The 72,089-nt window shown below is 42.5% G+C and overlaps 1 protein-coding gene across 1 annotated transcript; it reads right to left on the reverse strand.

The window, feature by feature from the left end:
• Positions 1-10,789: 10,789 nt before the first annotated feature.
• LOC124805656 (cholinesterase 2-like) lies at positions 10,790-48,487 on the reverse strand (the record flags this gene model as incomplete). The annotated part of the gene is made up of 8 exons (XM_047266223.1): positions 10,790-10,940; positions 15,773-15,893; positions 19,867-19,990; positions 28,087-28,265; positions 32,907-33,072; positions 35,209-35,429; positions 41,744-41,929; positions 48,361-48,487. Coding segments are annotated over 8 exons (1,275 nt in total), but the record flags the coding sequence as incomplete, so codon positions are not given.
• Positions 48,488-72,089: the final 23,602 nt, after the last annotated feature.

A 72,089-nucleotide genomic window follows, 5' to 3' on the forward strand; every position in this document is an offset into this window, starting at 1 on the left:
ATCCTGCTGAAATGTAGGGTTTCGCAGGGTAGAGCCACGAGTCGTAACACATCTGAAATGTAACGTCCACTGTTCAAAGTGCTGTCAATGCGAACAAGAGGTGACCGAGACGTGTAACCAATTGCACCCATACCGCCCATACCATCAGGTGCCGGGTGATACGCCAGTATGGCGATGACGAATACACGCTTCCAAAGTGCGATGTCGCCAAACACGGATGCGACCATCATGATGCTGTAAACAGAACCTGGATTCAGCTGAAAAAATGAACTTTTGCCATTCGTGCATCCAGGTTCGTCGTTGAGTACACCATCGCAGGCGCTCCTGTCTGTGATGCAGCGTCAAGAGTAACCGCAGCCATGGTCTCCGAGCTCATAGTCCATGCTGCTGCAAACGTCAACGAACTGTTTGTGCAGATGGTTGTTGTCTTGCAAACGTCCCCATCTGTTGACTCAGGAATCGAGACGTGGCTGCACGATCCGTTACAGCCATGCGGATAAGATGCCTGCCATCTCAGCTGCTAGTGATACGAGGCCGTTGGGATCCAGCACGGTGTTCCGTATTACCATCCTGAACCTATCTTCTGCTAACAGTCATTGGATCTCGACCAACGAGAGCAGCAATGTCGCGATATGATAAACCGCAATCGCGATAGGCTACAATCCGACCTTTATCAAAGTCGGAAACGTGATGGTACGCTTTTCCCCTCCTTACACGAAGCATCACAACAACGTTTCACCAGGCAACGCCGGTCAACTGCTGTTTGTGTATGAGAAATCGGTTGGAAACTTTCCTCATGTCAGCACGTTGTAGGTGCCGCCACCGGCGCGAACTTTCTGTGAATGCTCTGAAAAGCTAATCATTTGCATATCACAGCATCTTCTTCCTGTCGGTTAAATTTCGCGTCTGTAGCACGTTATCTTCGTGGTGTAGCAATTATAACGGCCAGTAGTGTATATTTACGGTTAATCTTATCACAGACCGGAATTTCTAGTATTCCATCACACGCTGTGACAATGGTCACCCCACACAATCCTCACTGCAATCTAGCATGTGGTCGGCGCTGTTGTTGCGAACGCGAATATGCGCCACACTGAAAAACCTTTGTACAACACCTGTCAGTAGTATCACATGTCACGAATTGGTAACGGTTTGGTGAGGGTCAACCCACGTTTGCGCTGACATCCTCAACCGGCACGACACAACGTTGCTGACGCCTCCGCTCACACTCGACAGAGTCCCAGACTTGACTGTCTAATAGTCTTACAGTCTTAGCGCTAGCGGTTCTTGACAATCGATTTTGCCTTCCATCGACCTCTATGAGAGAAAAATAATCCTCATCGTCGGGTAAGGGATCGCGGTGGAGCAGTGGAGCAGTCTCCAGTGCAATTCCAGCCTGTCGTGGATGCACGTGATCGTCACACTGAGCAACGTTTGTAATTCAGAACGTAAAAATGGTCCAAAATAAACAGCCATTAGCATTTGACGAGGAAATTAAATTGTCTTTCTGTCAATGGGTTATTCGTTATTTATTTTCCTCTTCTTCTTACAAATAATTCTCAGCTAATAAAGAGCATCAAAGCAGCTACAGGGATTAGTGAACACAGGATTGTCGTAGCGAGACTGAATACTATAACTTTCAAATTCACCAAAAATAAACAGAAAATACATCTATGCAGGAAAGCAGATAAAAATTCGCTTGACGCATTCCTAAGAACAATGTTCACTCCTTTTAAACTAACAATGTAAATGTAGATCAGCTGTGGCTTGAATTCAGAGAAATAATATCGACAGCAATTAAGAGTTGTATACCAAATAAATTAACAAACGACGGAGCGCTGTTCCTCGTGGTTGACAAAACAGGTCAAAACACTGTTGCAGAAACAACGAAGAAAGCATGCCAAATTTAAACTAACCCAAAATACCCAACGTTGACATTGTTTTACAGAAGCTCTAAATTTAGCTCGAAATTCAGTGCGAGATGCTTACAATAGTTCCCTCAACGAAACTTCGTCTCGAAACCTGGCAGAAAATCCAGAGAGATTCTGGTCGTATATAAAATTTACTAGCGGCAAGAGACAATCTGTGCCTTCTCTGTGCGACAGCAATGGAAGTACCATCGACGACAGTGCTGCTATAGCAATATTACCAAACATAGCCACCCAAAATTCGTTCACCAAAGGGGACGAAGTAAATATTCCAGAATTCGGATCAAGAACAGCTGTCAACATTGAGTACTTGGAAGTAGATATCCTTGGAGTAGTGAAGTAGCTTAAATCACTTAATAAAAGCAAGTTTTCCGCTCCAGATTTCATACTAATTAGGTTCGTTTCAGAGCAGGCTGATGCAATAACTCCATATTTGACAATCATACATGACGGATTCATCGACTACAGATCCATACCCAAAGACTGGAAAGTTGCACAGATCACATCAATATACAAGAAAAGTAACATGAGTAACCCACTTAATTTCATTAACGTCGATATGCAGCAGGATTCTGGAACATAAATTGTGTTCGAACCTTATGAATAACCTCGCAGAAAACTGTCAACTGATACTTAGTCAACATGGATTTACAAAATATCGTCCTAATGAAACACAAGTAGCGCTTTGCGCACACGAAGTGTTCAGTGTTATCCACAGATGATTTCTACTTGATTCCATATTTTTGGATATCCGGAAGGCTTTTGACACCGTACCCCATTAAGCGGCTAGTAATCAAAATGTTTGCTTACGGAATATCGTCTCAGTTATGCGACTAGATTCGTGATTTCCTATCAGTGAGGACACTGTTCGTAGCAACTGACAGAAGAACATAGAGTAAAACAGAAACGGTTTCTAATTTTTCCCCAAGGTAGTGTTATTAACCCTCTGCTGTTCCTTATCTGCGTAAACGATTTAGAAAACAGTCTGAGCAGTCTAAGATTATGTAGAAGACGATGTCGTTTACCATCTAGTAAAGTCATTAGAAGATCAAGAAAAGTTACAAAACGATTTAGATACAACATAGAACCCAAGTATTGAAAAGTCTGATGTTACCCACATGAGTGCTAAAAGGAATCCGTTAAACTTCTGTTATATGATAAATCAATAATATCTAAAGGCAGTAAAGTTCAAAGACGGGCGTTTTGTACTATCGAGAAATAGGGGAGAGAGTGTCACGGACATGATAAAGGATTTGTGGTGGACATCATTAAAACAAAGACGTTTCTCGTAGCAGCAGGGACTTCCCACGAAATTTCAGTTACATCTTTCTCCTTCGAACGCGAAGGCCAACCTACTTAGGTATAACGATCATCATAATAAAATAAGGGAAATCAGAGCTCGCTCGGAAAGATATAGGTGTTCATTTTTTTCCCGCTGTTCGAGAGGGGAATAATATGGAATTATTATGAAGGTGGATCGATGAACCCTCTACCAGGCATTTAAGTATAATTTGCAGAGTAGCCATGAAGATGTAGATGTTTCGACAAAGTTTCATTCCCTACAACCACTCGTTGCTCATGGGGGCCCTCTCAGGTAACGAATGTTTAATTATAACTATCCTGTTAATGAAGTTTCCCCTTGTCATAGGGATAGGGTTAGTCGCCCTCAGTATAAAAAAATAAAATAAAAAAAATAAAAAACACCTGAGTAAATGGATCAACAATGAACTTGAATGGGTGTCATAGGACGTCCGCCCAGAACAAATGGAACGAACAAAATGAGAAGAAAAATAAGCGGTAGCGTCTTTCATTTGTAACTAAAACGTCCTCACTCCCAGGTTCTACACCCGCATTGCTTAAATTTGGATTAATAATCAGCACTGGCGGCCGAACACTTCCGGCATAAGAAGTCATCCTCACTCTGCCAACGGCCTTGTCAAAGAGGGCGGAGGAGCGGGCAGAGATTCAGGGCACTTTCTTGTCCTAGGGGTGGGAAACTGCCCCTAAAGACGGAAGAATCAACAATGATCAAGGGAATGAGGATGCAGAAGGCAATGGAAACTACTGCATTAAAGACACATAACGTGCATCCACAGGATGTTACGATGATCTCTCCATTCGCAAAAGATTCCGGAATAGTCCCCCTTTTGGATCTCCGGGAGGGGATTGCCATGAGGGAGGTGAAATGAGAAAAAGATTGAATACTCAACGAAAGGATAACGTTCTACGACTCAGGGTGTGGAATGTTACAAGCTTGAACGTGGTAGGGAAACTAGAATATCTGAAAAAGTCTAGGCGCGCAGTCCGGAACCGCGCGACTGCTACGGTCACAGGTTCGAATCCTGCCTCGGGCATGGATGTGTGTGATGTCCTTAGGTTAGTTAGGTTTAAGTAGTTCTAAGTTCTAGGGGACTGATGACCATAGATGTTAAGTCCCATAGTGCTCAGAGCCATTTGAACCATTTGAATCATTTATCTGAAAAAGGAAATGCGAAAGCTCAGTCTAGATATAGTAGGGATCAGTTAATTGAATTCGAAAGAAGACAAGGATTTCTGGTCAGATGAGTACAGGCAGCAGCAGAAAATGGTATAACGAAAGTAGAATTCATTACGAATAGGAAAGTAAGGCAAAGAGTGTGTTACTGTGAACAGTTCAGTGATAGGGTTGTTCTTATCAGAATCGACAGCAATCCAACACGGTATACATGCCGACGTCTCAAGCTGAAGAGATAGAGAAACTATATGATAATGAAAGGGTAATATAGTACGCAAAGGGAGATTAAGATCTAATAGTCATGGGGGACTAGAATGCAGTTGTTGGGGAAGGAATAGAAGAAAAGGTAACAGGAGAATATGGGCTTGGGAAAAGGAATGAGAGAGGAGAATACTCTGTTCAAGAACCACAAGAAGAGGAGGAAAAGGCCGAGCGAAGACTTCAGATTACACCATGGTCAGACAGAGGTTCCGAAATCAGATACTGGATTGCAAGACATACCCAGGAGCAGATATAGACTCAGATCACAAGGTAGTAGTGATGAAGAGTAGGTTGAAGTTTAAGAGATTAGTCAGGAAGAACCAATATACAAAGAAGTGGCACACTAAGGAATGACGAGATATGGTTGAAGTTCTCTAAGGGTGTAGATACAGCAATAAGGAGTAGTTCAGTAGCCAGTACAATTGAAGAGGAATGGGCATCTCTGAAAAGGGCAATTACAGAAGTTGGAAAGAAAAACATAGGTACAAGGAGGGTAACTGCGAAGAAACCATGGGTAACAGAAGAAATACTTCAGTTGATCGATGAAAGGAGAAAGTACAAAAATGTTCCAGGAAACTAAGGAATAGAAAAAAAATGGAAATCTCTGGTAAGGTCTTATGGGACCAAAAGGCTCTGAGCTCTATGGGACCTCACTTCTGAGGTCATCAGTCCTCCAGAAGTTAGAACTACTTAAACCTAACTAACCTAAGGACATCATCCACATCCATGCCCGAGGTAGGATTCGAACCTGCGACCGTAGCGGTAGCGCGGTTCCAGACTCTAGCGCCTAGAACCGCTCGGCCACCCCGGCCGGCCCAAACTGCAGAGGTCATCGGTTAAGGGATAGAGAAATAAGAAGTCGCTGTGGAATGAAATAAACAGGAAGTGCAGGGAAGCTAAGACGAAATGGCTGCATGAGAAAGTGAAGAAATCGAAAAAGAAATGATTGTTGGAAGGACAGACTCAACATACAGGAAAGGAAAAACAACCTTCGGCGACCCTAAAAGCAAGGGTGGTGACATTAAGAGTGCAATGGGAATTCCACTGTTAAATGTAGAGAAGAGAGCGTATAGGTGGAAAGAATACATTGAAAGCCTCTACGAAGGGGACAATTTGTCTGATGTAATGGAAGAAGAAATAGGAGTCGAGGTAGGGGATCTAGTATGAGAATCAGGACTTAAAATCAAATAAGGCAGAAGGGATAGATAACATTCCATCAGAATGTACACCGAAGAAGCAATGATGGAAATAAAAGGAAGGTTCGGGAGTGGAATTAAAATTGAAGGTGAAAGAATATTCACTGATGACATTGCTATCCTGAGTGAAAGTGAAGAAGAATTACATGATCTGCTGAACGTAATAAACAGTCTAATGAGTACAGAATATGGATGGAGAGTTGGTGTGTAGAATGTATGAGTCTGACGACATACCGTCTGACTTTCGGAAAAATATCATCCACACAATTCCGAAAATTTATGATGATCAGTTCGGCTTTAGAAAAGGTAAAAGCACCAGAGAGGCAATTCTGACGGTGCGGTTGATAATGGAAGCAAGACTAAAGAAAACTCAAGACAAGAGCATATAATTTGTCGACTGGAGAAAGCCGTTCGACAATGTAAAATCGTGCAATACGTTCGAAATACTGAGGAAAATAGGGGTAAAGCTGTCGGAAGAGACGGGTAATACACAATGTATACAAGAGCCAACAGGGAATAACAAGAGTGGACACGAAGAACGGAGTGTTCGGATTGAAAAGGATGTAAGACAGGGATGTAGTCTTTCCCCCTACTGTTCAATCTGTACACCGAAGAAGCAATGATGGAAATAAAAGAAAGGTTCGGGAGTGGAATTAAAATTGAAGGTGAAAGAATATTCACTGATGACATTGCTATCCTGAGTGAAAGTGAAGAAGAATTACATGATATGCTGAACGAAATAAACAGTCTAATGAGTACAGAATATGGATGGAGAGTAAATCGAAGAATGAAGAAGAATTACATGATCTGCTGAACGGAATGAACAGTCTAATGAGTACAGAATATGGATGGAGAATAAATCGAAGAATGAGGAAAATTATGAGAAGTAGAAGAACTGAGAAGAACGAGAAACTTAACATCAGGATTGATGATCACGAAGCACATGAAGTTGGGGATTTCTGCTACCTAGGCAGTAGAATAACCAGTGACGGACGGAGCAAGGAGGACATCAAAAGCAGCTAGCAATGGCAAAAAGGGGATTCCTGGCTAAGAGAAGTCTACTAATATCAAATATCAGCCTTAATTTGAGGAAGAAATTTCTGAGAATGCAGTTCTGGAATACATCACTGTATAGTAGTGAAACATGGACTGTGGGAAAACCGGAACAGAAGAGAACGAAAGCATTTGAGATTTGGTTCTACAGGCGAATGTTGAACATTAGGTGGACTGAAAAGGTAAGGAATGAGGAGGTTCTGCGCAGAATCGGAGAGGAAAGGAATATGTGGAAAACACTGATAAGGAGAAGGGACAGGATGGTAGGACATCTGTTGAGTCATGAGGGAATGACTTCCATGATACTAGAGGGAGCTGTAGAGGGCAAAAACTGTAGGGGAAGACAGAGGACGTATGTTGCAAGTGCTAGTCGAAGATGAAGAGGTTGGCACAGGAGAGGAAATCGTGGCGGGGTGCATCAAACGAGACAGAAGACTGATGACACAAAAAAAGAAGAAGCAGTAGCAGAGTCTGGAAGTGACGCATGTGTGTAAGGCAAGTTGGTCAGTATTTAGCAGCTCCATCTCCCCGCGGGTCGGTCACGTGTGAAACTGCTGCTCCCAGCTCCCTAAAAGTATCAGGCCTCCATGTTTGCTTTCACTCTATGTCCAAAGCCCGCTCCCAAGCCCTATTACTTTTGTGGTCCTTGTCTTTTATAAATTGTTTTTGTTTACTCTAATTTAGGCTGATACTTTTATGACAGAATCCATTAATGATGGTCTTAGAGCCAAAATGTCTCGTATTTTCAAGTTTCTTTTTTTTTTAATGCCTATTTCTAGGCAAGGGTCAGACACGGCCGACTTCTCAAGTTCACTTTGTTTAATGTGTTTTGATTGTTTCGCACAACTCTCAGCGGCATTGTGAATAATTTGTCGTATGTAAAAGGCGCCATATTGAAAGGGAACGCTATACACGCCAGGAACTCGAAGACCTTTGTTGTCTTTAGCGGATCGTAATATATATCTCGTATCTTGGAATCCCTGTTGCTCTCAGTCTCCTTCAGCATGCTAGGCGCTTGCTCCACATTATAGAATGCATGCAGCCGGCTTGGCCTTTTCCACCGTTCAGCGAGGCCTGTAAGATATTTCGCAATGTCTCATTGCTACAACCATTTTCCCTGAAAATGCGCTTCAAAATCTGAAATTCAGGCACTAGATGGTCTTAATCAGAAATAATCTCAGTCCTGTGTACTAAGGTGATCAAGACGAGCCGTGCGGCGCTACAGTCTGGAGCCACGAGACCGCTACGGTCGCAGGTTCGAATCCTGCCTCGGGCATGGATGTGTGTGATGTCCCTAGGTTAGTTAGGTTTAAGTAGTTCTAAATTCTAGGGGACTGATGACCTCATAAGTTGAGTCCCATAGTGCTCAGAGCCATTTGAACCATTTTGATCAAGACCACTTTCTTGAGTACAGGGTGGTGATAGCTGTAGGCATTCAAGTAGCGATCAGTGTGCGTAGGTTTCGCATACACCGAATGTCTTCCTCTCAGTTACAAAATTTAAGAAATGATGTTTGCTATAACTCTCCATCTCGGCAGTAAATTTAATGTTTGGAGGGATACCATTCTTGTCCACTTTCGCCACTGCGAACATCACGGTGTTGACCCACAATCGTTCGTTGAGACCCTGAGAAAAGTAAAGACAGTTCAGAACTATGTAATTGTTAGTTTGGACGTTGTAGCACTTTTTACGAGGATGCCGTTAAAAAAATACTCTGGATCTTCTGGCCCATCAGTTTGCAACTGGGATCGTCAAGTTGTTCCGCCATGCCTTAAAGACGTCGTGTTTCCTGTACCGCAACGGATGTTATGATATGACGGATGTCACAGCCATGGGATCCACACTGCCTGCAGCGGTCACGAACTTTCTCATGCACCACTTTGAGGATCACATTCTGAACTCCGTGAGGTCGCGTCCATCTTGGTTGCTACGGTACGTTGAGGACACATTCTTTTTATGGCTTCAAGGTGAAAATGCAGCAGTTCGTCGACCACTTGAACGGTGTTCACAAAAATATTAAATTTACTGTCGAGATGGAGAGGTATGGCTCCATTCTTGGATGTTTTAGTTGAGCTGCAAAAAAATGGTTGAAATGGCTCTGAGCACTATGGGACTTAACTTCTGAGTCATCAGTCCCCTAGAACTTAGAACTAGTTAAACCTAACTAACCTAAGGACATCACACACATACATGCCCGAGGCAGGATTCGAACCTGCGACCGTAGCTGTCTAACGGATCCAGACTGTAACGCCTAGAACCGCTAGTCCGCTCCGGCCAGCAGTTGAGCGGTAGGCAGGAGGCTGGCTTGGTCATTCAGTGCACGCGAAATCAACGCACACTGACTGGGACTTCAACATTATTGGCACCAGTCTGTACTCCAGAAACTGGTCCTGAACACTTTAGTATACAAGCAGAGAATATTTCTGAATATTACCATATACAGCCTGAAGTAAGCATTTATCACATGTGCAGGGAAAACAGCTACAGCAAGGGAGAAATTGCAAAAGGTTTCAGGTGCTACTGACGAAAGGCCTCCTGATTAGGCGGAAGAGGCCAAGCCAGCTACATTTGGTCCCTACTGTGGAGCAACGACAAGGAAAGTAGAATGTGTGCTGAAGAGGCATGGACTGAGACCAGTGTTCTGCCTCAACTCCAGGATACAAGATATGTTACATCCCATTGAAGTCAACATATGTATTCGAGTTCCTGGCGTGTACGGTGTCCATTGTGAAGGTCGCAGCATTTACACATCACGAACACTCCGCACTGTCACTAAGCGTTGTGCAGAGCACTCACGATATGTTAAACAAGAGGAACATACGAAGTAGGCCATAGCTGAACATTGTCTAGAAAACAGAATTAAAATGCAACTTGAAAAGAGCAGAGATTTATCTCAAACATCATCATCTTGCGATTCTCTCACGAAAGAAGCGGCTGAAATTAGAATAAACAGCAACAATTTTACGAGTAATAGAGACAGGGGGTACAGAGTTAATAAGGCTTGTGGTCGGGCTTCGTTTATCCACCGAAAGCAAAGACGGAGGCTTTGAAGGTTAGGGGGAAGCAGGAGTGGCAGTTTCAAATGTGGCGTCGATCCTCGACGCCACCTCACCTTACTCGATGCCGCAGTGGGACGAAACAGTTATTAGCTGCCCGACACGCGTCACGCGCATGAGTCACTTCTGTCCCCTCTGAAAAGTTCCAGGTGCTGCTATTCCACCTACTTGAGCAGAAAACCGTGCCAGCCCCGGCCGCCAGTGATTTTAAGTTCTGATGACGATGGCGGAGACAGATGTCGAAAGCTCGAGTGTTTTATTCGACGTGACATGGCTTGTAAACCGAGAAGATTTTGTTGTTGCATACCACTGAGAAAGTCTCTGAGGACACAATGTACTTATCACATAGTGTAGGATTACGAGTATCAAATTACTGACGGTAGCAGCCACATTTTAAAAGTTCTTTACAGAAATTGTGTTACAGAATATGAAATGCAATAGATTTTGTGAAGTTGAGCACCTCAGCTGAACTAATACTAATTTTTATGGTTAATGACAATAGCTGCAGCTGTAGTACCACACATTTATTGTGTTATGGCTGGTTTTGTTTGTAGAACATCTTCAGCTTGCCGAGTTGTGCTGAAGTCATGATCTAAATGGTACTGTTGTCGAATGCAATGTTAAAGACCAAATTCAGAAATAATGATCACAAACATTCCGCCGACTACTTGGCGGAAGTGTGCTGAGCAGACACGGTATGCTGCATTTAGTAGGCTACCAATGTTTTCATGACATATTAAATAGAAGCTTCTTTTATTTTGCGTTGAACAGTACATAACATAATGTATCACAGCACGTCACTCATTCTGAAGTTAATATTTCTCTCCAGAAGTCCATCCGTTCCTTGAGCATGTCTTGACGTGTCACAAATTCCAGTTTCATATCAAGATAGTTGGTAGCACTGGCCGTCAACTCTTCCCAGACCACTGGATTTCCAGAAGGCGCAGGATCCCTGGAAAATAAATTGACAGTCTTGTGATACAATATGCGTATCCGTCTCAATAGAAACTACTGTAACGCTTATATTCGTGAACTGCAACGTAAAAATTAATTTTTATGCGTATGAGAAATGACTCGATTTGCTTGGAGTGTGAGAAAATTAAATAAAAAAATCAGTTTTTTGACAGATATGGAAGAAATGACAAAATATTTCAAAGCTTGCAAGAATGTAAAAACGTTCACACCAAAGATGATACATGGTTGTATCGGTCATGCTACATGCTGGCCAACGGCCATGCGATCGGTAAGCGTCGTCTGCACGTGGTAGCTAAGTGATGCCTGAGAGGAGGGCGGTGGTAGTGTTACGGTATTGAGAGGAGAAAGCTAGGTCAGACACATAGTAAAGTGTCATATTCATCGGATGAGCAGTTCGTCAGAAGTCATTCGATGGTTAAATGTTTGACTTCTTGTTCTTTATAAACAGTTTTTGACTACCAGTTCCACGTTCAGGAGATTCAACTGAGGCCTTCTGAAGTGACGAATGTAAAGGCGCCAGAACAGACAGAAGAAATGAAATGGAATTTTACAGTCTAATAGAACTTTTTTTGGGTCATCAGTCTTCCGACTGGTTGCATGCGGCCGGCGCTAACCTCATCATGCACCCATTGTCCCCAATTATTTGCTGGATGTATTCTAATATCTGTCTTCCTAAACTGCGTTTTCTGTCTACAGCTCCCTCTAGCAATGGTGGTTATTCCCTGATCTCGTAACACATGTTCTATTATCCTGTCCCTTCTTCTTCTCACTGATTTTCATACGTTCCTTTTTTCGCCGATTATGCAGAGAACATCCTCAATCCTTATATATTGAAAGGGTCTTTGGTGTTATTGCGGTGATTACAATATCGAGCCACATTTAAAAAGAACAGAACACACAGGGAGCAGTATGTTACTTATAATCCGTCTTGATGGCAAATTTTTTATTCATTCAGAACTATCTTCAGATCCGATATTTCAGTTACAGGAGTAACCCGTCCAACACCGTGACGCAGCATGTGAAAGTTGCTGGATTTGGACGGGTTACTCCTGTAACTGAAATATCAGATCTGAAGATGTTTCTGAACGAACCGAAACCGGTCATATGAATAAAAAAAATTGCAATCAAGACGGATTATAAGTAACATTATAAAATCACTGATTGCTGTTATCTCATCAGACATTATGTCTGTTTTTGCAAAGGGAGCAGTTTGTCGTCCTGAACGGGGTAACTTCAACAGAAACAAGAGTAACTTCAGGTGTGCCCCAGGGCAGCGTAATAGGTCCTCTCCTTTTTACGATTTACATAAACGATCTGGTTGATGGCATTGACAGCGGTCTTAGACTGTTTGCCGATGATGCTGTAGTCTACAGGAAAGTAGTATCACAGAAAGTTGTGAACAAATCAATGAGAATCTGCAGAAAATAAATGTGTGGTGTAATGAGTGGCAGTTATCTCTCAATGTTAGTAAGTGTAACCTACTGCGTATAACAAGGCGAAAATCCCCATTAATGTATGAATACAAAATAAATGATCAGTCCTTGGAATCGGTAACATCAGTCAAGTATCTGGGTGTGACTACTCGAAATGTTCTCAAATGGAATGATCAGATTACACAAGTAACGGGTAAGGCGAACTCTAGTTTGCGGTTTATTGGTAGAATCCTGAAGCGATGCAGTCCTTCAACAAAGGAAGTAGCATACAATACGTTAGTTCGTCCACTCTTAGAGTGTTGTTCTTCTGTATGGGACCCTTACCAGTTGGGTCTGATTCAAAAAATTGAGAAGGTCCAAAGAAGAGCGGCAAGATTCGTGAATGGTACATTTAGCCATCGCGAGAGCGTTACAAATCTCATACAAAGTTTGAAGCGGGACACACTTGCAGATAGACGACGCGCTAAACAGAAGGGGCTGCTCACTAAATTCCGAAATCCAATCTTCACCGCGAATGTAGAGCATATATTACTACCACCAACTTTCAAATCGCTTAATGATCATCATTCAAAGATAAGGGAAATAAGAGCTCGTACACAGGCGTTCAGACAGTCTCTTTTCCCTCGCACGATCCGCGAGAGGAACAGAGCGGTGGGGGGAGGGGGGGGGGGGAATATGGCTTTGGCGCGAATTGTGACCTCCGCCACACACCGCTTGGTGGCTAGCGGATTATATATGTAGATGTAGACTGTATGGGCATAACGATGCTCCCTCCATGGTGCAGACGTATGCACTGATTGAGCCGAGAAGGAAGTCATAATACCGACATATTCTCTTCTGAGGAAACCTCGCCCACAATTGTCTTAACTGCCCGTTTATATCCTGGAGCTTGTCTCTGACCAACGATTCAGAATGTTACAGAATATTTCAGGGATTCAATTATTTATTCTCGGATTGCATGGCCAGATGTGCCCACTGTCACATCCGAATGGCGCACAAATTCGGATAATGCTTGAAATGACCAGCCACAATATGAAGATCCACCAAGAGGCCTCTTTTAAACTCTCTCAGATGCTGATAACGCTGTCTCGCACCAGTACACGGTATCTCTGTTTCCCTCGCAGTGACTATTTAACAACCGACACCATTCACGCCACTTACATGCCTTACCAGGTCTGATAACAGCACTAAACATGGTCAATAATAATGCTCTCTGGTGGCAGTTCTATCTGTCAGAGAGAACTGTCGCTGTGATCATTTATCTTCCCGTCATAGGTATGCAGGTATACTAAGTTACGTTGACATCTTGAGAGGTTCCATGTCGCCTCTCACTTTTTAAATTTTTTTAATTTTTTATACCATTTCACCGTGGAAACGGGCCGAATAAGGTTATTCTGATGAGAATATTTGTACTGAGAGCTCAAATTACTTTTCACTTGATTGCTACACGTGTTGGGAACTGTATGTGGTCTTGCTTTTAGCTTTCTCTATTACTTCCCCGTGTGGCTTGTTGCGAGGCGAGCGCTAGAGGACGCGGCACATTGCATTTTCGTGGGGAGTCTGCACTTCCGCGAATATGGAGAGGGTCGTACTCATTGGGCTTGAGCGCCTGGCGGGGCGACTGACCTCAGTCGAATTTCCACTGTTATGTGGAGGACGAAACAACCTGTGAGCCATCTGAGTGTCGCCACAGTTTACGTATTTACCGTTCCAGCGCGTCTGGATGTATTGTTTTCATGATTCTGAGAATTCTTGTGGACGGTGCCCTGCCAAATGCGACTGTCTGGCACCGAATGGCCGGTGGTCTTGGCACGCTGTTTTCGTAGCCAGTCAAACGGCAAGTTCAGTGCCCCCAGCTAAATAACAGAGATATAATTGGTCAACTTAAACTGAGACCAACTGAGGGTCTTAGGCGATGCAGTCATGGACTGTGCGGCTGGTCCGGGCGGAGGTTCGAGTCCTCCCTCGGGCATGGGTGTGTGTGTTTGTCCTTAGGATAATTTAGGTTAAGTAGTGTGTAAGCTTAGGGACTGATAACCTTAGCGGTTAAGTCCCATAAGATTTCACACACATCTGAACATTTTTTGATGTCGTAAAGCCTTGCACGAAATTGGAGGGAACGGTCGCTATTGGTGCGTATAATGTTCTGAGATAGTGTGGTGGAATCTTGGAATCAGCGCTGAATGCTGATTCGCGGCTTTTAGAGGGTGCTGGGGAATTGAGTAACGTTGGCTTCGCTGTAGCGTTGTACGGGTGCAAGGCCCTCGGGATCTGATCTTCGTCGGAATCGGACTATCTTGCGACTTAGTCGCACTTTTTCGTAATCGTTGTGGAGCATGACTTCGGTCATACTCCAGTTTCATTCTGCGAATTAAGATCCAGATTCTTACTCTGAGTTTTCGTACTTGTACCGACAGGGCAAGTTTAAGCGGTTTTGCTGTATCTCATCCTGGAGATACATCCTCGTGTATCAATGAAGTTCTCTGCTTCGGCCACGCGAGCAGAACTTAGACAGCATTCGAAGCCACGGGTTGAATCAGAATTGCTGCACAGCAGGATTGGGCGCCTACATCATCAGAACGCTGCCTACCGACGACGTGGTGCAAGTTTCAGGACTGGTAAAGTATTTTGCGACTCCGGCATTGTAGGATCTATCATTTTTATACTGAAGTCCTCAGCAGCATGCGCGGTCGCATTGCTACAGTTCCACCCTTTTGTTTTCCATGTGTTCCAATTTGAGATCCGGGGAGAAATATTTGATTCATTAGGATCTCCACTCTTTATCGTCAATCTATTGCAACACAGAGAGCAGGAGCCCCTTGTTATCGAGCCAAGTCTTATTCTCATAATAGTTCAGTGTACCCTTGCCTTTAGCCTAATGTTTGTATCGACAATCAAGTACCTTTATGTTCTGATTTACAATAAATCTCATTGTAATATTTAATCCGCATGTCATTTCGTAATAGATGCAGAATTCCATTTCCTGTCGTTTATTATGATAAAATTCCCTTTTTTTACTAATTAGGTTGCTATTTTTATTAAATTTTTGTGAGTGTGCACTCCTAATTTTGCCAACTAGCAGGGCCCACCATCAGTTCCTTTCATTACCGTTGTGCACATAATTAATTAGGTGGTAGGTAAGGAGGGGGTCGAGTGCATGTCTAGTTATCATGCAAAATTCGCCAGAATTAAAGAGGTACAAACTCTTCTCCATCCTGGCACCTCGCAATCTGACCTTGTATTCTGGGTGCTTTTGTTTCATGCGGTTTATATCCATTTGTTGGTGATAAATTTCAAGTGTGCCTCATTAACACTCTTTTCAAGCAGTAATTGGCTTCTGAATGTAAGCAAGGATAAATTTTAATGACATACTTACCCGTACTTGGGGAGATTGGTCCACAGTGTTGTCAACTGATTTGACACTTTCCCATCGTTGGAATTAGGGTCTGCGTCTGATTGCGCAAACAAGTAGATTGTTTCACCAGCGTGTACCATACCTGTAAATAGATTAAAATAGTTGAGGCGCTAGGAAATATGCTATTGATTTATTCTATTTTTTTCTTTTTCTTTGGCATTGCAAGGAAAAGTGTTGACGACTTGATAGTCGACTGACATTTCAAGGGCAACAACAGTGTGCAGCTCTAATTGTTTGAAAAAGGAATACTGAACGCAACTTTTATAAATTTCACAAACTTCTTTTTGTAACTACGCTAGGTAGTACATTCAGTGTAGCAAAGAAGCGTGAGTACGAACTATTTACATATTGTAGAAGCATCAAGACTAATTTCTCAATCTATCTGGGAGGGCGGTAACATTAAGAATGCGATGAGAATTCCACAGCTAAATACAGTGGAGAGAGCGTATAAGTTGAAAGAGTATACTGAAGACCACTAGGGGGTGGAGATGTCTGATGACGTGATAAAAGAAGAAATGGGAGACGATGTAGAAGAGATAGGGGATCCAGTAGTAGAAGCAGAATTTAAAAGAAATTTGGAAGACTTGAGATCAAATAAGATAACATTCCATCAGAATCTGTAAAATGATTGGAGAAATGGCAACAAAACGACTATTCACGTTGCTGTGTAGAATGTATGAGATCGGCGATATAACATCAAACTTTCGGAAAAACATCATCCACATAGTTCCGAAGATAGCGAGAGTCAACAAGTACGAGAATTATCACACACTCAACTCAATAGCTCCTGAAACTAGAAGTAAATAACAGCAAAATATTACATTTAGATTGGAACGCCTACTGATAAGGTAGGATGGACACAAGTGGCGACGGCACATTTATTGTCATGAAAAGATTCAGCAATCTTTAATGAGAAACATATAGAATCAGAATGCTGTGTAATCTCGGATGACGGACCGACGCCATCTGTCCAGACATTCTGGCCATAACGGCTCTGAAACAGAGGACGACAGAAAAAGCCGAGATATGTCTTTCTCGAAACAGGTTTCACAGGGGAGGATCGCACTGTAGTTCCTCCTTTAAGCTGTCGGACGAACAAAAAATGACTGATATCGAAATAGGTGACACAGGGATAGAAATGCAACTGTAATCGTATCAACAGAGTTCGATTCTACACAGAGTATGCGAAAGAACTTGCCTCTCTGCTAGAATCTGTGTACCGCAGATGTTTACAGGAGCGAAGCTTTCTTAATGTTTGAAAAAAAAAAAAGAAAGAAAACACAGGTCATTCTCGTTTTCAAGAAAGATCGTCGAAAGACAGTCCTATATCTCTGACGTTCGTCTGTAGTAAAATCTTGAAATATCTTTTACGTCTCGTATTATGACATTTCTGGAGACCGGAAATCTCCTCTGATGCCATCAACATGGGTTCCGAAAACAATGATCGTTTGAAACTCAGTTCGCTCTTTTCATACACGAGACCCAGAATGGGGTATATATAGGCACGGTAGATGACGTGTTGCTTGATTTCCAGAAGGTGTTCGATACAGTTCCGCACAGCCACCAAATGAACAAAATACTACTGTACTAAATAACACACCAATAGTGTGGCTGGACTGAAGAACTTCTAGAAAACAGAACGCAGTAACTCATTGTAAACGGAGAGAAGTGTGATGTACTGATATACCGCACAAGAAGAGTTTGCGAAACAGAACGGTGAATAGAGTTGTCGTGTATGGAGAGACTGTAAATCAAGACAGAAGATTAGTTTTCTTTGACTTCAGTTCATAGGGCATTATTTCGTTTGTGTTCATGGAACTGTAGTCAACGTTGGACAGATAAGCTAAACCTGCATTATACAGTTGCTGTAACCATCGTGACCAGACTTGTGTAACATATTACTATTCTGTGTTACTTTTATTGCATGTGTGTGTGTGTGTGTGTGTGTGTGTGTGTGTGTGTGCTGCCCTTGAGGCTTTTTGTGTGTGGACGATGTCCATGTATACGGAGATTTCTAAACGCTAGAAAATTGTGGCGAAGCGCCGGAAGACCTGCAAAGAATCGATGCTTGTTGAAGTGGCAACTGACTTACAGTGTAAGCAAATATAGCACATTGCGAATACATAGACAGAAACATCCTTAGTTGTATGATCAGACGATTGAAGAACCATCACTGGAACCACTTACTCCCATAAAATACCTTTGAGTGTGCGTACAGAGTGATTTGTAATGTGACGGCCATATAACACCATTCGCTACGAAGGCAGATGACAGACAGAGTCATTGGAAGAATCCTCAGGAACTGTAGTTCATCAACATAGAAAATAGCTTACGAACCACTCGTCCGGCCAGTATTTGAATATTGCTCATCAGTCTGGGATAGGACTGATTCAGGAAATAGGGAAGACCCAAAGAAGAGCATCACGTTTCTTTACAATTTCATTTTGTAAGTCCGAAAGTAAAACGGATATGGCAGACGCTGCAACAAAGGCGTTCTGTATCAGGGTATGGTCTACGGTTGAAGTCCCGAGAGCGTTCGTTTCTAGAACAGTTGGCCAATATATTGCCTCTTCCTACGTATGTCTCGTGAAAAGATAAAATTAGAGAGATTTGATCCCACGTGGAGGCTTATAAGCAACTGTTCTTCCCGCAAACAATACGCGACTGGTGCAGAGAAAGGAGGGAGTGACACCGAGACACAAAATACCCTACGCCACACACTGTAAGTTAGCTTGCTGAATATAAATGTAGATGAAGAAGAATGTATACTCTCACGGAGGTTATTTAGTGGTACCCTTAGATGGCTACTTTAACTTGCGACTCCTTAAATTAGACTCACACCTTCTCGACTTAAACTGTCCAAACTGCCTTAAACCTGTCCAATTATAGCTCACTTTCTCCTGGTTCAGATATTATCATTTCTCAAAACTAGCCTGCGTAAACGCAGAATTATTGTAAAACTGGTTTACAAAACACTTTCTTCCGCGTAAAGGTGAGAGAAGTACTTTGTTTATGTAATGATGAACATATACCTGATTACCTTTTCTTGAGCTCTTAGAAACAGCCGAAGTGAAAAGTATTGCTTTGTTGTTTCTTCTTCCAAAAACTACGACCTATTCGCAGCCATTTCATTCAGCGTCCTTCAAATCAAAAACCCTTATTGTTACCTAACTCACAGAGAATTGATGAAAGGTTACCCAGAGAAGGAAGCTAGGACATTTGCATTTTAGTGAACTTTTAACAGAGTACTAGGGGAAGTCAGCGAATCTGAGATTAGTATGTGTTTATTATGTCAGAAAGTGTCATGCTTTTAGTTAGATAATACATTTGAGATAAATCACTTGTCTCACTGGGTTCAGATGTGATAACGCAAGCACTAGTAACGTATTTTCTTAAGTGTATTGAGATTGATAAAGGACACACTAATAGCATATTTTCACACTGACGTTATCTAGATATTATCATACGTGAACAATTTATTTTTTTGAATTTTGAACGAACATATTGTGAAGCAATCATCTTTATACGAAATATTACTGACCATTGTGCTGTTACAGTTTGGGTAGTGAATTTTATCATTTTCCTGATTTTCTGCTGCCTGTTGTCGATTAAGGAAAGGAAGATGTTCTTCCTTCGTAACCACAGCTCGTAAGCTACACCGTTCTACTGACTTACGCGAAGCTTACACATATAAATTATAACACCTGTATCGTATGGTTATTGGCTGACTGATGTAGGTTAAATCTGAGATGCCTTCATTTATGAGTGATGAAGAAACAATGTAATAAACCATATTACTAGATATGTACGAGAAATTTATTAACGTAGTGGTGTTAACAAATAAACAAACAACATCTTCTGTTATTGAATTTTAGTCAACAAAGAAATTAAGAGGGCATACAAGACTACACTCTGTGAAATAAAAGTTTAGTGGATACACTAAGAATTATTAGATAATTTCATGAACGTTATTAACATTATATTTAAATTTACGATCACTCTTTCCAGGGACATTTATTTTTAGACAAAAGCAATGCTTAATGGCGAACGCTTACCGTAATCCGTGGAACCGGTGCCATTGTAGTCGAAGTAATAGAAGTAAACAGGTATACTGCTGGAGTTCGCCACCGCCCTAGCGAACGAGTCCGCTGGATGAATGAAGTACATGTCGGATAACAGCTGCAAATAGTTAATTTGTAAGAATAGACATTTAACCTGTAGAAATATTTAGAGACGCCAGTCAAGTTTATCATACAGAACAGCGCTTCAGCAGACTAACCTTGTCATGTCTCCCAACTAATTCATAAAATTTTGGCATGTGTTTTCATTTGTGATAGCAGGATTACAGAAACAACGGTTTTCCGATTGCAATTGTGTGATCTGCATGATGGTAGTCGTGACGGAATTGATGCGATTCTGAAGTCTGTGATGACTGTGAGGGACGTTCCTCCGATTACTCGACGCGAAATATGGCGAATCCTCAAACGTGTGCTACGATGATAGGCAACTTCTTTGCCTAATAAATGGACCACCAAAAACCATAACGTAGGCTAATAACTACTAAAATGGTGGCGGCTTTTGAGAGATCCAATCATTCTTCACCAAAATCCTGTACTGCTGTTTGTTGTGTTACGATTGCATAGGTAATGAGAACATAGAGAAGAAAATCCTGGTAGCACATTGCTGTGCTGTCGGAGTTCGGTAAATGATATTCGTACTTATATTGAAATACCGATCACCTGTCTGTATCAACGACTCTTCAGCGTATGAAAATATCATTCGCAAGAAAACTTTTGTTCCATCAAGAAAAGCGTTAAAGACTACACAAAGAGATTATTCCTCGTCACAATCAGACGCTTTCAAAGTTCTAACTTCCCAGGAAGTGAATGTTCTGGTATAAAACGTGACTGGTTAGGATTGATAAATTTAGCAGGACGCAGCATTATTTATTTTCCTAAAAACCTCAAACACGAAAACTCTGAGAGTTCACAAAACATTGGGTGTTAGGCAGTCACGAGTGTTTTAAGCGTCTAATAACAAAAGACTTTTAGACATCTAAGTAACAGTAACTCGTGTAGGAAGTTTCTCTCACACACCGCCTTTTCTGTAATACCTAACATTAAAAATTATGGATTAAAGAAAGCAGGAACTTTGTTCTACACAGGAATATTGTTCTACACTCCTACTACGATACTCCTTCACTACAACAGAATTAAAGAGGAAGATTACGGCACATGAGTCGCCAACCGCGACACAAAGTACGCGAAGCAACTTGCCCCCCTTCTTGCAGCGGTGTACCGTAGGTCTCTAGAAGAGCGTAGCGTTCCAAACGATTGGAAAAGGGCACAGGTCATCCCCGTTTTCAAGAAGGGACATCGAACAGATGTGCAGAACAATAGACCTATATCTCTAACGTCGATCAGTTGTAGAATTTTGGAACACGTATTATGTTTGAGTATAATGACTTTTCTGGAGACTAGAAATCTACTCTGTAGGAATCAGCATGGATTTCGAAAAAGACGGTCGTGTGAAACCCAACTCGCGCTATTCGTCCACGAGACTCAGAGGGCCATAGACACGAGTTCACAGGTAGATGCCGTGTTTCTTCACTTCCGAAAGGGGTTCGATACAGTTCCCCACAGTCGTTTAATGAACAAAGTAAGAGCATATGGACTATCAGACCAATTGTGTGATTGGATTGAGGAGTTCCTAGATAACAGAACGCAGCATGTCATTCTCAATGGAGAGAGGTCTTCCGAAGTAAGAGTGATTTCGGGTGTGCCGCAGGGGAGTGTCATAGGACCGTTGCTATTCACAATATACATAAATGACCTTGTGGATGACATCGGAAGTTCACTGAGGCTTTTTGCGGATGATGCTGTGGTATATCGAGAGGTTTTAACAATGGAAAATTGTACTGAAATGCAGGAGGATCTGCAGCGAATTGACGCATGGTGCAGGGAATGGCAATTGAATCTCAATGTAGACAAGTGTAATGTGCTGCGAATTCATAGAAAGATAGATCCCTTATCATTTAGCTACAAAATAGCAGGTCAGCAACTGGAAGCAGTTAATTTCATAAATTATCTGGGAGTACGCATTAGGAGTGATTTAAAATGGAATGATCATATAAAGTTGATCGTTGGTAAAGCAGATGCCAGACTGAGATTCATTGGAAGAATCCTAAGGAAATGCAATCCGAAAACAAAGGAAGTAGGTTACAGCACGCTTGTTCGCCCACTGCTTGAATACTGCTCAGCAGTGTGGGATCCGTACCAGATAGGGTTGATAGAAGAGATAGAGAAGATCCAACGGAGAGCAGCGCGCTTCGCTACAGGATCATTTAGTAATCGCGAAAGCGTTACGGAGATGATAGATAAACTCCAGTGGAAGACTCTGCAGGAGAGACGCTCAGTAGCTCGGTACGGGCTTTTGTTAAAGTTTCGAGAACATACCTTCACCGAAGAGTCAAGCAGTATATTGCTCCCTCCTACGTATATCTCGCGAAGAGACCATGAGGATAAAATTAGAGAGATTAGAGCCCACACAGAAGCATACCGACAATCCTTCTTTCCACGAACAATACGAGACTGGAATAGAAGGGAGAACCGATAGAGGTACTCACGGCACCCTCCGCCACACACCGTCAGGCGGCTTGCGGAGTATGGATGTAGATGTAGATGTAGATGAACCGCTCCCTGTCCTGTCACACTTCCCTGCAAATGAATGAATAAATTATCATCATGAAACTACAATGACTTGTTTCCCAGACTCCTAAGATCACAACGGAGCAATTATCATTTGTGTCAAAACCGTGCTACTCGATTATGCGTAATGCTTATTGGCGAACCGATCGTGCCATCCAACTCAGCTTTGGAGAATTATAAGGAGCGATCAAAAAGCTTCCATTCGAAGACAGTACAGCACAGAATCGGTATGCTAATCAGGCAAAATCACGGTGGACAATGAGGCAATTATCCCACCGACGCACCAGGCTGGAGAGACCCGTTTGCTAAAACACAGTGTCCTGCGATGTGAAGAAGTCCATAACTGTCTGCTGCACATCCGCGTCCGACAGGAATGATCGACCCTTCAAGGGCTCTTTTAAGGGCTCGAAGGTGTGATGATTGCATGAGGAGACATCACGACTACAGGGCGGATGCTGGAATGTCTCCCACTTGAGTTGACGTAACTTCTACGTTGCGGCATTTGTGGCATCGGGACGCGAGTTATGGGGAACGCGACCAGCAAAGCGATATGAAATGGAACGTGAATGTCAAGTCTGCTGTAGGAAAGGCAAATGGTCGACTTCGGGTTATTGTGAGAATTCTAGGAAAGTGTGGTTCATCTGTAAAGGAGATCCATTATAGGACGCTAATGCCACCTATTCTTGACCACAGAGTGTTTAGGATCCGTACCAGGTTGGATTAAAGGAAGACATAGAGGCAAGACAGAGGCGGGTTGCTAGATTTGTTACTGGTAGCTTGGAACAACACGCAAGTGTGATGGAGCTGCTTCGGGAACTTAAATGGGAATCCCTGGAGGGAAGGTGGCATTTTTTTCGAGAAACACTATTGAGAAAATATAGAGAACCGGCATCTGAAACTGACAGCAGAGCGATTCTGTTGCCTCTAACATACATTGCCCGTAACGACCGCGAAGATAAGACACAAAAAATTGGGAGTCACACGGAGGCACCTATGGTCTAGGACAGACGGCACAATAGCTCACTGTGTACGGTTAGAGAGCTCCCGCAACGACCGAACACAACGGAAAAAAAAAATCGGGCACGGTAGCTCTGCGTGCCCGGTCAGAGGATTAGCTGCCCTTTGTAATAAAAAAACTGAGTTAATGGATCAACGGTGATCTTGAACTAGCGTCATGGGACGTCCGCCCCGGCCGCGGTGGTCTAGCGGTTCTAGGCGCGCAGTCCGGAACCGCGCGACTGCTACGGTCGCCGGTTCGAATCCTGCCTCGGGCATGGATGTGTGTGATGTCCTTAGGTTAGTTAGGTTTAAGTAGTTCTAAGTTCTAGGGGACTGATGACCACAGATGTTAAGTCCCATAGTGCTCAGAGCCGTTTGAACCATTTTCGTCCGCCCCGAACAAGTACAAAGAACATTAACGAACAAAAAAAAGGAGGGGGTAGCGTCTTTGGTTCATAAGCTAAACGTCTACGGTCCCGGTTTCAAATCCCGCCGCTGCTTAAACTTTGATTAATAATCAACATTGGTGGCCAAAGACTTCCTGCATAAGAAGTCACCCCTCATCCTGCCAACGGCCTTGTCAAAGAGGGCGGAGGAGCGGACAGAGGTTCAGGGAACTCTCTTGTCCTTGGGGTGGGAAACTGCTCCTAAAAGGCGAAAGAATCAGCAATGATCAACGACATGAAGATCCAGAAGGCAATGGAAACCACTACATTAAAGACACATAAAAAGTATACACAGGACATGTGGCCTGTAATTGAAGAACTGTCATGATGATCTCTCCACTGGCAAAAGATTCCGAAATAGTCCCCCATTCTGATCTTCACGAGGGGACTGCGAGGGGAAGGAGTAGAAGAAAAGGTTACAGGAGAATGTGGGCTTGGGAAAAGGAATGTGAGAGGAGAAAGACTAATTGAGTTCTGTAACAAGTTTCGGCTAGTAATAGCGAATACTCCGTTCAAGAATCACAAGAGGAGGACGTATACTGGAAAAGGTCGGGTGAGACGGGAAGATTTCAGTTACATTACATCATGTCAGACAGAGATTCCGAAATCAGATACTGGATTGTAAGGTGTATCTAGGAGCAGACATAGACTCATACCACAATATAGAAGTGATGAAGACTAGGCTGAAGTTTAAGACAAGAGTCAGGAAGAATCAATAGGCAAAGAAGTGGCATACGGAAGTACTAAGGAATGACGAGATATATTTGAAGTTCTCTAAGGCTACAGATACAGCAATGAGGAATAGTTCAGTAGCCAGTACAGTTGAAGAGGAATGGATATCCCTAAAAAGGGCCAAAACAGAAGCTGGGAAGGAAAACCTACAAGGAATGTAACTGCGCAGAATCCATGGGTAACAGAAGAAATACTTCAATTGATCGACGACAGGAGGAAGTAGAAAAATGTTCCGGGAAACTCAGGAATAGAGAGATTCAAGTCGTTGAGGAATGAAATAAATAGGAATTGTAGAGAAGCTAAGATGAAATGGCTGCATGAAGAATGTGAAGACATCGAAAAAGAAATGATTGTCGGAAGGACAGACTCAGCATACAGGAAAGTCAAAACAACCTTTGATGACATTAAACTCAAGGGTGATAACATTAAGAGTGCAGCGGGAATTCCACTGTTTAATGCAGAGGAGAGAACAGACAGGTGGAAAGAATACATTGAAACCCTCTGTGAGGGGGAAGATTTGTCTGATGTGATAGAAGAAGAAACAGGAGTCGATCTAGGAGAGATAGGGGATCGAGTACTAGAATCAGAATTTAACAGAGCTTTGGAGGACTTAACATAAAATAAAGCAGTAGGGATAGATAACATTCCATCAGAATTTCTAAAATCATTGGTGGAAGTGGCAACAAAACGACTATTCACGTAGGTGTGTGGAATGTATGACTCTGGCGACATACCATCTGACTTTCGGAAAAGCATCATCCACACAATTCCGAAGACATGTAGAGCCGACAAGTGCGAGAATTACCACGCAATGGCTTAACAGCTCATGCATTCAAGTTGCTAACGAGAATAATATACAAATGAATGGAAAAGAAAATTGAAGATGCGCTAGATGACGATCAATTTGGCTTTAAGAAAGGTAATGGCACGAGGAAGGCAATTGTGACGTTAATAATGGAAGCAAGACTAAAGAAAAATCAAGACACTGGAAAAGTGTTCGACAATGTAAAATGGTGCAAGATGTTCGAAATTATGAGAAAAGTAGGGGTAAGCTATAGGGAGAGACGGGTCACATACAATATGTACAACAGCCAAGAGTGAATAATAAGAGTGGACGATCAAGAACGAAGTGCTCTTACTAAAAAGTGTGTAAGACAAGGATGTAGTCTTTCGCCCATATTGTTCAATCTGTAATCGAGAAAGCAATGATGGAAATAAAAGAAAGGTTCAGGAGTGGAATTAAAATTCAAGGTGAAAGGAAATCAGTGATACGAATCGCTGATGACGTTGCTATCCTGAGTGAAAATGAAGAAGAATTACATATTCTGCTGAACGGAATGAACAGTTTGATAAGTGCAGAGTAGTGATTGGGAGTAAATCGAAGAAAGACGAAGGTAATGAGAAGTAGTAGAAATGAGAAGAGCGAGAAACTTAACATCAGGATTGATAGTCACGAAGTAGATTCAATTAAGGAATTCTGCTACCTAGACAGTAAAATAACCAATGACGGACGGAGCGAGGAGGAGATCAAAAGCAGCTAGCAATGGCAAAAAGGGCATTCCGGGCCAAGAGAAGTCTACTAATATCAAATATCAGCCTTAATTTGAGGAAGAAACTTTTGAGAATGTACGTCTGGAATACATCACTGTATGGTAGTGAAACATGGACTGTGGGAAAACCGGAACAGAAGGGAATCAAAGCATTTGAAATATGGTGCTACAGACGAATTTTGAAAATTAGGTCGACTGATAAGGTAAGGAATGAGGAGATTCTGCGCAGAATCGGAGAGGAAAGGAATATGTGGAAAACACTGATATGGAGAAGGGACAGAATGATAGGACATCTGTTAAGACATGAGGGAATGACTTCCATGGTACTAGAGGGAGCTGTAGAGGGCAGAAACTGTAGAGCAAGACAGAGATTGGAATACATCCAGCAAATAATTGAGGACGTAGGTTCAAAGTGCTACTCTGAGATGATGCGGTCAGCACAGGAGAGGAATTCGTGGCGGGCCGCATCAAACCACTCAGAAGAACAATGCTCGAGTGTCTAGAATCTGTGCCAGGTCGGATTAAACAAGGACATAGAAGCAATTCAGAGGCAGGCTGCTAGATTTGTTGCTGGTAGATTCGAACGACACGCAAGTGTTACGGAGCTACTTCGGGAACTCAAATGGAAATCCCTGGAGTGAAGGCGACATTCTGTTGAGAAAATTTAGAGAACGGCCATTTTTAACTGACTACAGAAGGATTCTGTTGCCTCGGACATACATTGCGCGTAATGACCACGAAGATAAGACACGAGAAATTAGGGGTCATACGGAGGCACATAGACAGTCGTTTTTCTTATGTTCTATTTGCGTGTGGAAAAGGAAAGGAAAAGACTAATAGTGGTAAGAGGTACCTTCGCCACGAGCCGTATGGTGGATTGCGCAATATCGATGTAGACGTAATGGAGATGTAGCACGGAACATGGCGCACCATTCCACAACGGTGGTTTTCGACACACGAGCTGTTGTTGTTGTTTTGTTTTAGTGCACAAAAAAGGACTAGCGTCATAGGCGCCCATGTCAAAACTGTAGAACTCGAAAACAGAGAGGAGTTAAAAACGACTACACATCTATCCCAATCGACGGAAGACAAAGACAGCTGAAAACAGAGACCTGGAGAAAGATCTATAAAGTACGCCATATAGAAATGGAGGTCCAGAACTAAAAATTAAATTGCTTTCGTCATGTTGCTACGACGGAAAAAAAGTAAAACGCGATCGACAGCCTACCCGTCGTTCGCTGAAACGGCCGATAACTCACACGACAAACACAAACGAGAACGTAAGCGGTCAAGAGAAGGGCATTCCATCAGGAAATGGCGGACCGTCAAAAGTTTAGCGCAATGTGTACGAAGTTGCGGGGAAGCACCACTCAACAAATGGCGATGGCTAAATAGGCAGTGTCCAAACAGCAGCCTAGTTACAATGATTTCCTCGCGGCTTGAGGTCATAGAGGATGTCGTCCAAGCCTCTGGGAGAGGCTTAATAACCCTGACTCGTCATTCTCCGATGGATGTCTGCCAGTGTTTGTCCTTCAGACAGCCAAGGCAAGAATGACAGCATGTTGGTTTTGTTTGGACGCATTTAGTAACAACGTTTCCATAGCTCAAGTTTCTGCAATTGCCGCACGGACGTCGGAATGACAAGAATGCCTCAATAATGCCTTGCCTACTTATCGGTGCTTATACAACCGCATTGGAGTCGCGATACGTTGCATACAGGATGCAGCAATGCCCTCAAATGGAAACTTTTTGATCCCCCCTTATATAGGAGACCCAGACTGCAACCAACTCGGCACGATATGGCAACTATCTTCTGCCATAAGAGAATGTGTTATAATTACATCAACCACTGCCTGCATCTGATCCATGGAGAAGCCCTCGTCCCCGAAGTAGAATTGCTCCAGCTGTTCCGCCGCACGAGTCCGCTGTTCCTCCGTGGGCAGCGGCAGCTGGGAGCCGATCAGCATCGTGAAGTTCTCCTTCATATCGGCTTCCCCCGCTTCTGTCAGCAATGGAGACACTGGAACACACAAAGAGCTCTACAGTAACAGCCAGCTTCTGCGAGAATGACACCGCTACAATTCCAGGTAAGGTGCACCTAGGGCGTTCTGCTGGCTAATGAAACGTACACCACGATTTCACGTCTGTTTTAGGACACGCTAGTATGTAGTACTTATCATCAGCTGACGTTCGCAACAAATCTTTCATCTGCGTACAGGGAGAAGCAGACTTGTTCATTAAAATTCTTATGGTAGGATACGCCTATACTTACACCGTTTAATGTTATGATGACTGAAAAATTTCAATGGTCAGACTTTTAGGTCCATGTTTCTTGGTAATTAATTACACTTCTAGCCATTAAAATGGCAACACCGTGATGATGGCATGCAACGAACGTCAAACTAGCAAGTCGTATATTAGCTGCTTGGGTACGCAAATGGAAAACATTTCACCGCAACTGAATCTAAGGTAAGGTTGCTGACTGGTGCTGTGGCGAAATGGGGACTGACGGCTACTATGTTTAGACTCGTTGCTTGAGGCGAAGACACCCAGGTGCTCAAAAATGGTTCAAATAGCTCTAAGCACTATGGGTCTTAACATCTGAGGTTATCTGTCCCCTAGACTTAACTACATAAACCTAACTAACCAAGGACATCACACACATCCATGCCCCAGGCAGGATTCGAACCTGCAACCGTAGCAGCAGCGCGGTTCCGGACTGAAGCGCCTAGAACCGCTCGGCCACAGCAGCCGGCAAAAATGTTTGTCAAGGACTTTGGAGGATAGCTTTGTCGATGACTTCTATTGCCCATCATGTAAATGCGTGTGACCTGTAATGACTTCCAACCAAAAGCACATTTTTTGTTGGAGAGGTCTACTGCATATTGTGCTTAAAAGTGGAGTTTACTCAGATGAAAGTTCTGTACGAAATAAAACAAGGATTCCACTGGACCTCGGGGTCTTCTTCAGTTTCAGCTATTTTAGCTGTTTTTCTGCGCCACTGATACAAATTTCCATATCACTCATCTTTGGAAATCTTACTCCTGGATCATTCTTGTGAATTGGCATTACAAAACTGGGTTCAGGGTTTCTGTTTTGGTTTGCTACATTCAGTTTCTGTTCCCGTGTCATGTATGACTATCTGAGCACTTTCTCTGGTGTCAGTAACAGCTTTTAATATAATCTGAATTTGCCAAGATTTGTGATAGGTGTTTCGGTAATATTCTGCCACGGTAGCCTTTGAAAGGTTCACATACCGACCATTTTACAGCCAAAGGTTTGAAAATAAGAATTACCTCATGCTTTGCTTCACACCTGTTGTGTTGTAGTCACTTTATCTGCGCAGATACTGTGACATAAAGGCCCATGACGAACTGTTCAACTAGGTACATATTCATCCACTTCTTGATCAACTATTTTTCTATGCTTTGGGCGCGGTTCTTCTACATGCTCCATCCCAGAATTGAATATTTTGAGTTCTTCCTTCAGATCAGACACTATTGTCACTTTATTTCGGTAACTGAACCTATAAATCTAAGTATTTGTTATAGTTGTCCTTTGTACTTCATTGAGCACTTCTAATACAATTGCCTTGTGATCAATGTGTACTCCCTAAAAAGGTAAAGTCTGTTTGTTGCTATTACACATTTCATGTTTCCCTTGTGAGTGGCTTTTGGAAATAATTATCGTACGTAATTTTCACAGAAAGCTTTCAGTAATACTTAGAAAAAGTCTAATCACATCGATTAGTGACAAAACAGTAATATTCGCAATCTATTATTTGATGATTCATGGGACTTCCAGTAACGTCAGTATAATTGTGAAACATGGGCACGAGTGAGCTGAGGTGGTTCCTGCATCTTACATGTAGCTCCAGTTTATTTATCGGTGAATCTGAGTTTGTGTACTGCGACGATCACAGCAAATGCTGGAACCCGTAGTGACAGCAGCAGTGTGGCAGAATAATAATCGGCCGCCTCGGCAGGGCAGGACGCAAATGCTAACAGACGTTTCTGTTTCTTACACAACGCATAACACGAATGTCTCACAAACACCAACCTTCAAATTCCTTTTCCGAATGAGACGCTAATTTGCAGTAGGTGTTTGGAACACAAATCGAAAAAAGATCTATTACACCGTCGGCACGGATTCAGAAAATATCGTTCTTACGCAACGCAACTAGCTCTTTATTCCCATTAAGTAATGAGTGCTATCGACAACGAATCTCAAATTCATTCCATATTTCTAGATTTCCAGAAGGCGTTTGATACCTTTCCTTAAAAGCGCCTTGTAATCAAATTGCGTGCCTATGGAGTATCGAGTCAGATGTACGATTGGAGTTGTTTTCTGTCGAAAAGGTCACAGCTAGCAGTAACTGACGGCAAGCCATCGAGTAAAACAAAAGTGATTTATGGCTTTCCCCAAAGAAGAGTTACAGGGCCTCTGCTGTTCGTAATCTACATAAATAGTTTAAGAGACAATCTGAGCAGCCCTATTAGATTATTTGCTGGTGATTCTGTCATTTACAGACTTATAAAGTCATCACAAAATAAAAACTAACTGGAAAAAGAATTCGTCAGGTTATCTGTGTGGTGCGAATAGTGGCAATGGACACTAAATAATGAAAAGTATGAGGTCATTCACATGAGTATTGAAATGAATTCGTTAAATTTCAGTTGTACGACAAATCACACAAATCTAAAAGCTGTCAATACAACTAAATAACTGGAGATAACAATTACGAGCAGCGTAAATTCGAACATCCACACAGATAATGTTGTGGGAAAAGCGGACCAAAGATCACGTTTTATTACTTTATTGCACTTAGAACATGCAACAAATCAACTAAAGAGACTGCCTGCAGTACTATTGTCCGTCCTCTGCTCGAGTATTGCTGTGCGGTATAATGTCCTTACCAGGTAGGATTGACGGAGAACATCGAAAAACTTCAAAGAAGGGCGGCTCGCGAGATAGAGGAATGGATGCCACGGGTATGATACTCGAGTTCCAATAGCAGTCATTTAAACAAACGTCGTTTTTCGTTGCGGTGAGATCTTTCCGCAAAAGTCTCCACTTTTCTTCTCCGAATGCGAAAATATTTTGTTCACGCACACCTCATAGGGAGAAATGACTATCGTAACAAAATAAAATAAATCAGAGCTTACTCTATATGATTTAAATGTTGGTTTATCTTGTGTGTTGTTCGAGAATGAGACGGTAGAGAAACACTGTGAAAGTGGTTCGATATATCTTCTGCCATGCACTTAAGTGTGAAGTGCAGAGTAGTCATGTAGACGTAGTGGATACAGAAATTTGCTGCGTAATTCTTATAGCAAAATGTCGATGGCGTTACTCCTGCCTACTGGAATGTTAATCATTTAAACATCAAAGCAGGTAAAATAGACGTTTGTTGATCGCTTTACTGCAGTGGTGCTATTGTAAAGGCCACATGTAGCGGCGGTTCACTACGGCGTGTCGCGCTATTTATCACATCACTTTCAGCCACAGTAGAAGCCACAGCACTCACAGCGTTTCGTGTTCGGTTTGAGATAAAAGAATGGGTTAAATACAGCCCGCAAATGCGCGCATATTTTGCTGTAGGTTAATACTCGAAATTTCGTTTTTACCTACGGAGACAGTGAAGCTTCTCTTAACGATATACGTGCTTTTTGAAATGTTATTTGATAGTTCATAAACCGATGACTTCAATAATATGAACGGCGATGCGTTTCAATAGTGGCGCGTGGGCTATCGTTTGGACATTTTAACCCACCTTTCTTCATGGAAGCACTCAATCACGTTTAAGATTCGATTTTCCTTGACAAGACGCTTAAAGCTGCCTTCAAAACACAGGAAGCAATGTCACGTTTCTAAACCCACAAAATTCAAGTTAGTGGCATGTCACAAAGAAAAATAAAATGTGATTTCTGGCAGATGTACTGCCACTAAAAAGGGATGTTGTAAACCGAAATACACCACAAGAGCGGGATGACGATGGTAGAGCACAAAGGAAGTGATAGAAAATATGTTGGGAAATGAACGTTTTGTGAAAAATACACCGCGTATCTTATTATTTCGTTAAATTCTATATCAGTTCTAGCGACCCAACAGACGTCAGTGAAAATCAATCACTAGACTACTGTAGGGCATCCGTTAGTGGACGATGACTAAATCCACTTGTCGTACTGCCAAGACGGTATTGACGTACTCATCACGATGACTAAATCTAATGGTCTTACTGCCACGACCCACTGATGAAGAAGATTGAGACAACAGTTTTGGAAGTGAATGTTTTTTTTTCAGTTGCAGTCCGCAATCAACCATAGTATTATTGCGTGTGTACGTGGCATCCCAGCCAGCCGCATGGCCCACGTCCACTGTCATCTGACGAACCAGGTTTATTTATATTCGAGCTAAAGAGCAGTTTCAAACTTCAACGACTAATATGCTTGACGTAATATGAACGAGTGTCTAAGGTTTGTACTAGAATGTGCTGTATTCACACATTCTAAGGCATAGAGAACCTGACCCACATGACGTTGAATTTACCTGCGTACCAAAAAGGACAAATAGAACGATGTTCAAATTGAACCTACAACAAAAGTTGCAATGAGTCACATGATTGAAAGTGACGGAAGTGGAGTCAGATTTTGTTACGTACTGAAGAGTCCGACAATTCCTTCTCCGGAAGTGACGCCCAGTATGATGGGGACCTGGTTGTAGCTGCCGGCTCTGATGATGTCAACTGGAGGCTCGGTGATCACTGCAGAGTCTGATGCTGGCTCCACGACGGGCGCGAAAGCTATCTGCCCTGGGCACCGCTTCTCCTGCACAGTGAAATCAGAGTTAATGATAATACAACATATGTTAGCGATTCGTTCCTCTACATAAGATTGCCTGTGTTAAAATGTAAAGATGAAAGGTAGTACAGAATGGTACAGTACTACGAGAACTAGGTTACAACTTTTTTGCGTGAAGCAAGCTTGGAGAAGAGAGAAAGCTGCGTGGCAGACAGTGATGTTCTGGACGCTCCCCCACCCCCATTACCGCCATTGTGTAGTGGGAAGGACAGCGTGGTAGCGTATAGTTGGTCTGCAGGGTCAGTGGCAATATACAACTGTGAGGACAAAAAGATATATGGCGCAACATGACGTAGAGTTGTCAGATGCTGGAATAACGAAGCACAGAATGAAAAATGCCCCTATCGTAGCACAAAAAAAAAAAAAACGATTAAGTCGTGGGCAGAGTTAGGGATGTACAAGAAGGGAACTAGCTTTTGGACATATCTGGCAGCTTTGGAGACATTTAAATCAAAACATCTTGACAGATATGCACTTTTTTTACCTCTTAGTATTAACATCGTCGTCATGTAATGTAATGCACCATGTCCATTACACGTGATGTTACGTCATCTGACATGGCACATGCTATCATGTCATCCATCATGGCATTTGTCATGTCGTGCTAGATGGCATATGGTCTCATTAAAGTTTAGGATGCATGCGTCCCCACTCTGGGATACTTCATATTACAGAAGGACACCCTCTCCCAAATACTTCCTATTGTAGATGTGTCACACTCTCTAGCAGCACACACATTTGTGTCTTTTTGTTCTTACACCGCTCATCATATATGTAATAGGGGGTGAATACAGGGGAGAAATGGTCCCGTCGGGGAAAAAAATCAACTCCCCCCACACATAAATCAAAAATTGTTTTAGCTTCCCACCAGGAACAAATCCAGCCTCAGAAATTTTATTCCCCTAGAAAAAAATTTAAGGTAACATTTTATGCACTACCGCCACATGATGTTATGTATTCTTTACTATGGCTGACGAATCTTCTGAATTTCTGGGCACAGGACCAGAGACTGTAGCCTATAAACTGCAAGATTCAGGTGTACTAAAACGGTGCAGCTCAGAGAGCTCACTGTCTGGGGGAAATATAAGGTTAACTCGTAAAAAAGTGTGAATACGTCAAGGTTTTTCAAACTGGTTCCCAACTCTCAATCTACCATAATTCTGACATTAGCCCTCCATAGCTTGCAATCGATGTAGACTTTTGTTGATTCTGGCGATGACTGACTCGCTATAGGTTTTTTATTGTCTTTCGAACCTTGTGCCAATGGTTAAGGCTTTAACAAAACAACAGGACGACCGTTGATTACATGTATTTCTCTACCTTCTTACAGGATTCGTACCGATTCGCACAAGTTTGAAACATTGAAGTGACGTGCTTCAAACACCTCTCAGAAAAACCTGTTGGCGCGCGTAAAAAAAATAACAAAAAATGTATTTTTTGCACTTAAAATCCGAATGAAACTAGAATTTTGAAACAGAGTTTTCAGTTTTATCCCACCAATGCGTTTTCATTTGTTTCATTCACTTCTAACCGATTCCACACATTCAATTCACATGAGAACTAATCTTGTGTGCTATGTTTAGCTCGAATTTAAACCATTGTATCTCGACAACTGGTAAATATTATTAGACAAAAAGTTTCGTTTTGACTTTCTTCATTTATCTACTTTAGTGCAAAGTTTGAACCGATTCGTACATGTTCAAAATATATAAGTGGCGCCCTTGAAAAGCTACCGAGAAGAAGAGGGCTACATCTAGCTCTACATTTAATCATTGTTTCTCGACAGCAGATAACGATTGTTGGAAGATAAAAATTCGTTTTCACTTGATAATTTCAACCGATTCGTGTAAGTTTGATGTGTAGAGATGGCGCACTACATAAACCTCCAATAAAACATGTTTGTTTGAATGTTTCTGCACGTGAAATCCGTACCTTACACAGACAAATGGAGCCATTAGCTGAGCATTAATTTTAGTCCAATTAAAATCTTTTACAATAGGAATTAATTGATTCGTACAATTTGCCTGTATCGATATTTCAGGTCTAATTAGGTGATGAAATTACACAGAAAATATGTTATGCACTAACAACTGGAGCACTTACGAAATCAGAGAGAGCGATATTGGAGTCACCGGCGATGTCTGTGTAGTTGGCGGCGCGAAGGAAGGCAGCCAGCCGCGCGTCGTCGTCGTCAGTGTGGTTATCGCTCTGCGCCTGGAAGCCGAGCGCCTCCGCCATCCGGTACGCCCTCTCGCGGGGTTTCTCTGTCAGTGCCCAGGGGGTCGTCGCTACCCCACTCTCCATGATCACACCGCTGAAGAGACCTGCCGAGAAAGTTAACCTTTAACATTAGAGCTACACCGCTCCCACAATGTCCGAATTCCGAATAAAATTATTTATCTACAGTGATATACTGATTGTATAGCACATTCGTAAAAAGAAAATAAAGTGTCAAGCCATTATTTTGACACACATTCCGACATTTCGTGAACGACACTCTTCCAGATTGTAAGAATGGGTGGTGGTGTCTGTTTTTCGAACACGTCCAAAAGAACTGACACCACGCATTCATATAAATGATTCGCCTCGATGGGCAGGAATGTTCCACCTGCAGTGCGGATGCACAGTTACGTTAAACCTCCTGCGAGATCTCAAACTAGCGAGCATGGAGGACATATACGGGGACTGCGGTAGGTGGGGCAGGTTGGGAGTGAGATTCGGCCGGGGAGCGTGCCGAGGTAGTCGGAGCATTTGTGACAAATACTGTGTCTGTGTAGCGCAGTGCTTACCGCGGCTGCCTAGTAAGTAGGAGATCCAGCGTTCGTGTCCTGGTCTAACATGTGCTGTTACTCGTTGCCGCTGATTCCGCACAAAGCCCTGACCACATTATTTCCTTCTATTTCCTTTCCTTTCAGCCTCCTCCCTCTTCAATTTATATAACATGTTCCAGACTGACTACATGAGATAACGCTTTAAAATGAAATTTGTATCGAGGCAGCAATTACGCGCAAATACCTACATTTTGCGAGTAGTAAACTTCCACATCAACTAAAATAAGGATGTACCTAAAACCCCTCCCCTCAGCATTCACTATAAATGATCTAGGGCAATTATGCAAATCCTAAACTAGAGTAACTAGACGTGAAATGATCCCGTGGTCCCAATACACGCGCATACGAGAACATATGATGCCTGTTTCACTCCGTATAACAGCTCGTTTCATTTCGAGAGATAGTGTCCTCAGATTGTACCACCAAGAGGTGGTTTGGATAGGTTACGAATGTCGTGGTACAGCTCGAGCCTGGAAGGTGGTGTGCTTTGTGGCAGGAGGCGTCCAAGAGAGCCGAAGCACAACAACACAATGAAGATATTCAACATTGTAGTACCTGGCTAGGAAAGTCTTAAAGTTACTGATTTCTTTTCCTTGGCCTTAGCACGATACAAGCAAAAGTAATACTGTGAAGATTACAGAGTGATGTTATGAAAGCGATTTATGGTAGTGGTGAATTAACATCGCATTTGTTAAGTGTGACGCGCTCGAGACTGGTTACAGTGAAAACAACTTGGACGCTCTACGACAGAAAAGAGTAAGAAACTGTGAAAGGCACCGAGTTTGCTTAGTTTACTTCAGAAGTTTTCATAAGCATAAGGTTAATCTGCCCAAGGAGTGAGCTTTCAGATGCACCTTCAAAGGGGAAACCAAGGACTGGCGACTACGAGAAGATAAAACTACAATCATCAACCAATAATTGTGGATAAAAGAGATAATTTATAATTTACAACATGCTACTCAATGGGCCTTGAGCATCCAGTGTCACGTGGGACCCTACCTCCATGCAGCGAGAGTAGGACAGGCCAGTATTTCGCAACTTTTAATTGAAAACAGCACTCCAACATTATATTCCTTCGAGATATCGAACACGTGATTACTCGGAGCTCCACCGTGGTCGTGCAGCGAACTACGGCAGTACACTGCGACCGGAGCTCGCGTGTTGTGCAGACTGGAGCAGAGCGCGGTTCAAAGCATTATAATACACTCCTGGAAATGGAAAAAAGAACACATTGACACCGGTGTGTCAGACCCACCATACTTGCTCCGGACACTGCGAGAGGGCTGTACAAGCAATGATCACACGCACGGCACAGCGGACACACCAGGAACCGCGGTGTTGGCCGTCGAATGGCGCTAGCTGCGCAGAATTTGTGCACCGCTGCCGTCAGTGTCAGCCAGTTTGCCGTGGCATACGGAGCTCCATCGCAGTCTTTAACACTGGTAGCATGCCGCGACAGCGTGGATGTGAACCGTATGTGCAGTTGACGGACTTTGAGCGAGGGCGTATAGTGGGCATGCGGGAGGCCGGGTGGACGTACCGCCGAATTGCTCAACACGTGGGGCGTGAGGTCTCCACAGTACATCGATGTTGTCGCCAGTGATCGGCGGAAGGTGCACGTGCCCGTCGACCTGGGACCGGACCGCAGTGACGCACGGATGCACGCCAAGACCGTAGGATCCTACGCAGTGCCGTAGGGGACCGCACCGCCACTTCCCAGCAAATTAGGGACACTGTTGCTCCTGGGGTATCGGCGAGGACCATTCGCAACCGTCTCCATGAAGCTGGGCTACGGTCCCGCACACCGTTAGGCCGTCTTCCGCTCACGCCCCAACATCGTGCAGCCCGCCTCCAGTGGTGTCGCGACAGGCGTGAATGGAGGGACGAATGGAGACGTGTCGTCTTCAGCGATGAGAGTCGCTTCTGCCTTGGTGCCAATGATGGTCGTATGCGTGTTTTGCGCCGTGCAGGTGAGCGCCACAATCAGGACTGCATACGACCGAGGCACACAGGGCCAACACCCGGCATCATGGTGTGGGGAGCGATCTCCTACACTGGCCGTACACCACTGGTGATCGTCGAGGGGACACTGAATAGTGCACGGTACATCCAAACCGTCATCGAACCCATCGTTCTACCATTCCTAGACCGGCAAGGGAACTTGCTGTTCCAACAGGACAATGCACGTCCGCATGTATCCCGTGCCACCCAACGTGCTCTAGAAGGTGTAAGTCAACTACCCTGGCCAGCAAGATCTCCGGATCTGTCCCTCATTGAGCATGTTTGGGACTGGATGAAGCGTCGTCTCACGCGGTCTGCACGTCCAGCACGAACGGTGGTCCAACTGAGGCGCCAGGTGGAAATGGCATGGCAAGCCGTTCCACAGGACTACATCCAGCATCTCTACGATCGTCTCCATGGGAGAATAGCAGCCTGCATTGCTGCGAAAGGTGGATATACACTGTACTAGTGCCGACATTGTGCATGCTCTGTTGCCTGTGTCTATGTGCCTGTGGTTCTGTCAGTGCGATCATGTGATGTATCTGACCCCAGGAATGTGTCAATAAAGTTTCCCCTTCCTGGGACAATGAATTCACGGTGTTCTTATTTCAATTTCCAGGAGTGTACTTCTACATTGTTCAGTACCTGCACACCTACCTATCATTTGCAGAACAGTGGAGCAAGTGGACTATGAATGTTGCAACCAAACAAGAAAAAATAGCAACGATTCTGATTTATGGAAATCAGGCCGAACGTTTTCCAGAGAAAGCAGTCTCTCGTTAGTTCTCTTACAAGGTTGTAAGCGCCTTTGTGTCTGATGGCAGCGTACAGACCAGCAGAAGGAAACGAAGGAAACGTGTTACAGGAGAAGCTAATGAAATAACTGAAGTGCTTCACAACTGTCAGATAAGAGCCCGGCAATTACACCGCGATTCCGGTATGTCCGTAGGTAGGAATCATCTATACCCCGGGTGGGGTCTTTCCCACTCGTCGCTAATAGTGTGCCGACGGTATGCACCGTTCTCGGAATGCTATTCAACAATTTCAAACAAATAACATTAGTAGTTTTATTTCCAGAAAGCGAACTGACAATATTTATCTTTCTTTACAGCAAATGTTGCTAGCGAGAGATGACGTGAAAACAGAACATTTCTTGCTACACACAGAGACTAAAGAAACACTCGATACTGACAGCGTAGCACTGATCACGTTGCAGACTCGGGCTGATCTTGTGCGCCCGAGGCTAACAGCAGCTGCGTTTATGTGCAGCCTTCTCTGGTCTTTCGTTTCGCATCTTCGTTCCGGCGTTTTTGGTTACGCCAGAACACTCCGTGTCACTGCATCAGTAACTTCATGGCGCCGGTTTCCATCACCGGGTAGTGTTGCAAACGGGCATGTCAACAAATACAAACGACTCTCACTTTCTTTGTTGGGGTACTAATTTCCGATGAGTCTACATTCACAAACCATGGTAGCGTTAACCGGCATAACTGGAATGTGGACGATTCCCAGTGGTTACGGCAAGTTGGCCAGCAACAGCCTTGGTCGGTTAACGTATCGTGACACCATGGGGAACAAACTCACGGAACCATAACTTGTTGACTGCACACAAATATCGAAATTTTTTGTAGCAGGAACTATCGGCACTACTGAAGGATGTCACCCTGGACGTTCGACAGCGTATATGATTTCAGCTTGACGATTTCCCGGCGCATTACGCAACTGAAGAACGTTAGGTATTAGACCGTGTTTACGTTGGTCAATGGATCGGCAGGTGTAGCCCTGTTACATATCCCAGAGGGTGGCCGGGTTTTATTTCTTTCTGTGCGGATGTTTAAAAGGTATGGCCTACCAACAAGTGCCAACGGGCCGTGAAGACATGGTGGAGAACATCAGAAACGCCTGTGCTGACATTCCCGCAGATATGCTTCAGTCCTGTGTACGGTCATTTGAAAAGCGGATCACTAAGTGTATTGAAGTTGGCGGTACTACGTTTGTACACTTACTCTAACTGGAAAAGTAAAATAGCGTTCGCCTCGAGCCACGATCACAGTGGAGAGTTGATTAGTTCCCTGTTCGATGCGTCGGAGGAATACAACGTTGCTAATGGGGCTTGCAATTAGTAGTTATGAAATTCTGGCCTGTCATAACCTTGCAACAAGGAGGTGGGGTCCTACGGGTCATTGAGTATTGAAGGGCCATTGAGTAGCATGTCGTAAATTACGATTGTGTACCCATATCTATTACTCCGATCATGGCGCCATCTGTGACGAAACGGAGAAAATGCTTCAAGCAAAACGGATGTAGATTTCGCCGTGGAATCGTAATCTGCATTAAAAATCAGGAGCTCCCACTAAAATGTTCAAAGTTGACCCCGCCACCAACGCATGGTGTGGGCTGGGGATTCGAGTATAGTATCATTGGATGTCCCTCTCCGAGACAAACAAATTGGAATTATAACTTCTTTTTGATCCGATGTAGAGTTTTCGAGATATTTCAAAGTATTCAGTTAAAATAAACACACTGTACTACCATGCCATGTTATAAAACTAGGAAATCTGAAACATTAAAATAACCGACATACCTGGACGCATTCGTCGGTTGGCCATGGAGAATCGGAGTTCCATGAGCATATTAACAGACTGCATAAAAACAGTGCAGTTCAAGCTAGAACGAGAAAGTAACGGTGCTACTCGGCCCATGGAAATCCATAGAATTCGCAACGGCAAATAGGGACCCAACGCCTGTCGGAAAACCACCTAGCAAGCAGTACTTGTACGCTAAATCCCACCATCATCCGACTCATATTTTACACACGCCAACCCCAGAACCCACCGCATCGGTGAGAAAAATAGTAACAAACGAGAACTGAAAGAGGCAACGGATACGACAGTAAAACAATAAGATCTACAAGGTTCAAGGGAAGCCAGGTACAGAAAATGAAATAATAGAACAGCTCCCAGTGGTTCACTTCGCGGTCCAGAGCGTTGTCGTGGAGGTGCAACCAGGAAGCTGAATCTCAGTATTAGGGTCAAATTCGTTGAATTCTTGCCATCAAAGGATGGAGGACCCAAAAAACTTGATGCTGGCTCACTGGTCCATTGGCGTTTTCCGACAGATGTCGGACACGTACCATTAGATTCGTGGCAGTACTCCGGCTGCAATGAAGCTAGAAGAAGTTCTACACGGCTGTTGTTGAAACTTCAAGGATCGTAATGCCACAACTCTCCACTAGGTAGCACTGAAGTCTGGAATTTCACACAAGCAGTCCTAACGGAAAAGGGACACACTGCTTACAATTCTTTTCTTCGTAACTAATTCTTGGGGAAGAACACTGCATGCTCCCCCCTCCCACGGAAGCTCGACGCTGATTCCTAGTTGGCTACCAATTAGTAGCAAACTGTGTTATCTATGAATAGTCTAGCATGTATCCCGTTACTCTCTCCTAACACAGACCAGTAGTATTTCAGGCCCAATAAATTTTTAAGAAATGTGACGTCAGTGGTGTTATGAAACGTTCAAAAATGCGATATATTGAAGCATCCATTCATAGCTCGTCTATACCTAAAGAAGGCTGCTGCAAAATGACCGAAGGTCAGCCAATTTAGTATTTCATTGTTTTATGTATTTCATAAGAGGTGACGTCAGTACATCTAGAAGGTTTTAATGTAATGCTCCAAAGGGGTTGCAAGAACCTGAAAGATGTGCATTAATTTCTCAAACATGCTAATATATCCGATTACCGGTCTTCTAATTCCTAAATGAATACACGTAGTTTTAGCTCTTGGCAGCTTAAGAGTGCTCACCCCCAGTCGCCGGCGAGAGGAAGAGGTGTGAGGTGGAACCGCCACCAGCGCTCTCCCCGAAGATGACGACCTTGCTGGGGTCCCCTCCGAAGGCCGCGATGTTCCTTTGCACCCATTGCAAAGACAGCACCTGGTCTTTGAGCCCCGCGTTGCCTGGGATGTCGGTGTTCTGCAGGCTCAGGAAACCTGCCACACGCCGACACAAAATTACCAAATACGATTTCTTGAAACATGTGGACTGTTAGACGTAATCGCCTCGTTTATCGTACATACAAACGCCTTAACATTCAGTTTCTAATTTTTTTGTTATGAGAAAAAGAGTCTAGCATATATGGGCTACGGCTATCGAAACGTTTGAAAGTTAGTGCCCGGTGGTGAGATTCCAAACGCAGAACGCCGGCAACTCTAAAAAGCCTAAAAACCGCCATTGATACTTAAAATACAGGGTGATTCAAAAAGAATACCACAACTTTAGGAATTTAAAACTCTGCAACGACAAAAGGCAGAGCTAAGCACTATCTGTCGGCGAATTAAGGGAGCTATAAAGTTTCATTTAGTTGTACATTTGTTCGCTTGAGGCGCTGTTGACTAGGCGTCAGCGTCAGTTGATGCTATGATGGCGACCGCTCAACAGAAAGCTTTTTGTGTTATTGAGTACGGCAGAAGTGAATCGACGACAGTTGTTCAGCGTGCATTTCGAACGAAGTATGGTGTTAAACCTCCTGATAGGTGGTGTATTAAACGTTGGTATAAACAGTTTACAGAGAATGGGTGTTTGTGCAAAGGGAAAAGTTCTGGACGGCCGAGAACGAGTGATGAAAATGTAGCACGCATCCAGCAAGCATTTGTTCGCAGCCCAGGAAAATCGACTCGCAGAGCTAGCAGAGAGCTGCAAATTCCACAATCAACTGTATGGAGAATCCTACGAAAAAGGTTAGTTATGTAACCTTATCGTCTGAAATTGGATCGGCCGCCAGGCATCCCGTGACAGAGCACTTCATCACTGGCCTCCAAGAAGCCCTGATCTTACCCCCTGCGATTTTTTCTTATGGGAGTATGTTAAGGATATGGTGTTTCGGCCACCTCTCCCAGCCACCATTGATGATTTGAAACGAGAAATAACAGCAGCTATCCAAACTGTTACGCCTGATATGCTACAGAGAGTGTGGAACGAGTTGGAGTATCGGGTTGATATTGCTCGAGTGTCTGGAGGGGGCCATATTGAACATCTCTGAACTTGTTTTTGAGTAAAAAAAATCTTTTTAAATACTCTTTGTAATGATGTATAACAGAAGGTTATATTATGTTTCTTTCATTAAATACACATTTTTAAAGTTGTGGTATTCTTTTTGAATCATCCTGTATTTAAAAAATACGAACATAACACCGGTAGTTGAATGCTTAGTGTCAACGTCATGTGACGGAAGTATCTGGTTCAGTTCTCGTTTTTTACTTTTAATCAAATTCTATATACATTATCAAATAGAAACGATAATAAGCAAATACTTTCTTTTAAAAATAGCTATATCTTTTTCGTTACTGCACCTAAGAGAATAAATTAAAATTTGATATAGACAAAAGAAATATCTTATTAATACCTTGTTATAAATTAAAAGAAAAACAAAAAATGTACATCAATAATACCAAACAATCTTAAGAAATAAAAAACTGTATTTCTTTTCTTGTATTTGACGTTTCGCACTCTAGCATCAAGCTTTAATCTGACCTGAAAATTCACATACTCATATGACCAGTAATTAAAAATAAAAGCTGCTATTTTCATAAAAAAATTGTGATTAAGTGTATGTTAACTAACACTTCCATTTCTAATAAACATGGAAAGCAAACGAAAGTAAAAATGTTGCTACTAACTAGAACTAAACCAGTAAATGCACGATTACAACATTATGAAGAAAATGTAGGAGGACAGAACAGTCCGTGATGTCTCTTTCTGAGAACGATGTCATCGAAGTCCATGTAAGGAAGTATTCTGCGCGAAGCCAGTACCGTTCTGAAGTAAACACGGTAACATTGGTATGGATGCGTTTTGACATTTGTCATTCGTTCTGCAGAATGTCATGTTGTGCTGCTTTTACTTGTGCAGATACTCGTAGAAGTCAAGGTGGATTTCGTAGGCTTGTACTTCCACGGAATGAGGAAAAAGGAAAACAGTGAGCATTTGCAGTGAACAAAGGATACGCAAAATTAATCCTTTTGCATTTGTATTTGCGTTTTCAATTTTATTACATTCCACAATATCAGGCTTCGTTTCCATTTGGTCACTACCGCTGAGGGTCCCGCGGATAAATTGTTATTACATTTGTTTCGCATTTGTTTTTGGTTAATTGAGCAATGTTCACTGTGAGTAAGAGGCCAGTTGAAGAGTCTTTGCTGAACAATCTATCTTGGACGAAATATTTTCTATCTAAAAATATTGTGAACATCTCAAATTTTGTCTAAGGCATTGTCGAAGTTTCGAAATACTAATTGTATACGAGAGAAACAATGAGTGCAATACACGAATGAGGAGAGCAAAGGTCGACGGTGTGCTAAAGCTATGAACAGGGCTACTCTCAGTACAGGATTTCAAATATAGATAATCCAAGAACATAACAAACTTTCAAAATTAACGTTGCAATTCAGTGCACGCTGTTTTAACTATGCCTGCAGCCAGTTCCTCTGTGCAGGATAATACAAGGGTCGTTCAATAAGCAATAACCCACTTTTTTTTACAAAAAAAGCCATTAATATACATAGACAAACGTCCTTGTTGGTGCTGCACATTTGATGTTTGTTCTGGGTGCCGGTGAAGTTTCGAACCGTTCTGGCAGATGTCAGATCCGTAGTACAGCGTCAAAATGAGGTCTACATAAGGCTCATTTTACAAGCAACATGTTGTTATTGAATTCTCGTGTGCAGAAAAAGAAATAGTCGTGAACATTCATAAACATTTGTGTGCAGTGTATGGCGATGCTGCAGTTGATAGTACAGTTGGGCGATAGGTAAGGAAAGTTACAGCCTCAGGAAATGCAGAAACAGAGCTCCATGAACAGCCTCGCTCGGGACGTCCTGCCACATCCACTGCTCCAGACATGCTGAATCGTGCGCATGCCATTACTCGTGCCGACCGCCGCTTAAACATTCTCTACGGGGAACGTGCTTTGAAGATGGCCAGAGTGTCAGTAGTGCAGTGAAAACATGGCTACGCCTACAGGACAAGAGCTTTTTCCAGCAGGGAATACATGTTCTTCCACAACGTTCGCTTACGGCCATAGAACGTGATGGAGACTACGTAGGCAATTAGTACATGGACCAGAAATGTTCATGTATATTGTGATCAAATTCTGACTCTTAACAATAAATATGTTCTGAGAATATAAAGTGGGGCATTACTTATTGAAGGACCCTCATAATGAGGTGTATGGGCTATTCTAAGAACTGAAACTGTTGAACTGAAGAGTGTAGTAACATAGTCGTATCTGCATACTATTTCGCACAGAGTATCGCTCCTAGCAGCTTTTACTTGAATCTGAAAACAGCGTTGTGCATCTGCATTGCATTTGCGTAGTCTGCATTGTTCATTCCTATTACTGTGCTAAGTAATTAGATTTAAGTGGTTATGAAAGTGTACATGAAGCCTGTATATTTTTGACGCTCATGAGCAAACGTATTTTTTTTTCATCTTGTTTGCTGCATTCTGCCGGATATGACGTTACGCTACTATGTGAAATACGGTTATGTAACCTGACTTTGCCAGCGTTTGCGCTCTGTGGTTATTATTTTGTTTCTCGTTCTTCACAAATGCATTACAATTACGTTCAGTCCCTGTTACAGTTAAGTATAGGTAATTAATAACACAGTAAACATATCTTTAGAGCGACTCTGAGAAAATGTGTGCCATTGCAACGCAATATAATATGCAGCACATATTAGCCACATTAGTGAGGCTCGGTGTTTCGAATAGATTTGTATCACGGTAAGTAGACGTCGATACACATTCTTACGTATAATATTAATAAATCCTAATAAAATTATAGCCAATCTTAACAAAGAAATTTGCTGATACAGAGGCTGACAATTTAGCAGTTTCTGGTGTGGAGACTTCAGGACATCTCCGCAAGTGACCTCTATGCATGTGAGGCCTAGGCATGCCTTGTAAGGCATTACTTGTTAGATGTTTCACATGAATGATATCTCCTAATTAATTAGTGAATATCAGCTCCAGTTGATATTAAGTTCTTTGTTTTAATCCACCATTGTTTTCAGTTTTTGTATTTAAGCCGTTGTCTCACGCAAATCCGAAAATGGCGCTATAGTGAACCAACCTTAAGTGATCCTAATAAGTGTTTGATTTATTGTCATGAACTGGCTTTCATGTTGGCGCAGCAGTCTACTGGAGCTCAGAATATATCCTACTAAAGACGAACGTTAACGATAATGTTCAACTTTACAGATGCGTTCATATATTACCTCTCTTATAAATAGGCGTACGCTGCGATTATCTCATGTCACTTGATTTCTATGTCGTACATGTAAGCTATAGAAGTGTAATTCAATAGCACGCACTCATGAGCAACTGAAGTAGACACAGCTGTATTGTTGGAGTGAGCGAATGAGTGAGAGAGATAGACAGAGAGAGTGAGAAGTCTGCACAGGAAATATAATAGTTCTGTATATGCTTCACAATTTAACCGGTAGTCACCGTGACTGACGAGTGTCGCGTAGTATAGACGCGTGACATCGCTTTTCTTTTCGGGACCTGGCCTTCAATGCCCCGCACACAAGCCACGGAGCACCGAGTTCGCCATTAGAGCAGACACCGCCACTGGACGGTAGAAAATTAGGAAATGTTGCTTTGACTGATAAGTTCCGGTGTAGGCTGGTACACCCCGAAGTCTAGGTACAAGGTATTAATAAGATATTTCTTTTGTCTATATCAAATTTTAATTTATTCTCTTAGGTGCAGTAACGAAAAAGATATAGCTATTTTTAAAAGAAAGTATTTGCTTATTATCGTTTCTATTTGATAATGTATATAGAATTTGATTAAAAGTAAAAAACGAGAACTGAACCAGATACTTCCGTCACATGACGTTGACACTAAGCATTCAACTACCGGTGTTATACGTCAGGGTACAAGTACATCCGAAATATATGGAGAAATGTAGTTTTCTTACCAAACGGTGATAGCATAAGGCGATCTCCAGTGTCAATGGTTTTGTTTTGTTGTGGTCTTCAGTCCAAATACCGGTTTGACGTAGCTCTCGACACTAGTTTATGAGCCGGCCGGTGTGGCCGTACGGTTCTAGGCGCTTCAGTCTGGAGCCGCGCGACCGCTACGGTCGCAGGTTCGAATCCTGCCTCAGGCATGGATGTGTGTGATGTCCTTAGGTTAGTTAGGTTTAAGTAGTTCTAAGTTCTAGGGGACTGATGACCTCAGATGTTAAGTCCCATAGTGCTCAGAGCCATTTTGAACCATCTAATATTCAGCATTTTTTATTAGAACCAAATGTTAAAAACTTACGTTCTCTTCTTGTGTGAACTGTCGTCGTCCACGTTTCACGTTGCAGGAGACAACAATACATCTAAATACCTTCATAAAATTGTTCCAAATACTTAAACTTACATTTGCTGTTAACAAATTTCTCTTTTCCGTACGAGTCTCTATATACTGCCAGTCTGCATTTTATGCAGTCTCTACCTTGACCTGAGTCAATTATTTTGCTGCCTAAAGGGCAAAACTCGTTGAAATCTAAGTCCTTCCCCGTCACCTGATTTAACACGAGTACATTCAATCCCTTTTTTTTTTACCTTTGTTGGTATTCATCTTACAATCTCTTTTCAATAATCCCTTCCTCTCAACTATTCTCAAAGTCTTTTGCCGTTTCTGATAGAACCACAATGCAGTCGGTAAATCCAAAAGTTGTAATTTCTTCTGTTTAGGGTTAAATTCCTTTCCGAATCCGTCCTCGGATTATTTTACCTCTTATTCAATGTACAGACTGCATAACAGCTAGAATTAGCCAAAACCCTGGCTGGCCCTCTGCATTATCAACGATTGTTTCTCTTTCATGTCCTCCTACTCTGATAACTGCAGTTTTACTTCTATATAAATTGTAGGCATCATTTCCCTCCCTGTATTCTATCGCTGCTGCCTTCGCAGTTTCAAAGGATGCGTTCCAGTCAACAGTTCCCGAATCTTTAGCTAAATCTATGCTGTAAGCGTAGGTTTGCCTTTCACTTATGTTCTAGGTAAATCCGACAGTACTGCTTCGCGTTTCCTTACATGTTTTCCAGAATCCAAACTGATCTTCCATGAGGGCAGATATTGACAATAACTCCATTCTTCTGTAAAAACGTTTGTGTCAGTGTTCTATCGCCATGGATTATCAAACTGATGGTTTGGCAATATTCCAATAATTCCGTTCTTCCAAACAGTAATAGCTTTTTTTTTTTTTACAAATAGATTCTAATATTTAAATTTTGATAGCGATATGATTTGATTCGGCATCAAACCAGGCAATAAATTGCTAACTGAGTTATGTTAATACCATCAAAATTTAACGCCTAAATCATGACTTCACTCCTTAAAAGCGTAAACGAAAGGATTAACTCACCAAGAGCACCGAGACGATAGGTGGTTGTCACCAATACAACGCCCTTCTCCACAAAATAGTCTGGAGTGCCGCTGGAAGACGACCCAGTTATGAAAGCACCGCCATGGATGTAAACCATGACGGGGAAAGGACCGCTCCCCGTAGCTGGCGCGTACACATTGAGGTAGAGGCAGTCTTCGGATCCGGCAGCGGGTAGCAAACCGAGAGCCGATGGCTGGGCACACTTCTCCGCGAAGGACAGCGCGTCTCGAACTCCGGACCAGGAGGTCGCAGGCTGCGGGGCCTGTGGACGTCAACACACGAGGCAAGGAGTGGCTCAAATTACCAGTGTCTGTTTAATGGAAGATGTGTTTTTGCAAAAATTGCAGTATTAATTGACTTAAATATCGTAAAGCAAGGAAAAGTTCAAGGTTTATTCACTTGATTTTTTTCAAGCGTTGAATTGTGGACTCCAGGCCGTCTCTTGAATCAGATCACACAGCTTACAGATCACGGTAAAGATATATTTATTTTCAAGCGATAGTGGCGAAGTAAGACATACCGACGAGCCAAAACGGTACGACCACCTGCTTAGGACACTGACAGAAAAAAATAACACCAAGAAGAAGTTATGCGACATAGACGAAAGTTGGTAGACGTATTTCTACATCTGAAAGTTAGTGTCTATTTTAACACTACAGTGTATTTTAAAGGGAAGAGAGACTTTATTCAGTCACGGCAGACGCACAGGCGACGGTTGGGATCGGGTCAAATCCGTGTTGACAACTGAAATTAGCTTGTCAGGAGCACGTGGAGGGCAAGTTTCACACCATGCTCCACATAGTGGGTTAACTCGACACTTCCACTGGCCGCTAGGGCGACCCCGTGACTCGGAACACCCGTCCGTTGGGCAGCACAGTGGCTCCTCGTCTCTCATGACCGTGCTTCGCGTCGAGTGCAAAATTAAAGCTTACCCCAGAATTAATAAAGACTGAGCCATATCTATCACTGATGAGCCAACAGCCTCATTTGAAGTGGAAAATTACGCGTGTGAGAAGCCTCCTTCGATAGCCGCATTAGTTTATAAGATATGGCAAGTTAAATGTTATAAATAATTCCTGAAATGTAAAAGTGAATGTCTCGGCAACGCATTATGCAATTGCGACAAACGAGGTGTCTATGGTTAGATCACGTAGAACTGTATTGGACTGTGGTAGTCGATTCGCTCAAATTATTAATGCATTTAAATGAGAGACTGAAAAGTGGATTTCGCGCAATTGAAAACAGCTTTTCTTACTAAATAAACAGAGAAACATTAAAACTAGTGGCGATATCGTAAACTTGACATATATACCAGATTAATTAATGTTTAATTTAAATTGTTTCTGAATACTTACACTTATAAATCCGGAAATAGAAGAAAACTACAGATATTGTTGTTTATAAATAAACTATGGCAGATGACAGAAAACTGATAATATATCCCTGTGATTTGATGTATCATATGTGTATAAAAGGTTAAATTAAAAGTTTCAGCAACTTTCATATTTAGTGTTTTAACTGACTTCAGTGGCGCCTGACCCATGTTCCTGGGTGAACAGCGCCGTTTTAGGAGCCCAGGATCGGTCGCCTCTGCAGGCGGTCAGACTGTGTTAGGAGGACGTTTTATCAGATAAGCTGTGAAATAGCTGCTGGTTCGCGTGTGTGAATTACTCAGAGTTCCTACTTTCAGACATAGAAATTTTTTTGCATTTGATGGACTTGGTGTTTTTCGGGTTGCGTGTGAACAAGGCTTCAGTATGTAGCCGTTGTGGAATTTATGGTTGAGATACGACAGAAATTTAATAGTTTTCTAAAGATAACTCCAGCAATTAATAGTAGTTTATTAAACCGCCTCCAATATCTTAAGAAATTGAGTCAGGCTCTCAAATTAATTTATTGTGAAGTGTGACTTTTAATTATTCTATGTTCTTATTGGAAATAAACTCGAATTTATGAAACTTTAAAAAATACGGGGGTTTGTACATGATTCTTGCGTAGCAAATCCTGCCTGAATTTATATTAAATACTTTTGTGGAACATTGGGTACATTGCGAGGAATGCGATTGGCGCGCCATAGACGAAACGTAGCCATACTTGTAGTCCACCCACATTCAAGGGGGCCCATTGAAGTGATTGTGCTATGTAATGTATGGGTAACCCTTTTCGTACAGCAGCACGTGGGGTCTCCGAGCTGATCTAGCACTTGTGAACCATTTAGAACTTTGATTTTCGGCGGGTTGATCAGAGAGATTGTATTTTATTTCGTCGTCCACACCACATGCAGATACCCATACAACACGATCGGTTGCACTATTCAAATTTCGCGCCAGTCGCATAAGAGTGGTGCCAATAGTGCCACTATGAGGACACATATCAGGTTTGCTTTAAATACACAGTGTAACGCTCGCGAGCTGATATAAAGTGGTATGCCCAGGTTTCGTCACACGCGAAAATTGAGTCCAGAAAGTTGTCCTGTTCGGCTGCAAGGCGGTGAAGAAATGCGAGGGAAGCATCAACTCGTTGCCACATGTCGTCCTCAGTCAGCTCGCACGGCACCCATCAAACACCTTCCGGTAGTTCAATGTTTCCGTTAAAATTCTGTGAGTGGTACTTCGGGAAACCTCAGGAACCAACGGTCAGAGATCATCCAGTGTGATCCACCGATCTTCACTCATGCTTTGATCAACCTTCAACACTATCTCCTCAGAAATTAACGGTCTCCCGCTCCTTTGTTCGTCGTGAATTTCGGTCCGACCAGCTGCAAACTCTCTACATCACTTACGAACATTTTTGACATCCATGCACGATTCACCATACACTTCCGTCAACTGGCGATGGATTTCAATCGGCACAGAGTCCTTTGCGTTCAAAAACCGAATAACTGCGCTCAATCCGCACTTGGTGGTAACATCCAACGGGAGCTCCATTCTCAACGGCTGCCAAGACAAGACTCGGCGTCTCAGCGCGGCATGCGCATGTTTACACACACCGCGAGAAGTACACTCCATAAAAGTGTGACCAACAGCCATACAAACAGACTTCTGTACTTATTAAAGAACAGGAGACCTTACTTTTGGGACTACCCTCGTATCTACGAAAGTAACCTCAAACGACAGAATCCTATCAAATTAAGGAAAGAAATGTGTTTGTTGGTTTTATGATTCATGGATAATTTGTACAACTAATCGCAATGATTTGGAACAAGCCAGTTTACATTTTTGTTACACATTCATACGTAAATATAGAAATAAGATGACCGATTTAAAGTTTTTAAACAGTGGTAACACATTGTTAAAAATAGTTATAACAAGTAGCATTGATATCCCCGCTACGACTATTTACATTCGCAATTTCAAGCCTAAGATAAATTGTTCTTATAAGGCAGTATGACCTCACTATGTGTCATATGGGTTTGGAACAGGTTACGTTATTACTTAAATAAAGTGATTACAAGTACAGGATGATAACCCGTTGTAAGACTTTCATATGTGTTACTCACACGGAATCGAAGATCTCCCAGAGGTGGCGTGGCATAAGGTATGCCCCGGAACTGGTTGTAGAGAGCGCCGTTCAGTGATGTGGCCACCACACCCCTCAAGGCACCGTTTTCTACAGTCACGAATACGTCATCTCCCTAAAACAAGTTCTCAAATTACCATCTACACATACACACACACAGACATTACGCATTTGAAGAAAGCATCGACGAGAGTCACATGTAGCACCAACTGTGGCTAAATAATATTAAGGGAGTAATCAGCATCTGGTGTGGGGAGAGGTTAAAAATTTATCCCAGGAATTAATCGGCATCATTTCATATCCCACTGTCGGTTTCTAGCACTATCATTATTAAATCTCCTGGGGAGGGAAGAAAGGAAATTCACGAGACGCTTACATGATTCTGTACACCATCTACAAAAAATAGAAAATTCTCTGAGAAATGGAACGTTATCCCTCAGAAAGGGAACGTTATGTTATTTTAATGAAATTTAGGGAACTAACTGTTCAGAGAAGGGAGTAATGGCTGAGTATGGATAGAGCGTAGATTAAGTGCATCCTGCATTTAGAGCGGAGCAGACTTCATGCCTGACGTAAAATAATTTTTGGTTTCTCCCAACTACGTCAAGAGGCACCTCGAACGGTTTACTTAGTGATTTAATAAGGCGTTGTTGTCTCTGGAACTGCTATGTGGGTAGTCAGTTCAGTTCATTTGCAGATAACTGCAGTGAACCTAAGTTTTGCTGCTGTTGAACGAATATGAAAAACTATTTTCGAAAGCATAAGCCCACGAAAAGCATGTCAGTGTCGCATTCAGTGAAACTGAAAGAACTGTGACAATCTGTTTGAAACTTACTTCAATGACACTATCACATTACTGACATTTTTCCATTAAATGTTGAAAAGCTCCCTCTGGGAAGGGTGGAAGAGCCAGATGTCCAATCCTACTGAACTAACACGCAGCCACCACTTCAAAGCTCCCTATGTAAGGAAGAGTTTCACGTGTAGAATCACACCCACGATATTCAATCCTGACACATATTCGATGTTGCTGGAATATAGATTTTGTCACCTAAGGAAAAAAAAAAAAAACGGGCGACTTTCGCCATTTACCATACACTTGGTGAAACGAAATGAAATAATCGTCTGGCATCACTGACCGAGAGTCCCTTCATAGGGAAGTTATGCCTTAAATTTTCTCTTTTGATGCCATATTGGGCGACTTGCGCGTCGGTGATGATGAAATGATGTGATGACAACACAATACCCAGTCCTCGTGTGAAGAACATCTCCGACCTAGCCAAGAATAGAAGCCGAGTCCGCTGCGCGGCTGTCAGACGTGGTGACAACTCAGCTGAAGGGGTGGAAGTACACCTCAATAGGTTGAGGACTGCAGGAACACCATGGTGAAACGGAATTACAATGACAACATCATTTGCGATTGCAGACAAATCTAGAGTCCTATACATATCAAATCTATGCGAGTCTGTAAACCAGAAGACTGATTTCATCATTGGATAATTCTACAAAAGCTGCGTAATATCTGGAAAATATTTAGTGCTCTTCGCATTCGGAGAGTAAGGTAACAGTCTGAACTGCAGCTATGTCTCTTATCAATTAGCTACCTGAAATTTTAACTTTGCTTCCTTCGATGTCGAGTACCGTACCTCCTGAACGATGGGAAGGCGTGGGACAGCCACTACCTTCGTGTAGAAGGCAGCAGCGACTAGCAGCAATGCAGCAGAATGCATGTTAGGCTCTGAGCGGCAGCAACCGTCCCGGCAATATATATACCCACAGATCGGAGCGGAGGTATTTATCATTTGATCTGTAATGAAAGAAAGGCGATAATTAACTACAGTTCAAGTATCCCTCGACTGGTTCAAAGAAACACATTGCATCATAAATAATGTCTGTATCTTATCGCCAGTAAAGGATCGCGCTGCAAAATATGATAAAGCTGTGTACCTCGTAACACATGCAGTATTAGTCACACACGGGACTGATACAGATATTCATTTTAGAGTCCATGTTTACTGGCCTTTTTTCTTATTTTAGTCCATTCTACCGCTACTAAAAGTTTCCTACCCCACAGTCTTAGCTGCAGGAGTACATGTATTCCATTGTAAGAGGCATCAGAACGGTTTTCGCTTATATCTTATGACTCGTTTGTTTCCGGGCCAGGGTCCCTTACCTCAAATTGATACATATATCGTACTTCGTCATCCTTCAAATTTTGTAACAACATCACGTTATTATACTGCACAGGGTGTTTCACAATTGATGTTACACACTTCTAGAGGTTGTAGAGGCACTTAGTAGAAGTTTTACATAAAAACCCAAGCCTGCAAATGTCATTCACCGAAGCTAAGAAGAATCAAAGTTATAGGCACCGGACCCTGTAAATGTATGTACATATAGGCTGATTCCGTGACGATGTTACAACTTTCAAAGATGATAGAGATTAAATGTATCAATTTGAGGTAAGTTTCCTTGGTCCGGAAACGAACGAGTTGAACGTTACAAGCGAAAATCATTCTAGTATCTCAGACAGTGGAATGCATCTGCCAGTACAGTTGTTGCTAAGCATGTAGGATACGCAACTTTTAGAGCTGGTAGTATGGACCAAGACAAGAGAAAAATGTTTATTGAACATACACTCTAAAACGCATAGCTGACGAGTTATGACCATCTCCACTGTTGAACAAGTGTTCCTAGCTCTTAATGTATGCATTTTGGAGCCCCATTTTTTCTTGACTTCGTCGGTACTACCACTTCTGAAAGTTGCATACCCTACAATTTTAGCAACGATAGTACTAATACATGTATCCCACTGTCAGTGACGCCAGAAAGGTTATCGCATATAATTTTCGACTTGTTCGGTTTCAAATCAGGAACCCTTACCTGAGATATACATATTTATCAGTCTCCATCATCCTTGAAAATTTATAATATTATCACGGAATCACCCTGTACATAAATACATTTACAGGCACCGACGTCTATAATTTTGACGCTCTGTAGCGTCGCTGGATGACCATTCTGAACGTGTAAAACTTTATCTATTACGTCTCCTCTACAATCTCTAGAAGTGTGTAACACGAATGGTGAAAAACCCTATATAGGGTGTTACAAAAAGGTACGGCCAAACTTTCAGGAAACATTCCCCACACACAAATAAAGAAAAGATGTTATGCGGACATGTGTTCGGAAACGCTTAATTTTCATGTTAGAGCTCATTTTAGTTTCGTCAGTATGTACTGTACTTCCTCGATTCACCGCCATTTGGGCCAATTGAAGGAAGGTAATGTTGACTTCGGTGTTTGTGTTGACATGCGACTAATTGCTCTACAGTACTAGCATCAAGCACATCAGTACGTAGCATCAACAGGTTAGTGTTCATCAAGAACGTGGTTTTGCACTCAGTGCAATGTGTACAAATGCGGAGTTGGCAGATGCCCATTTGATGTACGGATTAGTACGGGGCAATATCCGTGGCGCGGTACGTTTGTATCGAGACAGATTTCCAGAACGAAGGTGTCCCGATAGAAAGACGTTCGAAGCAATTGATCGGCATCTTAGGGAGCACGGAACATTCCAGCCTATGACTCGCGACGGGGGAAGACCTAGAACGACGAGGACACCTGCAATGGACGAGGCAATTCTTCTTGCAGTTGACGATAACCCTAATGTCAGCGTCAGAGAAGTTGCTGCTGTACGAGGTAACGTTGACCACGTCACTGTATGGAGAGTGCTACGGGAGGACCAGTTGTTTCCGTACCATGTACAGCATGTGCAGGCACTATCAGCAGCTGATTGGCCTCCACGGGTACACTTCTGCGAATGGTTCATCCAACAATGTGTCAATCCTCATTTCAATGCAAATGTTCTCGTTACGGATGAGGCTTCATTCCAACGTGATCAAATTGTAAATTTTCACAATCGACATGTGTGGGCTGACGAGAATCCGCATGAAATTGTGCAATCACGTCATCAACACAGATTTTCTGTGAACGTTTGGGCAGGCATTGTTGGTGATGTCTTGATTGGGCCCCATGTTCTTCCACCTACGCTCAATGGAGCACGTTATCATGATTTAATACGGGATACTCTACCTGTGCTGCTAGAACATGTGCCTTTACAAGTACGACACAACATGTGGTTCATGCACGATGGAGCTCCTGCACATTTCAGTCGAAGTGTTCGTACGCTTCTCAACAACAGATTCGGTGACCGATGGATTAGTAGAGGCGGACCAATTCTATGGCCTCCACGCTCTCCTGACCTCAACCCTCTTTCATTTATGGGGGCAGTTGAAAGCTCTTGTCTACGCAACCCCGGTACCAAATGTAGAGACTCTTCGTGTTCGTATTGTGGACGGCTATGATACAATACGCCATTCTCCAGGGCTGCACCAGCGCATCAGGGATTCCATGCGACGGAGGGTGGATGCATGTATCCTCGCTAACGGAGGACATTTTGAACATTTTCTGTAACAAAGTGTTTGAAGTCACGCTGGTACGTTCTGTTGCTGTGTTTCCATTCCATGATTAATGTGATTTGAAGAGAAGTAATAAAATGAGCTCTAACATGGAAAGTAAGCGTTTCCGGACACATAACATATTTTCTTTCTTTGCGTGTGAGGAATGTTTCCTGAAAGTTTGGCCGTACCTTTTTGTAACACCCTGTATATACATACAAATACGATCGCTCTTAGCGTCGCTGGATGGCGTTTCCGGTCACAGGTTCATGTCTTCATTTCGTTCCTCAAGACACACACACACACACACACACACACACACACACACACACATACATACACATAAGGTGACAATTATTGAACTATATGAGATAAAATAGTCATAACTTCTGAACTGTTTGCGTTAGGGCGTTCACACTGCTTGGTTGGGCGTGGGGCTTGAGAGGAATTAGTATGCTCATGCATGGTTTGTTTTAGCGACGAAGCCCCATTACATATGGACTGGTTCGTCAATAAGCAAAACTGGCGCATCTGGATAACTGGTAATCTGCATTTCGCTATCGCGAAGTCTCTTTACCTTCAACGGGTGACTGTGTGATGTGCAATGTCCAGTCACGGAATAATCGGTGCGATATTCCTTGATGGCACGGTAACTACCGAACGGTAGGCGAAGGTTATTAAGATGATTTCATCCCCATTCTCCAAAAAGACCCTGATTTCGACGGGTTTCATGCAAGATGGAGCTCGACCCCATCGAAGCATGAGAATGTTTGACGTTCTCGTGGAGCACTACGGGGACCGCATCCTGGCTGTGGTGTACCCAGAGGCCAGTGACACAGACCTCGATTGGCCGCCATATTCTCTGGTTCTGAATACATGCTGCTCTTTTTTGTGGGCTGCATTAAAGACAAGGTGTACGGCAATAACCGCAAGACCTTTGATGAGCTGAAAACAGACGTAAACAGTAATGAAATCCTAAACTCAGATTGGAATGTATACCGTAGAGACAGGCTGAACAGTGAAGGGGGAGGCGTGTTTATAGCGATAAGAAGTGCAATAGTATCGAAGGAAATTGACGGAGATCCGAAATGTGAAATGATTTGGGTGAAGGTCACGGTTAAAGAAGGCTCAGACATGGTAATTGGATGTCTCTATAGGCCCCCTGGCTCAACAGCTGTTGTGGCTGAGCACCTGAAGGATAATTTGGAAAATATTTCGAGTAGATTTCCCCACCATGTTATAGTTTTGGGTGGAGATTTTAATTTGCCAGATATAGACTGGGAGACTCAAACGTTCATAACGGGTGGCAGGGACAAAGAATCCTGTGAAATTTTTTTAAGTGCTTTATCTGAAAACTACCTTGAGCAGTTAAACAGAGAACCGACTCGTGGGGATAACATATTAGACCTTCTGGTGACAAACAGACCCGAACTATTTGAAAAAGTTAACGCAGAACAGGGAATCAGCGATCATAAAGCGGTTACGGCATCGATGATTTCAGCCGTAAATAGGAATATTAAAAAGGGTAGGAAGATTTTTCTGTTTAGAAAAAGTGACAAAAAGCAGATTTCAGAGTACCTGTTGGCTCAACACAAAAGTTTTGTCTCAAGTACAGATAGTGTTGAGGATCAGTGGACGAAGTTCAAAACCGTCGTACATTATGCGTTAGATGAGTATGTGCCAAGCAAGATCGTAAGAGATGGGAAAGAGCCACCGTGGTACAACAACCGAGTTAGAAAACTGCTGCGGAAGCAAAGGGAACTTCACAGCAAACATAAACATAGCCAAAGCCTTGCAGACAAACAAAAATTACACGAAGCGAAATGTAGTGTGAGGAGGGCTATGCGAGAGGCGTTCAATGAATTCGAAAGTAAAGTTCTATGTACTGACTTGGCAGAAAATCCTAAGAAATTTTGGTCTTATGTCAAAGCGGTAGGTGGATCAAAACAAAATGTCCAGACACTCTGTGACCAAAATGGTACTGAAACAGAGGATGACAGACTAAAGGCCGAAATACTAAATGTCTTTTTCCAAAGTTGTTTCACAGAGGAAGATTGCACTGTAGTTCCTTCTCTAGATTGTCGCACAGATGACAAAATGGTAGATATCGAAATAGACGACAGAGGGATAGAGAAACAATTAAAATCGCTCAAAAGAGGAAAGGCCTCTGGACCTGATGGGATACCAGTTCAATTTTACACAGAGTACGCGAAGGAACTTGCCCCCCTTCTTGCAGCGGTGTACCGTCGGTCTCTAGAAGAGCGTTGCGTTCCAAAGGATTGGAAAAGGGCACAGGTCATCCCCGTTTTCAAGAAGGGACGTCGAACAGATGTGCAGAACTATAGACCTATATCTCTAACGTCGATCAGTTGCAGAATTTTGGAACACGTATTGTGTTCGAGTATAATGACTTTTCTGGAGACTAGAAATCTACTCTGTAGGAATCAGCATGGGTTTCGAAAAAGACGGTCATGTGAAACCCAGCTCGCGCTATTCGTCCACGAGACTCAGAGGGCCATAGACACGGGTTCACAGGTAGATGCCGTGTTTCTTGACTTCCGCAAGGCGTTCGATACAGTTCCTCACAGTCGTTTAATGAACAAAGTAAGAGCATATGGACTATCAGACCAATTGTGTGATTGGATTGAGGAGTTCCTAGATAACAGAACGCAGCATGTTATTCTCAATGGAGAGAAGTCTTCCGAAGTAAGAGTGATTTCAGGTGTGCCGCAGGGGAGTGTCATAGGACCGTTGCTATTCACAATATACATAAATGACCTGGTGGATGACATCGGAAGTTCACTGAGGCTTTTTGCAGATGATGCTGTGGTGTACCGAGAGGTTGTAACAATGGAAAATTGTATTGAAATGCAGGAGGATCTGCAGCGAATTGACGCATGGTGCAGGGAATGGCAATTGAATCTCAATGTAGACAAGTGTAATGTGCTTCGAATATACAGAAAGATAGATCCTTTATCATTTAGCTACAAAATAGCAGGTCAGCAACTGGAAGCAGTTAATACCATAAATTATCTGGGAGTACGCATTAGGAGTGATTTAAAATGGAATGATCATATAATGTTGATCGTCGGTAAAGCAGATGCCAGACTGAGATTCATTGGAAGAATCCTAAGGAAATGCAATCCGAAAACAAAGGAAGTAGGTTACAGTACGCTTGTTCGCCCACTGCTTGAATACTGCTCAGCAGTGTGGGATCCGTACCAGATAGGGTTGATAGAAGAGATAGAGAAGATCCAACGGAGAGCAGCACGCTTCGTTACAGGATCATTTAGTAATCGCGAAAGCGTTACGGAGATGATAGATAAACTCCAGTGGAAGACTCTGCAGGAGAGACGCTCAGTAGCTCGGTACGGGCTTTTATTGAAGTTTCGAGAACATACCTTCACCGAAGAGTCAAGCAGTATATTGCTCCCTCCTACGTATGTCTCGCGAAGAGACCATGAGGATAAAACCAGAGAGATTAGAGCCCACACAGAGGCATACCGACAGTCCTTCTTTCCACGAACAATACGAGACTGGAATAGAAGGGAGAACCGATAGAGGTACTGAAGGTACCCTCCGCCACACACCGTCAGGTGGCTTGCGGAGTATGGACGTAGATGTAGATATCATCGACAGCTTTGATGTTCCGACACTTTCGCGCGTTATATAGAATTTCGCTATTCGCCTGCGCCACGTCATCGCCAATGATGGTAGGCATATCGAATCTGTCATAAGGCATATCCGAAATCTGTAGTGACGTTTACATGTTGAATAAAGTTTGTGCACGCAATATTTTGTAATTTTTACTTTTTTTCATATAGTTCAATAATTGTCACCCTGTATGTATGATCCGTGGCGACTTCATTACATCTTTTCTTTCCCCAGAATTTGCTGCCTCCCCGCTAGGTGGCATGAATTTCCCTTAGCTTCTTGTGTGTTATAGCTGTCGGAGTCTTGAAAACAAACTGGAGCGTGTGGAGTTGGGAAGTGTATGGTTACTTGGCGAGGGGGAAACACAGACAGTGGTCGGCCCGTCAGCTGTGTGGGCCGTTGGCCCTATTTGCACGGAGGCCAATTAGTTACGAGTGACCCATTAATGGCTCCAGCGAAGTTTTCACCACTCCCTTCAGTGTGCTTTTCCCTTATGTCCATGCTGCGTGCTTTTGGATGCTGGTGTTTTGCATTGAGCTGAAATTATGGAATAACGATTTCTTGATGCAGCAATGGTTGGTATCACTCACACGGTGATATGCCCGCCTCTAAGGCTCACGCTTTATGGATCTCTCAAAAATTTTTCGCCCATTGTAATTATTGTTAACTACAACTGGTCTGTTTGAGTTTGATCCATTTGATAGTTAGTGCTTGTTCCGCACAAGTAACGGTGGCTGCTTGCACTATAACTTGTTTACGAATGGCTCAAATGGTTCAAATGGGTCTGAGCGCTATGGGACTTAACATCTGAGGTCATCGGTCCCCTAGAACTTAGAACTACTTAAACCTAACTAACCTAAGGACATCACACACATCCATACCCAAGGCACGATCCTAACCTCCGACCGTAGTGGTCGCGCGGTTCCAGACTGTAGCGCCCAGAACCGCTCGGCCAACCCGGCCGGCTTAACTTGTTTACGCCACAAGCTTTAAAATTGTTCAAATGGCTCTAAGCACTATGGGACTTAACATCTATGATCATCAGTCCCCTAGACTTAGAACTACTTAAACCTAACGAACCTAAGGACACCACACACATCCCTGCCCGAGACAGGATTCGAACCTGCTACCGTAGTCTAGCATCACTCGGCCACAGCGGCCGGCCACAAGCTTTAAACCTGGTGGCTTTCAAATCAGTGTTATTTTCCTGTGAGCCGTCAGGTCGTTTGTTGTTACCCTAGTGTTTAATGAAATTCGGTAACTAGTGCTATTTTACTCATGAGCTCTCTGGTAAATCTGGTTTATTAAGTAGTTGTTTTATCGTCTTGGAATATTTTCTTGTATTTATTATTTAATATTTTAATTATTTTAAGGAAATATGTCGAACTAACGCATGCTGTTCAAATTGTGTATAAGATCATTCTGCCTATGTGTCATAGAAGAGAGCTCTAGTTGTAAATGGTAGCAATTAACTACCGCCCCCTAGAGGTAAGCTTCTCACTGAAATTTCAATTTGGCACAAACAAGTCGGGCTGTATAGCCTAGGTGACTTATTGACTGTTTTTCTATTAGAAATAACTTTCTGAGATTAATAATTTCACTTATTCAGTTAAGTTGTTTTTGGGGGAGACGTATAGAAAACCATCATTTTACCGTTTAGTGTTATTAAACGATTTTTGCTCTGTGAAAGTTTGAGTAACGTTACTGTTTGATTATTATGGCAGATTTAACGGATTTATATCGTTAAGTTATAAAGGTGTGGGCGAATTATATTTCCTTAACTTGCATATTTTAGCTATGTTTCATTTCAATGGCGATTAACGGCTCTTAGTTTTACGTTTCGGGTCTGTTGTTGAGGTGGCGGTTGGCTGTGGGGACCTGTTACAGTAATGCCTTAGTATGGTGTTTCTCGGGATTATTTGCGGCTGCCCTACATTACCTTAGTAGAGTTATTCACGCTAGCGCCGTATTTGTTAAGTTTGTTTAGCCTACGCTCTTATTTACAAGCTCTTATGTCCATATTTTCCGCCAAACATTTTATTGTCTCTCCTGAAATGGGTAATATTGTCAGATTTATGATTAACCTTCAGATTTTCTAAGTGAGATTATTTCAGCCTGTAGTCATTGTGCTAATATTTGGAAACTTTGTGCTTTTTTTCGTTAGTGGTCAATGTGTGAGATGTTTTTCTAATTATTTTGCCATAACTTTCATTTTATATTCATTCCATGAATATAAAAGAAAACCTTGCTGGATCATAACTGTTGGCGCTTAACTTTTATGTTTAGTCTGTTCTGAAAATTGAATGTTTGGAATTATCATTTGGTAATTAGTAATTGCAGTCGCAGATGCTCCCATCAAAGGCTAGTCTGGTTAATATTGAAATTAATTTACATATATACAAATCCTTTTATGAGCCATAAGTTGGGATTTGTTCTGAAAGTTTTCGGAGAGTAATTCTTTTAATTATTCCTAGACAAAATGCGTTAATTAAGAAATGTCTTACCTTATTATCTTGCAATTTTGTATTTATGACTGATTTCTTCCTGGTGGCTTGGGGCCTTTTATCAATGGTTAAAACTGATTATTTGTAGAAAAAGAAAGAAAAAATCTTAAACATTTTCATAGCTATTACGAATTTAAGATCACAAATTTTGAGGACTGTCGGTATATGATTAGGAATCTGTATGCGTTTACTAGAAATTGTTTTACGTTTTTAGACCAATGTAAAAACCTGGTATGTTAAAAATTCATTTTATGTAAATAATTGTTTGCTTCATTTTATTCAGGGTAGTGCGGAAGTTTTTAATCGATTTCAAACATTTTGATGATGTTATAAAAGAGACATGTGGTAAATTTCAGGTTTATTTCAGTTTTTCTTGGCCTGACACAACCAATTATTACTTCCTCCTACGTACATCATGCGAAAAGGTTGTTAAGATAAAAATTAGAGGTTTTAGTACACACCGAGATTACTAGGAATCGTTCTTCCTGTGAATGAAAAGATGGAAAAAGTGCTATTACACAAAATTTAGTCCCGCACACACCAGACAAGAAAGCGAGTTAATACTACATTGTCATCCAGCTGTGAGCTACGCTTAATATTTAGTCTCCATCTCATTGGAAAGCTGGTTGAAAATAAATTGTACGGAACTGTCAAACATGGAAGAAAGTAATATATTGAAAACGCGATTATCAGCTTATGATGTGATAACATGCAGTCTTCATCCTGTTGGCCACAAAATAGGGGGTTAGAATTACCATTCGCTACCATAACAAAACTGTTAGTAGTGTGCATTGGAACTGTAATGCCTATTGTAAGCTCAATTTTTGGCTGTTTAATTAGCGCACATACATGAAAGTTACTACAATTATATTTGTGTGAACGTAAGAGTCATGTCGATATGTACCGACCACGAATTACTGTAATCTTCTATAACTGTACTGGCACATTTTTGAACATTTATATTCCAAATCATATGTGATAGCTTCCAAGGATATTTTGTGATCTGAGAATTTTTAATCAGTGCTCCTAGCTTTGATTGTAACTTGATGTTTATATCAGACTTTGCGCCGATCTGAAATAGTTACCATACAACGTGAGTAGCAGCCTCAGCATCAAGGTATCATACGTTCACTTCGATATTCACTGATGGGAATTTTCTTGTAAAATGAGTAATTAGTACTACAGATTTTCTATTCCGTAGAAGTTTATATTTTTATGACTGTGCGTGTAGATGTTGTGCCTAAAATTTAAATCTAATAGCAAAACATGAATTTTAATTCAATATCAAACAACGTTATGTAAGGTCTCATTGCTGCCCAGGCGTGTAATACGAAACTAAAATTCGAAGTAAACGATAAAATATACTAAATTTCTCGATTTCCGCTTAAATTATACCTCAAGCGTGTATTTTTCCTTATTTGTACCAGAACACGAAAGAGCCTGGGCTATTTTTTGTCACATTTATGTAAACTGATTCGCTGAGTAAATCACTGTATGGTTTTGTAACCGGCAAGAGCCAAGCCTGAAAGCAGGCTGTCTACAACTGTATCTGTGAAGTATGGTGATACAGCATAAATTAAGTTGCTAAGTCGTCAGTGTTTCGGGAACGATTAAAACACAGGGCATTATATTACTTAAGCAACTGTCGCTTGTGCGTTACGCAGATAATTGGTCCTCCTATAACACTTTTTAGTTCTACTCAAGTAAGTAATGCTCAAGTTAGTTTCACATCTAATTTTCTGTGGAAGTCTCACTGCCTATCCTAAGGTCACTGTATCGCAACAGCTTTTGTAGTTACATAGATCGCCTTATCTCGAGTAGTACGCTCTGTGACACACGTCTTTCCATGTTCCTTATCATCTGCAGATAAGTTAGCTTGGAAATACCACATTGACGCCACCATTTCCTGTCTTGATTACAATTCTTAACTTAATGTCTAAGTTCACTGATTGTGTCTGAACCTATTTCATTGACTACCTTTTGTTTTCTCATGACAAAGTACACGAAATTTTCTAAGGGTCTGTTATTTAGGAGAAATTTTTTGCATCTAACAAGACGAGATTGAGGATTTTACGCCCGCAAAGCTTCGTATCAACACGTTGTGCGAATTCTTTCTACTACGCTCTTCTGTAGTCGCACGCGGAGGTAAGAAAGGTCAGGGGATAGTGATGTGCACATATACAAATGGAATAAATATCGCTTACACAAGGAATAAAACGCCAATGAATGGGCGGATCTGTCATTTGTACCTTGCTAGTTCACGTGAAAAGGTTTCCTACGTGGTTATGGCCGCACTACGGGAATTATCAGACTTTGAACTCGGAATGGTAGTTGGCACTAGACGCGTGGGGCATTCCATTTCAGAAATCGGCAAGGAAATCAATATTCAGATATCCACAGTGTCAAAAGTGTGCCGAGAATACGAAAGTTCAAGCATTACCTCTCACCATGGACAACGCAGTGGCCGACGGCTGTCACTTAACGACAGAAATCAATGTGGGACGCACGTCGAACGTATTCGTTAGGACAGAGCGGCGAAATTTGGTGTTATTGGACTATGGGAGCAGACGACCAATGCGAGTTCCTTTTGTACTTACATAACGACATCTGCTGCAGCGCCTCTCCTCGACTCGTGGGCATATCGGGTGGAACAATAGACGGTTGGAAACCCGTGGCCTGCTCAGATGAGTCCCGATTTCTGTTGGTAAGAGCCGATGCCAGGGTTCGAGTGTGGCGCAGACTCCACTAAGCCAGCAAGGCACTGTTGTCAGCAGAGCACTGTGCAAGCTGGTGGTGGCTCCATAATGATGTGGGCTATGTTTACGTGGAATGCACTGGGTCCTCTGCTTCAACTGAACCGATCATTGACTTTTTAGGATATTTCCGGCTGTTTGGAGACCATTTGCAGCCATTCATGGATTTTATGTTCCCAAAGAATAATTGAATTCTTATGGATAACAATATGTCGTGTCACCGGAACACAGTTGCTTGCGCTTGGTTTGAAGAACATTGTAGATAATTCGAGCGAATAATTTCGCCACCCAGATCGCCAGTCATGAGTCCGATAGAACATTTATGTGACGTAATCGAGAGGTCACTTCGTGCACAAAATCTTACACTGGCAACAATTTCGCAATTATGGACGGCTATAGGCAAGCGTGGCTCGATAGTTCTGCAGGGGAATTCCAACGAGTTGTTGAATCCATAGCACGTGAAGCTGCTGCATTAAGCCGGTCAAAATGAGGTGCGGAACGATATTAGGAGGTATCCCGTAACTTTTGTCACCTCATTGTGCAGTCTGTACCGGAAGGATTCCTTTTACTAAGTGATTAGGTTGCTTCAGTACCCTGGGGATATCTACTCCTGAGTTGCTCAGTGTAGCAGTTGTTCTCGATTCGAATCCTCGAATATTGACTTCGTTTCGTTCGGTGAAGGACTTTCAGAAAATCTTAATTAGTAAGTCCACTTTAGTGGCACTGTCATCGGTAGCGTTACCATTGTATCGCGCAGTGAAGATATTGACTGTCTCTTGCCACTGGTGTTCTTTACATTTGGCCAGAGTCTCTGTTTCGAGAAACGTGATCGTCGATCGACCAACGTGTTGTTGAGGAAAGAACCCTGAAGAAATGTCCTGGATACGTAAGTACAGTTCATCATTGCTTTTAACTGACATTCAGGTTTAATGAATGTCACTGCTGCAAATAACGCTATTCATATTCCGTCATTGCCAGACACAGAGTAAGCCGGAGGACTGGAGTGCAAATCTCTATCACGTCACCATCATTTACGGTTTACGTACTTATCCTAAATCCATTAAAGCGAAAGGATGGTTGCTTTGAAAACTAAATGACCGATTTGCGTATCTTCCCTATCCAACACGTGTTTATACTCCCTGTCTTATGACGTTAACATTTTCTGAATAAAAAACGAGTCCTCTGTAGGAATCGACGTAAATTACTCATGGACAGATCATTTCAGACTCAATTTGTTCTTCTCTTTCACGAGATCCAGTAGGACTCTTAAGAGGGGTAGAACGTCAAACGGGACGACTTGGAGCAGGAGAGGCACCAGAGGACATTTTAATTTCCACTGTCTATACTTTTACGAATAAATTCATAAAACTTTGTCAAAATGACCGGAAAGAATTCAGGATTTACCCTCATAGCAGTGGAAGTTCAAAAATATAAGAAAATATTTTTTTCCATTTGAAATTTGACCTTTTTTCACTTACCATTGGCTACATTTGTTGCTATATGTACACTTTTCTTCATGAGTAAGGGAGATTCTTCGATGAATTTTGCACAAAATACAAACCATACTTATAGGTGTATGAAACTCTAGAATTTTCCAAATCTATTGAAAACTGTGGTAAAAGTTGAGATAATTAACTATAAAATTTGAGTTTTTTCTAAACATGAAGTTTAAAATGCAACAGTACCTTCATTTTTTCATAAATTAAATAATTTATAGAGTTTCATACACCTGTAAGTATGGTTTGTATGCTGTGCAAAATTCATCGAAGAATCTCTCTTACTTATGAAGAAACCTGTACTCACAGCCACAAACGCAGCCAATAGTAAGTGAAAAAATGATGAACTTTCACATGTAAAACAAAATTAATTTTGTTATGTTTCTGAACGTCCACTGCTATGAGTGTGAATCCTGAATCCTTTCTGGTCATGCTGACAAAGGTTTATGAATTTATTCGTAAAAGTATAGACAGTGGGAATTAAAAAGTCCTGTGGTGTCTCTCCTGCTCCAAGACGGCCCGTTTAACGTCCTACCCCCCGTAAGTTAGTGCGCTGTTGCTTGAGCTGCAGAATGCCTTAGATATAGCACATGAAAAATCTTAACAGATCCAGTTGAAATGAAGAATTCCTTGTAAAAACAAATTAGTACGTAGATCATAATGGTGAGACATTGTGAGAAGCGAGACCTGCTAACAGTACGTTTCAAGGAAGAGGAAAATTGGTATGGTTCTTCAAGGATATTGTATAAGTATTTTGATAATAATTTAATAATGATTTACTCACGTTGTTTCCAAACTACCCTTGTTACCGTTAAGATACCTTCAAAAGAGTGAAAAGGCCATGTAATGTGTAGTTAGCAACACGAACAACACAAAGCAAAAAAAGTGCATCAAACCTTGTCTGCAAAAGTTCTGTGTTGTTGTTGCCAGTAATGCGGTAACAGCTGACCATACCGTTGTTGTGCCACTCTTCCTTTGCATTCAGCACTGAAATGGCTTATGGGCTTGAAGGACCTGACTAGCTGCCTGACCCTGTGGGTGTTACGTCATAATGAATTTGTGTGGGCTATAGAAAACTCACGTTAACGCATATGGCATCAGTCGGAAGGTGTACACAATAGACTGTGTTACCATTTTTACAGATGAATGGCGAAAGCCCCAGGGCACTGGCCTAAACTTTCTACGGTTCTCAATGCAAACACAATTCTGTGCTGACGACGGGATACTGCATAAGCAGACCAAGAATGGAAGACGTTTAGTCATACCAGCAAGTTAATGGGAAGAGGTACTGCGGCAGATCCACGATTCTATCTTGGTAAGGCAAGGGTTGTATAGCAGAGACTTATTGGTGGCGAATGCGCAAGTTGGACAAGGAACTATACGTGAAGGTGTACCTCATACAAAAAGGGCAGTGCTTGTCTATCAGCAGGTTCCAGTGCAGAGATTAACAGAGGCCAACCAACCGTTGGATATCCCTGGACCCATCGTGCGGATACCAATGGGAAATCGGTACTTTTATCCTTCATTGATCACTTCTCACACTATTTATTCACGATTCATGTACCAAAGCAGCGAGCAGAAACCGTGACTCAAGCTGGGGTTAACCATTGGATTTCGGTGTTTGGGATACCTGAAACTTTGCTAACCGATCAGGGAATAAATCATAATTATGACGGTTACTACGAATTCAGAAGTTACAGACAGCACTGCACGTACAAGCTAGTGCAATAACAGCGTTAGTGCACAAATCATCATAAGGTATTCACTTTGTATGTCAACAGTAACCAAACGGAAACTGTTCAATTGTTCAAATGTGCGTGAATTCCTAAGAGACCAAACTGCTGAGGTCATCGGTCCCTAGACTTACACACTACTTACACTAACTTTTGTTAAGAACAACAGGCGCACTCGAGCCCGAGGGAGGACTCGAACCTCCGGCGGGAGGGGCCGCGCAGTCCGTGAAGTGGCGCCTCAAACTGCGAGGCCACTCCGCGTGGCCAACCAAACAGAATGGGAGGCTTTGTCATCTTATCAAGTAGCAGCATACGAGAAAAAGGTGCATGATAGTGCAGGACAGTCGCCCTATGACGTAGTCTATCTGCAGAAAAGGCCATCTCCTTTCGTGTTCTGTGAATTACCCCCTGGGGAGGATGTCACAGCCGTCCGTGTGTAACATGACGCCTATACTGATGAGATATTCAGCCACTTGAAGGTTTTAGGATCTTGGAATTGTAAGATTTGGCTTAGGCGCTGAGGCGAGGGCAGGCAGGTGCGACATCTTCAGCAGCCGCCAGGACGCTGGCGAGCAAGTGACCGACGACAGGTAATTGGTGGTTTTTCCAGGCAAAGAAGGGGTGAGGTGAGCGTTGGCTTGAAAACCGGCACATAGAGGAACTTAGAATCATTGAACTTAATGGAACTGTTGAACTTTGATTATTTTCGGCTGAAAATGTAGATTAATTATTAAATACACTGCGGGAGTCTACTCACGATTACGCTAATTCTGATACGTTGGACGCCAAAGTGAGCTTTAATTACTTATGAGCTGGGTAGTATTTTATGTATAATAGACGAAATGTAACTTTTACTCTGATCATTGTTGGTTAGATAATAACTGGGGAACCTGCTACAATTTTAGGTACACAATCATACAAACATTACTGCATTTGTTAATTTTTGTAATTTTCTTTCATGGCTAAACAATGTTTGTGGAACCACCATTTTAATGTGTCTGTGATTTTTTAACTGTTCGAATGAACTATCACATCATTGCAATATAAACGTTTTGATGCTGGCTATATCAATTACTCACGATACCTTAATCGGTTTTACGATTTTAATTAACATTTATCTTAATGCATCTTGTATTTTGCAATCATGTTACGTGCTTAGACTTCCATGACCTTTGACGAAAGGATCGCAGGTTAGTATTATTTTTGCAGCGAGATTGGCCGCTGGGCATGGAAGCATCTAATGCTAGCCCCTAAGACAATATGGAGCCTATATTCGAAATAGAGCGCTTAATCTCGTCACGTGGACTTTTTTAATTGAACAGCAATGGTACTGGTGCAACGAGTATGGATCTTTAAAAAAGTAAGGCACGAGTGGTCTCAGGTATGGAAGACAAATACAAAAGCCCTGGAGATGTAAGAGAGTTCGTAAAACGAGGAAAACAGGCTACCTGAATTCCACAATGGACAATGGAGGATGCTAACCAGTCCTTAAGGTTAAAACAAATTTATTATACTGTGTCAGCGCTCTCATTAGGTGGTCGAGATGTCCAGAGTCTGTTTGATGCTACAGCTAATGATGCATGCTACCATGGTGCAAGTGGATTGGGTCCGTCCGCCAAAAACGCCCGGAACTCCGTCACAGGTGCCAGCATCTACCTCGAACGAGATGAGGTACTAAAAAATAAACGTAAAGTTAATACAGCAACGCGTGTTAAGTCCATCTGAAGTTTCATATGCCCTTCCATACACGAGGTAGGCCGTAGTAGATGTGAGGAAGATGCTGACATATTCACTGCTTTACTTACCCGATTATGCTTCTTTCTAGATACTGCCCAGTGAAAAGCTAAAATAGCTAAACAAGATTTTGGACTCATAACTTCTCTCCTTCTTGCACCAAGCGATAACAATTCAGAGTTTTCGCATTTCAGTGGAACTAATGTTCTGATTCAGGCAGTATCGCAGAGAGTATCAGTGTCGACTCCTGAAATTAAGAACTTCTGCCAATTTTTGTCTTCATCATTATAGGTGACAAGAAAACTGGAAAAACCCATAGGAGAATCTGTTCAAATGGTTCAAATGGCTCTGAGCACTATGGGACTCAACTGCTGAGGTCATTAGTCCCCTAGAACTTAGAACTAGTTAAACCTAACTAACCTAAGGACATCACACACATCCATGCCCGAGGCAGGATTCGAACCTGTGACCGTAGCGGTCTCACGGTTCCAGACTGCAGCGCCAGAACCGCGCGGCCACTTCGGAGAATCTGTAATTATTTAGTAATTTCATCAGTGTATATACAGGGTGTTACAAAAAGGTACGGCCAAACTCAGGAAACATTCTTCACACAGAAAGAAAGAAAATATGTTATGTGAACATGTGTCCGAAAAAGCTTACTTTGCATGTTGGAACTCATTTTATTACTTCTCTTCAAATCACATTAATCATGGAATGGAAACACACAACAACAGAACGTACCAGCGTGACTTCAAACACTTTGTTACAGGAAATGTTCAAAATGTCCTCGGTTAGCGAGGATACATGCATCCACCCTCCGTCGCATGGAATCCCTGATGCGCTGATGCAACCCTGGAGAATGACGTATTGTATCACAGCCGTCCACAATACGAACACGAAGAGTCTCTACATCTGGTACCGTGGTTGCGTAGACAAGAGCCTTCAAATGCCCCCATAAATGAAAGAGGGTTGAGGTCAGGAGAGCGTGGAGGCCATGGAATTGGTCCGCCTCTACCAATCCATCGGTCGCCGAATCTGTTGTTGAGAAGCGTATGAACACTTCGACTGAATTGTGCAGGTGCTCCATCGTGCATGAACCACATGTTGTGCCGTACTTGTAAAGGCACATGTTCTAGCAGCACAGGTAGAGTATCCCGTATGAAATCATGATAACGTGCTCCATTGAGCGTAGGTGGAAGAACTAAAATGAACTCTAACATGGGAATTAAGCGTTTCCGGACACATGTCCACATAACATCTTTTCTTTATTTGTGTATGAGGAATGTTTCCTGAAAGTTTGGCCGTACCTTTTTGTAACACCCTGTTTAACAACTGATTCATCAGTACCTGCAAGCCCAGGAAAGTTGCCTGCCTGCACAAACAATAAAGTGAAATAGTGCTTGTTGTAAATAGGGATCCGAAAACTGTGTCCAGTATGAACAGTATATAAAGTATTCAGTCATAGTCCAGACAGTTACAGGTTCAACAGCAGCAAGTAATTTGGGGTAAGAGTTCTTTAAAGAGGGAATAAACGTTGAGCCGCTAGCTGGAGCAACTCACCGCTCCAGTAACCGAGCTGATTGCAGACCTGGCTAAGGCTTCACCTTCATGACCGTTATCGGTATATCATCGCTCCTGTAACGTTGCTACAGAGGAGGCAGGTGATACCTGGGGACAATTGCATGTCGACACGACTTGCTGGGCGCTTCAAGCCGGCGAATGTTGTGGTCCAGAGAAGCATTGTCGCTCTACCACCATCCACTGGTGGAGTCACAATCGCTCGTCATCCTACAGCATTGGCTGGCGTAAGATTCAACATCAGCTCCGATGGGTGGAGGGTGAAATTTCGACCCTTC

This window comes from Schistocerca piceifrons, chromosome 7 (genome assembly GCF_021461385.2).
Source record: "Schistocerca piceifrons isolate TAMUIC-IGC-003096 chromosome 7, iqSchPice1.1, whole genome shotgun sequence".
NCBI classification, from domain to species: domain Eukaryota; kingdom Metazoa; phylum Arthropoda; class Insecta; order Orthoptera; family Acrididae; genus Schistocerca; species Schistocerca piceifrons.